At 48.0% G+C, this 61,805-nt stretch overlaps 1 protein-coding gene across 1 annotated transcript; it reads left to right on the top strand.

Moving 5' to 3' along the window:
- Window positions 1-849: 849 nt before the first annotated feature.
- SETD1A (SET domain containing 1A, histone lysine methyltransferase) lies at window positions 850-28,090 on the top strand. The gene is made up of 19 exons (XM_056863350.1): window positions 850-901; window positions 2,149-2,301; window positions 6,976-7,071; window positions 7,970-8,240; window positions 8,361-8,467; window positions 9,902-10,122; window positions 10,242-11,322; window positions 12,892-13,794; window positions 15,010-15,189; window positions 16,037-16,124; window positions 16,803-16,936; window positions 17,233-17,308; window positions 18,134-18,409; window positions 19,299-20,756; window positions 21,924-22,093; window positions 22,524-22,634; window positions 23,826-23,945; window positions 26,559-26,696; window positions 27,917-28,090. The coding sequence occupies exons 2-19, from the start codon at window positions 2,164-2,166 to the stop codon at window positions 28,088-28,090; spliced, it is 5,742 nt and encodes a 1,913-aa protein (XP_056719328.1). The 5' UTR covers window positions 850-901; window positions 2,149-2,163.
- Window positions 28,091-61,805: the final 33,715 nt, after the last annotated feature.

Genomic DNA, 61,805 nt, shown 5'->3' on the forward strand with positions numbered 1-61,805 from the left:
CTGCTCATTTGAGGAGGGGATTATGCTTTCTGAAGAGTTTAGGATGAAGGATGGCCCAGGCTAGCCTGATCTTGTCAGATATCAGAAGCTAAGCAGGGTCAGCCCTGGTTAGTATTTGGATGGGAGACCACCAAGGAATACCAGGGTTGCTGTGCAGAGGAAGGCACTGGCAAATCACCTCTGTTAGTCTCTTGCCATGAAAACCCCAAAAGAGGGGTCGCCATAAGTCAGCTGCGGCTTGACGGCACTTTACACACACAGTAGGGTAGGCCCTCCCAAAATCAAAGCAGGCCTTTTGGGGTTTTTTGCATCTCTTCCTTGTAGCCTGAATGTACTATACGCCATGTACCTAATGTTGGAGGCATCTTTGTTCAGGTTAAACCTTGTTTTGTTACCAGATTATATTATTTTTTTGGTTTAGGTTAGTAAATTGTAGCATAATCTTATTCAATTTCTAGTCTTTCAACAGCTGCAATCTTTCTCTTGGGTAAGGAGGTCACCACATCTTCAGGGGATAGAATTTGGGACTCCTGACATCCCCTGCATTCTCTAGGTGGACTGCCGGATTTTTCTCCATGCTAATTGTGCTGTTGCCTGAGAACATACCAAAATTTTAACATGGGTCCATCATGCTAATGATGCTAATTGTGCTGTTACCTGAGAATATGTCAAAATTTTAACATGGGTCCATAAAATTGTATTCAGATCACCTTTAAAATATTTTGCTCCTTACTCTTGTGGGTATTTTTTTTTAAAACCTTTACTTACTCTGTTCTCTCCCTAGTTCCTCAAGTATTGTTTTTTACATGATGGACTGAAGCAACTCCAGCTAGGCAAAAAAAATAAGAGCTCCATTGCATTTGGCCAGTAGCTAAAACACAGAAGAGATAATCCATAACAGGTATGATTTTTTTGTGCCTCTTTCTGCTCTGAGGTGTATTCTGGTTAGTGCCTTTTGAACATGTTCCTTATGTATTGGGCATCTTCAAAAGGAAACAGATATAGCAGTCATTTTGGAAGGAGACATTTCCAGACTTGCACTGCTGTTTGATTATTGCAGCTTAGTTATTTTTCTTTAGGGCCAATAGAAGGCAGAATACAAACAAGTGGGAGAGCTGGATGTGTTAAAGCAACAGTCTTCCAATAGCTGTAAAAGGCTAACAGGAAGAAGGGGAGAAAAATCACTTTGAGGACAGGACAAGAGGGAATGGGCTCAAACTTAAGGTCATTTTCAAAAATTTTGCTAACAGAAAAAGACAGCTTCCAGGAGCTTGTGGAATTATCTTCTTTCAGGCATCTCCAACAGAGATGCTGGTCAAGCATTTGCTTAGGTTACTTGTATTTATAGGAATTTTTTCTTCCAGAGGAGGACATTGAAGTAGAGATTGCAACTCTAAGATTCTGCAGTCTGTACAGGTTTTTTTTTTAATTACCTGGGTCATGTTTCCTCCAGTCTTAACAGTGTTTTGTATGATTTTTTTCTCCCTGATGCCACCACCTTGTTTAGCTGCTTGTGCCAACAACAAAGCCAGGGTTTTCTGTACTGTACACTAAAATTTAAAATGTTGCATCCTGTATAAATTACAGAAACGGAGCTAATTACTAGGACATGGGTGTCAATCATAAAACCCGAGTGCTGGATCCAGCCCCTTGAGGGCTCTCATCCGGCCCTGAGGCAGCCATCCCCCCTTGTTCCCAATCTGGGCTCGCCAGTCCGCTGTGGGCTCACAAGCCACCTCCCCCAGTTCTTATGTTCTTATGTTAAGGTGTCAATTATCAAAAACAATTGAATAAAAGAAAATACTGTAAGAATGTTATTGTTTTAAACATGTTTGTATTTTAAGTACAAAATAAAGTTAAAAATAATTTCATTACTTAGCTTTGCCTTTGTCTTCTATAAAGTTTGTATCTCTGGTGCCAGACATTAAATTTTATGGGACACTTGGCCTGGCCCAACCAAGTGACATTTATGTCATATCCGGCTCTCGTAACAAATGAGTTCGACACCCCTGGTCTAGAGGGTGACTGTTCTTTATGCGAGCGCATCGGTCTCAGAGTTGGCCATGATGGGGCTCCTGCGCTTTATGATCTTTTTTTGCAGTGAATAACTTCAGTTTTCTTTCTCTTGTTTAATTTCCACCCGTGCAGTGTAAATGAGTCAGAATGGATCAAGAAGGTGGGGGTGAATTCCAGAAAACCCCTAATTTTCAGTGGAGAAACTACAAGCTCATTGTTGACCCGGTGCTGAAGCGGGCCGCCCACAAGATCTATCGCTACGATGGGGTGCATTTCAGCCATAATGTGAGTGGACAAAACTGGATTTTTATTTTTATGGGGGAGGAGAGGATTTGGAAGATTTCCGTTGAGGATGTAATATTCCAGATGTAATATCCACGTACCTTTCAAAGCATCTATTTTCATATTCGTCGTCCAGGTTCCAAGATCTTTGTTGTGCTCTGTGCTTCTGTGGACCACAAAGTCAAGGGTAGTGTTCCCTTGGTTGTCGGATGTGCCATATTGTCCCCAAGCCATTACCTTTTCTGTTGTGCTGCCGCCCAGTGTTCTGTTTCCATCTTTTGCGCCATTCTACATTAATCCCTCGAAGTTAGAAAGCTTTTCACATCTCTGACTGAGATTGATGCCTTAAATTTTGCCGCACACTTTTGAACAATTGAATCTGTAATACATATTTTCCCCTGGCCTAGCATTTTAAAAAATGTCGAACATGCATAGTACTATCCAGGAGCTTGACAACTGAGCTCTAGGTGCTGGCAGCCACTGGGAGGAACAGAAAGTTGCATAGACTGGATAGAGGAGGTTTATGGCTTATGAGGCAACTGTTGAGTGACTGGAGGTTCAGCAGGTGAAATGACAAAGCTGTGAACAAAGGGTCAAGGTTTGCCTGAGTTCATGAACTCATAGTGCTGTCCATTCAGCTGTCCACCTTTTTTCCCTTTGAGTACATTCTCGGAAGAGTTAAGAATATTCCAATCCCAGTTGGTAAGGCCCATTGGGTTGTATCCATCAACTACTTTTCCACTGATGGCAGAGCTTTTCACTGGCACAAAGAGCCTCTTCAGCCAGCAGAAAGCGCCTTCCACTGGAAGAAAGCTCAGCAGAATAGTCATTTGATACAGCTTACTGAAATCAACAGGATCGTAAGAGTCTTAACTTCCTTTAGATTGTGTCTACAGATTTTAGGTTTCACTGTCTTTAATATTGGGATAAACCAAAGAATAACATTGGATGTTAGAAGGTGCTATAGATAATGGGTGGTGGGGGAGAGGAACATTTGGTTAGGGCATTGCTTGTATAATGTTGAATATTGTAGGCCTCTTGGTGATATCTAGTGCCATTTATTCAAAAGGAAGGCAACTCTGAATATAAGACAACCCCCTTAAAATTTATTATATGCAAAAAGATATATTTACTGGCCATAACAGTAATTTGTATGCGAATGTAAGGTAACCCCCTCCTTTTTTATGGCATAACTGGGGGGGGACTAGTCTTGCCTTGGAGTAAATACTTGTAGTTTGTCCATATCGTTGTTCATAATGGCTTTTATAGCAAATGGGAAGGTTCACCGCAGACCACACAAAATTTAAACAAATCACCGTTAGCCCACATCACTTAATTTGTGTTGTTTTAATATCAGTAAAGATGCTTCTCTTTTGTTGTTTGTTTAAAGTCGCAACTTGTTCTTCATTTAGAGCTATGGTTAAATTTTTCCAAAAATATTTGATTCCCCTTCAGAATTTTCTCAGGAGCGACTGTAGCTCTTGTCATAAATAGTACAGCATCTTGTAGGGGTTGCCTAGCTAACAGCACATTCCTGAGGAGAAAAGTCCTCAGGAGGCCAGGAAGGGGCTGCGCCAGCGTTGGGATCCCCATGCCGGCGTCGGGGCTACTTATGCCAGTGTAAGCGGCCCCAACGCCGGTGGGGAGGCCTGGACGCTGGTCTCCCGGAGCTGCCGCAGCAGCGCCACCCCAGGACGTTGACGGGGCCTTCCGCTGGTGTCCCACTGGTGTAAAGGCCTGCGCCGGCATTCCGGGGTGCGTTCCGGCATCCCGGGGGAGGGGCTGCCTGTAGGCAGTCTCCTGTCCCCTTTTGCCCTGGGTACGCCAGCGGGGAGAAGAGCGAGGCTGCTTTTTAAAAAAAGAAAAAACCTTTGAAGGGCTTTTTCGAGCTTTTCGCAGCTGTGGAATGGCTTATGAGACACCACGGCAGCGCCTCCTCTCCGCCATCCCCGGCCGCCAAAAGCTCAGGAATGGGCTGTTAGAGCATTTCCTTTCTTAAATGTTGGCTTGCATCTTTTGCTCCGCTGCTTGCTGGTTGCGGTATTTCTGAATTTAAGCGGAACTGGTTTTTGTTGCACTGTAAGGCCATTCCTCTTGTAATGGAATATTGGAATTGCAACTTTATTGGAATTAGCTTTACTGAAATCAGTGTTTTAATACCTGCATAGAACGTTGAGGATCAGGGTGTTGTAGCGACAGGCCATCCTTGTGTTATTTATTTCATAGGCATGGTTGAGAGGGATTTTGAAATAGCCCGTTTCAAAGGACAACCCCCCCCCCCCGGGCCGCCAGACCACAATAGAATTTGATTTTCAAAAAGCGGAATTAACATTGCTTTCTGTCATTCTTGACCAGCTATTTGCAAAAATTCTAATGCTGACGTCCTAAAGTACGCATTCTAGGGAATGAGCCCCATTCAGTTCATTCAGCTCAGGGTTCTCTTTTGAGTAATCATGGTTCCTGTCACGCTGAGGTATTCTTACTGTATAAAGAATACACGTTTGGCACTGCGTTCTACCAATGAAATATGCACAAAACCAAAAATGCTCTGTGTATCACTGCACAGAGGGTTGCAAAAAACATGAACTGCTCCCCTCCCCTTGAAAATATTCAGCAGCTTAAAAGGGAGCTGGGTCTCCTTTAGTTCACTCTCCCCCCCCCCCCGTCTTCCTGCACAGTTTGGCACCCATGCTTAGTTTCACTTTCTTGAAGACAGCGAGTCAGTTTCTGTTGTAGATGTTGCTTGGGGGAGTGGTCAAACAAAGCAACAGAAGCGGTGGTGACCAAGCACAACACTTCAGCTCTGTGCAGAGCTTGGATGCAGGTGGTGGGGAGAGAGCAGGTACTGTGATCGGTACAGTGATAGGTTCCTAGTGTGAGATTTTGGGGTTTTTTTGTTTGTACAAGTATGGGTGACTGTGAGGCCTGAGCTTAAAACCCACTTAGTAAACACTGTATCATACCCACCATTGCCTAGTTTGTTAGTCGCATTTTGGTTGGACGTGTTCAGTTTCATTTAAATCAGTTATTTCCAAATAGTGGAGGCTAAACTTGAAAAGTAGAGATCGGCACGTTGGCTAGCGATCCAAGGTCCATGCACATGCCTTGGCTTGTCTCTGCTGCTGTAACTAATGGCCTGTGTAGCACTCAGTTAATTTGCAAAATGGTTTCAAGTCTTAGGGTTGAATCCAAAGATGCCATTCTGCTCATGGAAGGAGTCCTTCTGTTCACCTTCAGATCCAGCCCTCTTAACTCTTTGAGGAAAGGCCACTGTTGTTGCTAATGTGCGAATGACTAAGAGAAAACAAATTGCTTGTTTCTGTTCAGAGAGTCCCTGGCAGGCATGGGCTTCAGTTTGGGATATCCAGATTCAAGTCCTGCTTTCTGTCCACTGCACTGGCATATACAGGTTGAGCATCCCTTATCCGGACTGCTTGGGACCAGAAGCCGTCCGTATTTTGGAACATTTTGGAATTTTTGCATATACATAATGAGATATCTTGGGAGTGGGACCCAAGTCTAAATACGAAATCCATTTATGTTTTATATACACTTTATACACATAGCCTGAATGTAATTTTAAACAATATTTTTAAATAATTTTGTGTACACTGAACCATCAGAAAGTAAATTGGCATGCTGCTTGAGGGCCTGGGAATAATGCCTCCATGCCAGCTCAAAAAGTCTGGTTTTTGGGTCAGTCCGGATATTGGATGTCTGGATAAGGGATACTCAACCCTTATTGCTTTCCCCCAGCAGTAGCCTCCAGTATAGCTTTCTAACTGTGGACCTACATACCCTCCTTCCGCTTGTACTCTGGGAGTGCATTAAAAAAGTATAACAGCTAGATTCGAGTACATAGAATCATAGAGTTGGAAGGGACCACCAGGGTCATCTAGTCCAACCCCCTGCACAATGCAGGAAATTCACAACTACCTCCCCCCACACACCCCAGTGACCCCTACTCCATGCCCAGAAGGTGGCCAAGATGCCCTCCCTCTCACGAACAGCCTAAGGTCATAGAATCAACATCAGTAGAGACCAACAAGATTTTCAGGGTATCAGCTTTCCAGAGCCAAAGCTCCCTTCATCAGATACCACTTTGAGAGCTTTGACTCTCGAAAGTTTATACCCCGAAAATCTTGCTGGTCTCTAAGGTGCTACTGGACTTGAATCCAGCTCTCCTACTGCAAACCAACACAGCTTCCCTCTGAAACCATTAAAAAATAGTTTAACTGTGCGCCCAAGCTGCTGCTGAAGAAGGTGAATAATAACCACGTGTCTTGCTTGCACAGATCTTTAGTGTGGTAGTGGCTTTTCCGTTACAAAACCCACAAACTATGGACTTGGGAGTCTATAATATTCCATTGGCGTTTACAGTACATTGTTTTTCTTCAAACATTGTTTTTGTTTTTTCTTATTTTCCTTCAAGAAGTTTCACAAATTCCAGCATTAACGTATTCATCCCAGATTGGGTCTCTTATTATATTTTGGTTGGAAGAGTTCTGGGTATGATCCTTTATGCTGATGGCAGTATAGAGAGTCATAATGAACAGCCATGTCCCCAGAAGTATTGTGGACCATAACCAGAGGAGGACTGACCTGCCATGACATTTGTTTTCCTTTGAGGGTTTTTTAATTGCTACTGCTGTCTGACAAAAGACTTGTGTTCTCAAGGATTCGGGCTATGCCCCTGTGGGAGAACTGCGGGATCCCAGGCACCGGATATGGTCCAAAAACAGAGACCTTTCCCTCCCTGTCCCAAAGTTTAAGGTAGGTTGAACTCACCTGACTGTGTATCATTGTTCTGTAACATTTCCAGTCCCCAATATGATGAGAATGATATCAGTGCCACAGCTGCCTCTCTCTTGGTGGCCCACTAAAAGTTCAGGAGTGGCCAAGTGTACATGAATGTAATTATGTGTCACATTGGGAGTTAGCATGGTGTAGTGGTTAAGAGCAGTGGTTTGAAATGGTGGACTCTGATCTGGAGAACCGGGTTTGATTCCCCACTCCTCCACATGAGCGGCTGAGGTTAATCTGGTGAACTGGATTTGTTTCCCCTCTCCTCCACATGAAGCCAGCTGGGTGACCTTGGGCTGGTCACACTCTGTCAGCCCCAGACTCAACCTCCAGAATGAACTTGGCAAATTATTCTGTTAAGCCTAATCTGGATCAATTGCTTTGGTTGTAGAATTTAAATGGACAGAAAAAATCAAGGGTTGTTCCGTCTAGATATTGATAGAATGGTAGAGGAAAGAAACAACGTACACTTGAGGTAGTTTGTTCAGTGGGATGGTGGGAGCAGGGCGTTGGACGTTTGGACAGAACCTGTGAAACCTCTATGCCTGGAGTGTCAAATATAAGGCCCAGGGATTAGATACAGACCCCTGACAGCTCTTATCCAGCCCGTGAGCCTGCTGAGGCAGCCCCTGGCAGCAAGGCCTGGCCTGGCAAGACCAAGTGGCATTTATGTCATATCCAGCCCTCATAACAGTTGAGTTCGACACTCCTGCTCTATGCCATTATTGTTTTTCTGAACCTGCTGCCTCCAGCATCTTTGTGAGCTTCTCCATACTGTCGTTAGGACGAGATGCTTTTCTCCGTTGTCGGTGGGAGGGGGGAACCCCACTTCCGCTCCTCATCCCTTCTGTTTTGGTCTTTGCCCCAGCTGGATGAGTTCTACGTGGGCCAGATCCCTCTGAAGGAGGTGACCTTCGCCCGGCTGAATGACAACATCAAAGAGCCTTTCCTGGCCGAGATGTGCAAAAAATACGGCGACATTGAGGAGATCGAGATCCTTTACAATCCCAAGAACCGCAAGCACCTGGGCCTGGCCAAAGTGCTCTTCACCAGCACTCGGGGGGCGAAGGAGACAGTCAAGAACCTGCACAACACTTCGGTCATGGGCAACATCATCCATGCCCAGCTAGACATCAAAGGTAGCTGCTAACGCACCTGCTCCCTTGAGACTGTTCCCTCTTGCTTCTGGTCTTGCCGCCCTGCTTCACAGTAGGGGCCGCTTCCATTAACAAGCTTCTTTCTTCCCACTCCCCCATTAGGCCAGCAGCGAATGAAGTACTATGAGCTGATTGTGAATGGCTCCTATACGCCTCAGACAGTCCCCACTGGGGGCAAAATGCTGAACGAGAAGTTCCCAGCGGACTCGGTAAGTAGATGCCGCGTTCTCAGGAAGTGGACGCTCGGAGCCAGCGTGGTGTAGTGGTTAAGAGCGATGGTTTGGAGGGTGGACTCTGACCTGGAGAACCGGGTTTGATTCCCCACTCCTCCACGTGAGCGGTGGATGCTAATCTGGTGAACCGGGTTGGTTTCCCTGCTCCTCCACATGAAACCATCTGGGTGACCTTGGGCTCGTCACAGCTCTGTTAGAGCTCTCTCAGCCCCACCTACCTCACAGGGCGTCTGTTGTGGGGAGGGGAAGGTGATTGTAAGCCGGTTTGAATCTCCCTTAAGTGGTAGAGAAAGTCGACATATAAAAACCAACTCTTGTTCTTCTGCTGCTTCTGCTTTAAAGTCTTCCAAAGCCGTTCCTCGCCCTCTTTTCCACAGGGCATCTGTTCTGTTGGTTCTGCCGTGCAGACATCTGGATTGTGGAGGTGGAGATGATCTTGTTTTCGGGCCAGAGGTCTTGAACTTAACTGGTCTTCTGGTCTTGGACAGTTAAATGATTGGACAGTTAAATGATCAGGCTCCACATTATTGTGTAAATGATCCACAGGAGGATGCCACGATCCCCCCCCCCCCGTAAGGCCATGCCTGTTGGTTAATCCCCCTCTAAGAACAAAACTAGCCATCCTTCCTGAGAGTCAGCATGGTGTAGTGGTTAAGAGTGGTGGTTTGGAGCAGTGGACTCTAACCTGGAGAACCGGGTTTGATTCCTCACTCCTCCACGTGAGCGGCGGAGGCTCATCTGGTGAACCGGGTTGGTTTCCCCACTCCTCCACATGAAGCCAGCTGGGTGGCCTTGGGCTAGTCACAGCTCTCTTAGAGCTCTCTCAGTCCCACCTACCTCACAGAGTGTCTGTTGTAGGGAAGGGAAGGTGATTGTAAGCTGGTTTGAGTCTTCCTTAAATGGTAGAGAAAGTCGGCATATAAAGACCAAGTCTTCTTTTTCTTCCTTCAGCTATGACACTGTGCCCCACCCATGCCTCTGTGGCACTGTATTCAGAGCCTAATTGGCTAGGCTTCTGCCACCAGCTCAGTGTTCCCACAAAAGCTGTCTGGTGGGGTCTTCTTTTAGATATTTGCATTCTTTGCATGTGGAGTGCTGTTGCTGTTTGTGGCACTTCACTACAGTTGCAGACAAAGCCCTTGTTCTCACTCTGAGGAGGAGGGCCTTTTGAATCACCCCAATGTTTCAAGACATCCTCCTTACCTCAGAGCAGAAGGAACACTCACGGTAAGTAATCCAAAGTCTGTTCTCCACTTGTAATGTTAGCTAAAGATCATTAACATAAGTTGGTTGCATTCGGAACAGGCAGGAGTGAGCATGACCGTGCAGCGACTTATGCTGCATTTCAGCTGCAGGTGAGAAGATGCCGCATGAGGGCTGAGCCGCTCTCCTTTCCTCTCCTCTTTATAGTCGGAGTCTCAAAGGCGCCACTCAACTGACTCCTACCTTGGGAACGCAATGCCTTCGACGCCTGGCAATGGCACGCCCTGCTCTCAGGACACCCCCTATTCCAGCGGACGGCAAGACACACCTTCTTCCTTTGGCCAGTACACGCCGCAGTCATCCCAGGGAACTCCGTACACCCCTCGGGGAGGGACACCTTATTCCCAGGATTCTGCCTACTCCAGCAGGTAGGTCGTGCTGGAGAAAGGGTCATTTGGGAAAGGGTTGTGTCCGTGACCTAGCCTCCCTTCGGGGCAAGCTAAGTGGGAGAGGGCACTCATGGAGTTTCTTCTTCTTCCTCTCCAAGGCAAGGGACACCCGGCTACTCTACTTACCAGACAGAATCGACATCGTACAAATCCCGCCGGCACGAGAACAGTTTTTCCGACTCCTACAGCCGGCGGCATTATTCCTCTTCGTCGTCTTCATCCTCTTCGTCGTCCTCCTCCTCTTCTCACTACCGCAGCAACGACCATCACTACCCGCCCTTTAGTCAACAGTTTGACGGCGGCAGTGCTGCCGCAGTGGGCAGCAACCGGTACCAGCGCCATTCAACCACCTCAGAAGGGCGCTCTTCTTCCTCTTCCTCTCACCGCTCCCACCAAAGAGAGGACTCTGGCTTCCATTCCCGGCAGAGGGAGCGCTCCCAACGGGATGATCCTACCCCTTCCTCCACCACCGTTGTTACCACCGCGGCTGCCTCCACCACCACCACCACCACCACTCCCCCCTCTTCCTCCTCCTCCTCCTCCTCCTCCTCCTCTTCCTCTTCTTCATCGGCGGCAGCAGCATCAGACAGCGCTCCGTTTCAGAACAGTCATGCTTTCACTCAGCAGAGTGCTGAGCTCTTCCCAGCACCCAGCGTGCTCTACCCAACTTATACAGCCACTCCGGAGCCCTTCTCCTTACCTTCCGAATCCCACCCGGTGGACCAGGATTACCGGCTGCTCCCCACGGCCGAGACTTTTGCTGCCAACTCCCTGCCTCCCACGGAATTTCTTGCTCAGGAATCTAAGGAGAACATCAGCCCTGCTGTGACGGCAGCTCTAGGAGTTGATGACCAGTCACATTCTCCCACCACGCAGACCTCGCCGGCTCGGTCAGGCTCTCCGGCCCCCGAGACCACCAACGAGAGTGTCCCTTTTGCTCAGCACAGCAGCCTGGACTCCCGTATTGAGATGCTGCTGAAGGAGCAGAGGTCCAAGTTCTCTTTCCTAAATTCGGACACGGAAGAGGAAGAGGAGGAGAAGGGAGGGGCCCCCAAGGGAGGGGAGCCGCATGGACCCTGCACCCCACCACCACCCCTCCCGGTCAGTTTTGAAGATGTGGTACCTGTGTTGGACATGGGCTCCGGAGCAGAATCCCCCAAAGCAAACGGGCAAGACAGGGTAAGATTGTGGGATGTGGAGTCTCCATTTTTTAAAAAAATCTAAAATTCTGTGCATGAAGGACATATGGGGGGGAGTTACATACTGAGGGAGCTGGGAATGTTCAGTCTGGAGAAGAGGAGGTTGGGGGACGTGATTGCTCTCTTTAAGTATTTGATGGGCTGTCACTTAGAGGAGGGCAGGGAGTTGTTCCTGTTGGCAGCAAAGGATAGGATTCGCAATCATGGGTTCAAATTGTGGGCGGAAAGGTACCGGCTGTATATTAGGAAAACTTTTTTTACAGTAAGAGTTGTTCAACAGTGGAATCAGCTATCTAGGGAGGTGGTGAGCTCCCCCTCACAGGCAGTGTTTAAACAGAGGCTGGACAAGCACTTGTCAGGGATGCTCTAGGCTGATCCTGCGTTAAGCAGCAGGTTGGGCTAAACGGCCTGTATGGCCCCCTCCAACTCTATGATTCTATGTAAGTTGCATTTCTTGGTGATGAAAAGTGCCGCCATGTCACAGCCAACTTACGGCAACCCTGTAGGGTTTCCAAGGCAAGGGATGTTTCTGAGGTGGTTTGACATTGCCTGCCTCTGCACAGCAACCCTGGGCTTCCTTGGTGGCCTCCCCATCCAAGTGGTAGCCAGGGCCGACCCTTCTTAGCTTCCAAGATCTGATGAGATCAGGCTTGCTGATCCCCTCCCCTGGACAAAGCTTGTGCAGTGAAGCGAGTAGGGGCTTTTCAAGACAACAAAGCTGTCACCTGGCATCTTCCCCCCCCCCTTTTTTGGGGTCTGTCGACACGTTGCTTGGTTAGCTCTATTTTTCTATAATTTTTAACATTTAGGGAAGCATGTGAGACCACACTTGGAATACTGTGTACAGTTCTGATCACCACACCTAAAAAAGGATATTGCAGAGCTTGGGAAGGTGCAGAAAAGAGCAACCAAAATGATCAGGGGACTAGAGCAACAGCCCTATGATGAGTGGTGAACCCACTTAGGGCTGTTTAGCTTGAAAAGAAGGCGGTTAAGGGGAGACGTGACAGAGGTCTATAAAATTATGCATGGTTTGGAGAGAATAGACAGGGAGAAGCTTTTTGCCCTCTCTCATAATATTAGAACACAGGTTCATCTGCTGAAGCTGGAGGGTGAGAGATTCAAAACAGGTAAAAGTAAGTAATATCTTCACACAACACATAGTTAAATTGTGGAACTCCCTGCCCCAGGATGTGGTGATGGCTGCCAACTTGGAAGGCTTTAAGAAGGGAGTGGACATGTTCATGGAGGAGAGGGGTATTCATGGCAGCTAGTTAAAATGGATACTAGTCATGATGCAGATCTATTATCTCCAGGATCAGACCCTATTATATTGGGTGCTATGGAACACAGGCAGGATGGTGCTGCTGCAGTCGTCTTGTTTGTGGGCTTCCTAGAGGCACCTGGTTGGCCGCTGTGTGAACAGACTGCTGGACTTGATGGGCCTCGGTCTGATCCAGCAGAGCTTTTCTTATGTTCTTATGTGTCTGATCTTGTAAAAGCTGACCAATTGGTTCACTCTGTCTCTCGCTCTTTGCTCCCCAATTAGGCATCTCAGCAATCGTCAGGCGAAGACATGGAAATATCAGATGATGAAGCAGAGGTGGAGCCCCCAACCCCTGTGGCAGGAGTATCTGAGCCCCATTTTTCTGTGATGTCCTCAGCCCTGGGCCACTTACCACTGGGTGTGTCCTCTTTCCCTTCCCACCACCGGCCGGAGCCGCCGCTGCTACCCCCCGCCTACCCTCTACAGCCCCTCATGTCCGTCACCCTTCCCCATCTGGCGGCCAAAACCCACTCGCTGTCGACCTACGGCCAGGTCGGGCCACGACACGCACACCGCCTGTCAGACTTCAGGGGGCGGGCGGGTGTGGTCTCTGGGGGCCGAGGTGCCCCCCACATCTATGACTTTGTGAACTCTATGGAACTGATGAACCGACTGGGCAACCAGTGGGGTGGGATGCCCATGTCCTTCCAGATGCAGACGCAGATGCTGAGCCGCTTGCAGCAGCTCCGCCAGGGCAAAGGCCAGTTTGAGGACCCTTTCTCCTACCACCGGGAGGCGGCGGCTTCGTTCTGTGGCCGGCCTCTCTACGGGCACGGGTACCTGATGGACCAGGGGGGTCGCCACTTCCAGCGAGACCAGCTGTTCATGCCGCAGCCATCTGCCGTGGGCGCTTCGGAGCAGCAGCATTCCGCAGAGCAGCCCCCTCTGCCGCCCCCACAGCACATCCTTGATTTCCGGGCGGGCCAGTGGGGGTACCAGGAGGAAGCGGTGCCGCCCCCGCCTCTCCCCAAGGACCCCCACGCCTCCGTGGTGGACAGTGTCCTCTCCACGCTCATGCAGGAGATGAAGAGCACCATGCAGCGCGACCTCAACCGCAAGATGGTGGAGAACGTGGCTTTCAGCACTTTTGACAAGTGGTGGGAGCGCAAGGAGGAGAAAGCCAAGGTAACACGGGGGAGGGGGGGGACGCCAAGCCCCCAAGCCCCAAGAGGGATGTGGGGCCCCAATAAGTTTGAGAAAAAGAAGGGGGAGAAACCTCTGATAGGAAACTCAAAAGAGTTTCCGTCTAGACATTAGGAAGAACTTTCTAGCAGTTAGAGCGGTTCCTCAGTGAAACAGGCTTCCTCGGGAGGTGATGAGCTCTCCTTCCTTGGAGGTTTTTAAGAAGAGGCTAGATGGCCATCTGTCAGCAATGCTGAGTCTATGACCTTAGGCAGATGATGAGAGGGAGGGCATCTTGGCCATCTTCTGGGCATGGAGTAGGGGGTCACTGGGGGTATGGGGAGGGAGGTAGTTGTGAATTTCCTGCATTGTGCAGGGGTTGGACTAGATGACCCTGGTGTTCCCTTCTAATTCTTATGATTCTATGAGACTGAGGAAAAAATGTGCAAAGCACCAGAGGTTACAAGTCATTTATCTAATCACTTGTAGCTAGTTCAAAGTTTTACGAAATAGTAATTACAACAAAGGTCCAAATAAATTGCAAAACCTGTATTACCGTATACAAATAATGTGGAAACGCAAAAAGCAAAAGTGTTGATAATATAACATAAAACCACAACAGTGACAGGTTTGTCGGGATACTAGCCGGCAAACCTGTCAGTGTTGTGGTTTTATGTTATGTTATTGTTTTTGCTTTTTGCGTTTGCTCATTATTCGCATACCGTAATACATGTTTTGCAATTTATTTATTTGAACCTTTGTTGAACTTACTGTTTTGTAAAACTTTGGAGTAGCTACAAGTGATTAGATAAATGCCTTGTAACCTCTGGAAAAGGCAGTCATGCTGGGAAAAGTTGAGGGCAGCAGGAAAAGAGGAAGACCCAACAAGAGATGGATTGACTCAATAAAGGAAGCCACAACCCTCCATTTGCAAGATCTGAGCAAGGCTGTCAAAGATAGGACATTTTGGAGGACTTTGATTCATAGGGTCACCATGAGTTGGAAGCGACTTGGTGGCATTTGGCACACACAACATACACACAGCCTCTGGTGCTTTGCACATTTCTTTCTCTGTCCCAATAAGTTTGAGGCCAAAGCCTCTTTTTGTGCTTACTGTTTCATGCGTGCTGTTTTGGAGCGTGCTGCTCTCCCCCCACCTCCAGCCCCAGCTTCCTCTCCTGTGTCCACTCACCAATTTCTTGGCGTTGTTACCTGCAGCCTTTCCAGAGCACTGTTAAGCAGCCAGCCAAGGAGGAGGAGAAGGATAAGACCAAACTGAAAGACCCTGCCCTGCTGTCCCTGGTTGACTGGGCCAAGAGTGGCGGTACCGGCGGTAGCCTGGAGGGGTTTGGCTTTGGGACTGGCTTTCGGGGAGTTCTCAGGCTCCCGTCCTTCAAGGTGAGGTCCTGACGTTGGGGTGGGCGGCGAGTAGGGCTGCCAGCTCTGGCTTGGGAAACGCCTGGAGGTTAGGGGAGCCAAAACTATAATAAGTCAAAATCGCAAGGACGTTATTGAAATGTGCAATAGATTTAAATGTAACTTTCACATATAAATAATGTTGAAGACGCGAGGAGAATCCAAAAGGTACAACACGATTCCAAACAAATCAACATAGTTGCAGATGTCAACTCAGTTGCAAACGAAGCTCAGTTCCAAGCAACCAACTCAGTTCCAAGTGAAAAACGGTCCTCTAGAGAAGTGATTTCCAAAGTGGGCAGTACCACCCCCAGGGGGGGGATTACCTAGGGGGGCACTATGCGGCAAGCTGGCAGCAGGGGGGCGCTAGAGGTGGGCCCCTTCAACTGCGTTGTTCACTAATTTACAATAGATAGAGCTATGGCACCATGCTGGCAAATTTGGTGGAAACTCATAATTTTTCCTCAGACTTTGAAAAGCTGGTCCCACTGGATCAAGTCCATCAATTCTGTTGAATAAATTTCAAATAAAAAAGTTTTAATTTGATTTTGAATAGATGTGCAATTAACTGTTACCGCTTTGAATTTTCTTGTTACTATCTTCTTTAGTGAGTCATGCAAACCCCTATTTTGAAAAATGCTTTTTATAGGATAGGGTAGGGGGGCGCTGGGGTTGAGTTTGTGGAATCAAGGGGGCAGTGGCCTGAAAAGGTTTGGGAACCACTGCCCTAGAGGCACTCTAGAGTTGGAACTGAGCAGGTTGGCATTTGGAACTGTGTACTTTCTGAGTACCTCTCATCCCAGGGAGCTCATCGCTTTTCTGATTGCAGGTGAAAAGGAAAGAGCCGTCTGAAATCTCAGAGGACAGCGAGGTGAAGGAGCCCCGCCCATCTACTCCTGCTGAAGAGGATGAAGAGGGTAAGTTGCTTCATCCCCTGGATTCGAGGGTGGTTTTTAAATGTCTGTGGTGAACTGACAAGAACATGTTTTGTTTTGAATTTTGCACACATACCTTTAACTATAATGCTTTATAATGCTTATAATAATTATAATGCTTTAGACAAAAGTCCAAACAGAATACAGATAAAACCCCCTGCAGATTGGGAAGATACAGTAATATTCCATTTGGATTGTGATATTACAAAGTCTACTAATTAAAAGCAGTTTTGATCATAAGCACTTCTGTGAGAAATTGAGCCACCATCTCAGTTATTTCAGGAATTGAATCATTCAAAAGAAATTGACATTTCAGTTCATTGTTCAGAGATCATTTGGTAGCTAGTAGAGTAGATAACCATCTTTCACGCGTACATTCATATAGCGGACATTCTAGAATTATACTATCAATGGTATCTATTGAGTTAAAATTACAGGAGCATAAACGTTCGTGCCTTGGAATTTGGGAAAATCTACCAGAAAGCATCTTAGATGGAAAAGCATTTACCCTAGCCAATAAAAAAGCTCTATGATGTGAAGAAGCATCCAAAGTAGAAAGATAGCTAGCCATTTTACCTTTATGATTAGTTAAAACAAGCATAGCAGGCTAGCAAATATACAGTTGTACGGGGAGGAACTTTTGTAATTTCAATTTTGCAGGTAAGCCGTCCTCCCAGATACCCAAGGTGTCCAAGAGGGATGATGAACGAATCAAGGGCCCGGGAAAACGGCGGAAGCTCTTCTGCCTGGACAGCGAAGGAGAGGAGGCATCCGATGACTCGTCTTCTGAAAAGGTGAGTTGTCACATTTCAGCTGTACCTTTTAACATCTAAAATTACCTGGTTCCAGCAGAGACTTGCAGCCAGAATTCTGTATAGGTGAGGTTTCCTTTATATTCTGCTCACAGCTCCACTCCTGCTGAGCTCATTCTCCAACCCCGAAACTCACTCTACTGCTGAGCCACAGCCCCTCCCCTTCTTCCTGTATACTTCCCTGTGTTATGTGATGTAAAAATTCAGGTCCACCAGGAATTTTTTTTTTAAAGATCCGGCACTTGAAAAACTGTCTATGGCTCTGTTCTCAGGAGGAGGAGGAAGAAGAACGGCGAAGGGAAGAGGAGGAGGAAGGTGCCAGAGAACGTAGCAGGAAGGGCAAGGAATTGGAAGGTATTTCCCCCGTTGCCTGTGCAGTTGATTTTTGTGCAGTGGATTTGAGGATAATCAGCCCTGCTCATTGGGATGCGGGAAGGACAACAAGAATGTGCCTTAACCATAATAAATACTAGAGGATAAAAAATAGAGGTATGATAGCTGGGAGAAGCTATGGCACCATGCTGGCAATAAATAAATAAATTTGGTGGAAACTATCAGAATTTTTTTCCAGACTTTGAAGAGCTGGTACCGCTGGATCAAGTTCATGAGTTTTCAACTAAAAAGTTTTAAGTTGATTTTGAATTAATTGTTACTGGTTTGAATTTTTTTTTGTGTTATTATCTTCTTTAGTGTGGCATGCAAACCCCTATTTTGAACAGTGCTTTTTATAGGATAGGGTAGGGGGCGCTGGGGTTGAGTTTGTGGAACCAAGGGGTGGGTGGTCCGAAAAGTTTGGGAACCAGTGGCTGTGTGGTTATAACCAAGGCTCTCTAAAATCAGCACATAAATATGTAGGTTGAGCCAAATGTGCATAATTCCTCTTGGTACAATTTCCCACTTTCTGCATAATTCTGATTTTCCCTGGTCAGTGAAGCCCCTCTTAACCATGGAAAGTCTTGTTCAGGTGTGACTCCTGGGCCTCTTGAGATTTCATCATATGTTGGGCCGATGACTTTCATGCATAACTTTGCAACCATGAGGGCTAGAAACGTGCCCCATTCATAAATAAAAGCTTGAGATAGATGCTCGGAGAACAAAAATTCTGCGCCCAAACGGATGCAGAATCTTGCTGTTCATTCAGCCCAATTTACGGTTCCCCCCCACTTTTTCCAGATGAAGGGGACAGTGATGCTTCCTCCAAGTATTCTCTTTACGAAGAGTCTGACGAGGACAGCGACAGCACTTCTGACTCTGAGAGCAGCTCTTCCTCCTCGTCTTCCTCATCCTCGTCGTCGTCCTCCTCGTCGGATGAGGAGGCTGAGAGCATGGAGGAACTGGACGAATCGGCCATGGACAGCTGTCCGGCCCAGCCATTGCTGGGCCCAGAAGAGCGAGTGCAGCAAGCAACCGATGCTGAGCTGGTCAAGAAGAAACCAGATGCGGGGGGCATCCAAGGTGAGACATGCGGCCTCTGCCTGTCCTGCCTGTTCTGCAGAGGAGCTGAACAGGCATTGCCGGGGCAGGTGGGAGTGATAGCAACCGGAGGTTTAACAGTTGCTGAACTGTGGAGGCCTCAGAGAATGGTGACATTCGCCTTAGCCAGCTCCAGTAATAAAGGGCTTGTTCCAACACATGTTGCAAACAGGGGTGTCATCCAATTGAGGAACTCTTAGTCAATTAATGTGAGTTCTCATAGGAACATAAGGCCATGCTGGATCAGGCCCAGGCCCATCAAATCCAGCAGTCTGTTCACAGAGTGGCCAACCAGGTGCTTCTAGGAAGCCCACAAACAAGACGACTGCAGCAGCATTCTCCTGCCTGGGCTCCACAGCACCTAATATAGTAGGCACGCTCCTCTGACACCATAGAGAATAGGTATGCATCGTGACTGGTATCCATTAACTCCCCTGATGGAATGGCATTTAGTCTAGCCAACATAAATAATCATCTGTTTTGTGGGATTGTCAGAAAATCAAAATACATCAGGAGAGATTGATGCAAGTTTAGACCTAAGTATAGAGGTGAGCATACTCTGCGTGCTCTTATTGTAGTACTTCTGAAGTCCAGTTTTTGCAAGCAGCTCAAGATTGAAGAAAGAGCTGCCGATGACCCACAATCCTTTAGGTCAATAAGAGAGATTCTTAAAGACCGGATACAACATTCAACTAGTTTACTCCACGGGGTCTGGTAAGAGTCAGCTTTAAGTAGGTGTAAATATCCATTCGCCTCCGTGGAGAAATAAATTAAGTCTGGGTTCCTCTTGACACAGTGAGTAGAACCTCAAGAACGTAAACGATCCACCCAGGGCCGTATGTCTAATACCCAGTTTATCTCACTGATGCAGGCCATGCGGTGGAGGAGAAACCTGCTCCTCCGGAGGAGAGCCGACCAGTCCCACCACCAGAGGAGAAGGGTGCTGGAGCGGTGTCCAGGGCAGAAGAGCGACCTTCCTCACCTATCCCACTCCTGCCTCCGCCCAAGAAACGCCGGAAAACGGTCTCCTTCTCTACTGCCAGTGAGGATGACTCCGTGAAAGGGGCCTTGGAGAAGCTGCCTGACCTGGCTCCCCCGGCTCTTCTGCCCCCTCCTCCTCCTCCTCCTCCTGCCCCCACAGAGGAAGCACAACTCCCATTAGTGCCTGTGGAACCCACGCTGCCACCCCAAGTGCCCTTAACCTCAGACACCCCGCCTCCAGTTGCCTCCTCCCTGCCTCCGACGACATTCCCCTCCAGGCCGACGGTCGCCACCGGCCGGAAGCGGGAGCCCCCGAAAGCCAGCCAAAGGACAATCAGCAACCTGCCTGCTGACCACGCCTCCATGGTGAAATGTTGGTCGGACGAGCTGCATCTGACCAGCCGGTCCCGGAACCGCTGTCGTTCTCGGAGCTTGTTCTCTGAGCCCCCGCGGGCACCGCCGCCGCCCCCCCCAGAAGAAGACAAGCTGCACATGCGTGAACGGATGGGGGCTTCCTCGCTGCTGGAGCTGGCGAATCAACCCAACCTGTCCGTGCTGGCAGACGTGGCTCTCAAGATGCCCGTCGGGGCGGGCAGCGAGGACTCCGAGGCGACGGAAACCTCCGACGAGGCCGAGGAGCCCAAGGCCCCACTGCCTCCTGCGCCGTCCATCGAAGTCAGCAGCATTCTCCTGGAGCATAACTATGCCATGGCCGTCCGTGTGGCACCGGTGACTGTTCCCCGCAAACCGGATGAGGGGCCCTCAGTGGGCTCCGCTGACCTGCTGCGGGTGGATTTGTACAGCGAGCCCATGGGGGAGGTCTTGGAGGCTCCAGAGGTGGTGGTGGCGGATGCCAGCGAGTCCAAAGCTGAACCGGAGGTTGGCGACCTGGTTGCGCTGCCCCTGCCGCCTTCCCTGCCAGCTGAGAAGCCAAAGGCGGCCATCCCGGAGCAGCAGCAGGCCAAAAAGCCGCATCCTCCGTGGATCAAGGAGGAGGCCATGAAAGACTTGGGGCTGTTACCGTTCGGGCCCGAGGATCTGTTCCCTTCGGAGAGCGAGGAGGACGAGGAAGAGGAGGAGGAGAGTGCCGACAGTAGCGACGAAGGGGAGATCCGCAGGAGATCCCTCCGCTCCCACTCGCACAAGCGCTCCCCGGCTCTGCCCCCTCCGCCGCCTCCCGTCTTCGAGACACGAAGCGAGTTTGAGCAAATGACCATCTTGTACGACATCTGGAACTCGGGGCTGGACTTGGAGGACATGAAGTACCTGCGGCTGACCTACGAGCGACTGCTGCACGAGGACAACAGCACGGACTGGCTGAACGACACCCACTGGGTCCACCACACCAATATCCTTCCTGGGGGAGCGAATGTAGTTTGGGGCGCAATCGGCACTGCGATCTCGCTTGTGGTGTTTGTGTATTGCTTTAGAGACTCTAATCTGGTGAACCGGGTTGGTTTCCCCACCCTTACACATGAAGCCAACTGGGTGACCTTGGGCTAGTCACAGCTCTCGTAGAGCTCTCTCAGCCCCACCTACCTCACAGGGTGTCTGTTGTGGGGAGGGGAAGGGAAGGCGATTGTAAGCCGGTTTGATTCTTCCTTAAATGGTAGAGAAAGTCAGCATATAAAAACCAACTCTTCTTCTTCCACTCACGGCCCCTTTTCGCCCGAGACATTTTTATGCAACCCTGGGTATATAAGGCATATAAAATAGGTATACAAATCAAACATTTACTCATAATAAATTGTAAGGCGATTGTAAGCCGGTTTGATTCTTCCTTAAGCGGTAGAGAAAGTCGGCATATAAAAACCAACTCTTCCACTCACGACCCCTTTTCGCCTGAGAAATTTTTATGCAACCCTGCGTATATAAGGTATATAAAATAGGTATACAAATCAAACATTTACTCGTAATAAATTGTAAGGCGATTGTAAGCCGGTTTGATTCTTCCTTAAGTGGTAGAGAAAGTCGGCATATAAAAACCAACTCCTCTTCTTCCTGGGGGGTTAATGTTGCCATCTTCTGGGCATGGAGTAGGAGTCACTGGGGGGTATGTGGTGGTTGGGAGGTAGTCGTGAATTTCCTGCATTATGTAGGGGGTTGGACTAGATGACTCTGGTGGTCCCTTCCAACTCTATGATTGGAGAGTCAAAAGCTCCCTTCGTCAGATACGTCTAAAATACAACAACCTTTAAAAACACAGGGGCCAATGCACTGAACGGTATTTAAAGAGTCTTTCAGTTTCTGGAGTGGTTTGGTTAGTTTTTGAGAGCAAATTGTCTCGAAGTGGTGGAGATGCCGCTGGGCTCCGCCCCTTCAGTCAGTTCCCTCCAGGAGGCACAAGCTCTGGTTTTCCTAGGGAAAGGGGATGGCTCCCCTTGTGCCCGACCTCTCTAAGGTGGGAAAATGCGCTTTGGCCTGACTTACAAAAATGACATTGGGCTCACGAGCAGTTTCTCGCATTGCTCTTCCCACACTGAGTCCATTTTTTTCCTTAGCCACCCGCCTCCACTCACAAACATTGCAAACCCCAAGCGGAAGCGGAAGTCATCGGACCTGCGGGAGCACCAAACTGGCTGTGCCCGCAGCGAGGGATATTACCACATCAGCAAGAAGGAGAAGGACAAATACCTGGACGTCTGCCCGGCTATTGTGCAGCAGCTGGAGCCATCTGATACACAGGTAACGTCCGAAGTATACTTCTCCCTTCCCCAAGCAGCTAAGCGTGCTTATTTTGGAAGTGCGGGTTTGATGTGTTTACCTGCACTAAAATGAAAATAATGCAGATTCTACCGCAAGGTAATCCCGATTCTGTGCCTAGAGGAGCTACATTCCAAGTCCTTTTATCAGGTTATCAGGTTTATTGTACACCGCCATAGGCCTTTACAGTCTAAAACGTTACTATGAGTTAAAAATGATAAAACTAATAATAAAATACGTCCGGATGTGATGTCACCCCATGGGTCAGGAATGACCCGGTGCTTGCACAGGGGACTACTTTTACCTTTTTACCGTTTTAGACTCCTTAAGGTAGAGAAAAGTGAGGTGTAAAAACCAAGTCTTCTTCTTCTTCCTTTCATTCATTTTTAACCAGCTCCTCCGTCTTTCCCAGGGTACCAACCGCATCCTGTCGGAGCGGCGATCCGAGCAACGGCGTCTGCTGAGTGCCATCGGCTCTTCTGCCATCCTTGATAGTGATCTTCTGAAGCTGAACCAACTGAAGGTAGCACACAATTCCTTTAAAGAGAATGAAAAGAGTGGAGCAGAAGAAGCCTGTGATCCCTTGGGAAATTAAGTATCATCTAGCTCAGTCAAGCCACATTTTAAAAAAGGTTGAGGCTTCCTAGATAGAATTCAGGGTGTCCCGAGGGCTGTTCAAGTGGGGCTCCTTTCCCCGTAGCATTTTATCACCTTAAGGAATTAGAACTCTGCTGTTAGAAGTGAAGATGGGGAAGGGTTAGATGGGACATATGGGGGTGGGGTGCTAGGATAGTGTAGAGATATCAGAGGAATTGGGTCATCGAGACTGGAGAGTCCCTGCCTTGTTAACTGCCATGACCTGTCTCTTACCCTGTGGGTTTGTACATTTAGCAGACTCCCACATTTCCAAAAAGGGCCCCAGATGCTTTAGATGACATCTTTCCTTGTTGGTAAAGGAGCAGATTTTAGTGTTGGTCGGAAATCTTCAGACAGAAAGGTTATCGTGCCGCACGTCTTTCCGACTTTCTCTGAAACAGAGGACTAATGACGTTTGGTCTCAATGAGAAGTTAAATGAGACTCGTAGAAACTTGTGACCAGGCTGTTAGTGGGGGGCAGCTCTCTCTAGGGGACTCCCCTTTGCCCCCCCCATCTGCCCATGATGGTGAATGAGACTCTTGTGTGTGTGTGTGTGTGTGTGTAAAGTGCCGTCAAGTCGCAGCCAACGTATGGCGACCCCTTATGGGGTTTTCATGGCAAGAGACTAACAGAGGTGGTTTGCCAGTGCCTTCCTCTGCATAGCAACCCTGGTATTCCTTGGTGGTCTCCCATCCAAATACTAACCAGGTCTGACCCTGCTTAGCTTCCGAGATCTGACGAGATTGGGCTGTACCATGCTGCCTTCCCTCCTGAGAATCTTGAGGGTGGGGGGAAGTAGATTTGATGCCAGTACGCTTTTAAAAGTCCTACGAGAGCACCGAAAGAAAGGGAGGAGGAGGAGGAGGGAGGAATTGGCAAGCTGGCCAATACATTTTAAAATCTGACTCCTAATAGGAGGGAGATGGCAGAACTGGCACTGGGTGGTTCTTGGGACAACTTCGGCACATGCGAATGATGTGTAGCCTTGGGCTTCCATGCCTCACAGTCGAAACCGCAAGCCTTTTTCTTTCCCCACCCCCGTTGCTCTCGTTGTGACCATCCTCCTCTTCCCTGTAGTTCCGCAAGAAAAAGCTACGATTTGGCCGGAGTCGAATCCACGAGTGGGGCCTCTTTGCCATGGAGCCAATAGCTGCCGATGAGATGGTCATTGAGTACGTGGGCCAGAATATCCGGCAGGTGAGCAACTGTTGAACGAGGCTGAAGAAGGGGCTGCACGGGTGCTGTCTTGGGAACTCATCCCACGATTGTGGGAAAGACTCCTTCACTGTTGTTCAAGAGCTGTCCCTGGCTTACTTGGAGCATTTGCTTTCAAAGCAAGGTTTATTTCCTGACTTCCTTGATAGTCTGCCAGTCTCACTGAGAACTCAAGGTGGATTGCACCATTAAAAATCAAAGCACTAAGGACATCTTTTCAGGAAAGAAAATCCCCTATGCCTTAAAGAAGAGGAAGAGTTGGTTTTTAAATGCCGACTTTCTCTACCACTTAAGGAAGAATCAAACTGGCTGATAATTGCCTTCCTTTCCCCTCCCCGTAACAGACACCCTGTGAGGTAGGTGGGGCTGAGAGAGTTCTACGAGAGCTGTGACTAGCCTGGCTTCATGTGGAGGAGTGGGGAATCAAATCCGGTTCTCCAGATTAGGGTCCACTGCTCCTAACTACCGCTCTTCACCATAGAAGAAGGGCAGCAAAATCTTGCACTTGAAGTATGGCAGGTGCAGTGGGAAGGAAGAGTTAACTAAAACAAGCTAGTGTGGTGCAGTGTTTAGCATGTCAGACTACAGCTGGGGAGACAGGGTTCAAATCTCTATTGTACCATGAAGTTCACCGGATCACCTTGGGTCAGTCTCTAGTTCTGAGCCTAACTGCCTCATAGGGGTGTTGTGAGGATAAAAGGTGGGGGCAGAACTGAGCTCTTTGCCACCTTGAGCTCTTTGGGGTAACTTGGAAAATCAAGTACTCTAAAAAGTAAGCCTGGGATTGGTGACTTTGCTTACCGAAAGCACACTTTCCCCTTTTGGGATAGGGTTTTGTATACTCGGAAGCGTATGCAGACAATCAACACTAGAGGGTGCTGTGGAAATAGCATAGAGCAAAAAAGCCTTTTCAACATTGCCTTGGGTGGTCTCAGTTATTCCCAGGAAAATTAAATTCCAGCCCTTTTTTAAAAAAAAGTCCCTGGAGGGCAGGGCACCTTCTCTGAATGATGGTCTTCGGTCCCTGCTCTAATCCATTCCCGTATGTGAGCCTTCATGAAAGATCCCTGGTACAATACCCTCGGCTCGTTAAGTGTAGTGAATGGCCACAACAGGCCCTTCTCTGTTGTTGTGCCTGGAATCCGAAATGCTCTCCATGCGTAACGTTTTCCTGGTGCCAAACCTGACGAGGTTCTGTCCTTTACCCAGGCCTCTTCTTGAGCTTCATGTTTGGTCTCACGTTCTTGTCAGTTCTGGTATCCTGACGCTTTATGCTGGCCCAACTTGTCTGTCTTTGTTACCTGTTGTACCTATGCATGCTGCTATTTGGTTTTTACGAAGATGCTGCTAATCGGCTTTAAGATCATTTCTATGGCTAGTTTTTTCCCCCCTGAAGCTATTATACAATGTTCTTAATGTATTTAACAGAGTGCAGAATGTGTGTGTTCTAAATCAGGGCTTCTTAAACTTTCTCCATGCTGAGAGCCAGCGTGGTTAAGAGCGGTGGTTTGGAGTGGTTGACTCTGACCTGGAGAACCGGGTTTGATTCCCCACTCCTCCACCTGAGCAGCGGATGCTGATCTGGTGAACTGGATTTGTTTCCCCACTCCTACTTACGAAGCCAGCTGGGTGACCCCCTCAATCAATATCTCATCTCTTCCCCATTCCCTGCCCCCAAAACTGCCAGTGGTACAGAGGAAAAGTTAAGTCAGAGTTGCCTAGCACTTTACCAGCTGAGAGCGGGGCATGCTTAGCCGCCCTCCCGCACCAGCAACACCATTTTCCCCCTCAGCCCTGGGGTAGGGTTTCAATCACGACTCCTCTCGTGCCACGAGAAAGCGCAGTGAAGTCAGGGAAGGGGAAGGGAAGGCGATTGTAAGCTGGTTTGATTCTTCCTTAAGTGGCAGAGAAAGTTGGCATCACCTGGTGGAGTATGTCTATCGTTATCTTTTCCCTCGCAGGGGAAAAGAAGGGGGACTGTCTCACAGCCCCCTAAGGGGGGGGGACAGAATCACCCACCCCCCACACCTGATTACTACTTGTCTCCCGATGGGAGTGGAGGAAAGGTTCGCCTCACCAAGGTTTCCCGCTTCGGTCACGCCAGCTCTCCTGTGAAGGCGCCGGTTCCCCCCTCTTCTCCCCCCTTCCCCTCCCCCTCAGAACGCCAGAGGGTCGCTGCCCGCCACCACCCCTCACCTTTCCCACGCTCTCCCTCGCTCTCCCAGCCGGAGGAAACCGCACAGCCAAACTGCTGCAGAGCTCTACCTCACGGGCGGCACGCATGTGCAAGAGGCCATTTCCCCATCCTCTCCCGACCCGTTATTTCACCATCGCTCCACCTCCTGTAAGGGGTTAGGAGAAATGTTCGAGCCTGCTGCAATGCCTCCCATGTGTAGGGAGCTGGGAGGAAGTGACCTGTCGTTACTTCCTCCCAGCATTACCTTGCGGCTGCAATTTTTTAAAGGGGCCGGGTTGAGGACCCTGATGGGACGGATCTGGCCCGTGGGCCGTAGTTTGAGGACCCCTATGCTAGGCCCTGCAGCTGCCGCTTGCTCTCTTCCCGACTGCCACGGCCCTCTTCATTTCCCTTTGTAGATGGTGGCCGACATGCGTGAGAAGCGGTATGCCCAGGAGGGCATTGGGAGCAGCTACCTCTTCCGCGTGGACCACGACACGATCATTGACGCCACCAAGTGCGGCAACCTGGCCCGCTTCATCAATCACTGCTGCACGGTGAGTGGGGGAAGGGGGTGAAGGACCCGATTCCCCATCGTCTGGCTTTTCACTGATGGTCATTCCTGGTCTGTTCTCATTCAGCACACTTATTTACGCAGTCTTGTCAGAGAACACAGCGCTTTAGAGTAACACGCAAAACTGCCTGGGGGGAGGGGGTGACCCAAGTCCCTGCCCCAAGGAACGTGCAACCTGATGTATCAGCATTACTCAGGTAAACTTTGAGGTGGGCCAGCTTGCTCCCTAATTTGTGTAATGCTATAAGAACATAAAGAAGCCCTGCTGGATCAGACCAAGGTCCATCACGTCCAAGTTCATGGAGGATAGGGCTATCCATGGCTACTAGTCAAAATGGATACTAGTCATGATGCAGACCTATCGTCACGTGTTTCGGCCTATATGGCCTTCCTCAGTGGTCTATTTAAATCATATAAAAACATGCACACACATTACAAATATATTTACATGTACAGGCAATATACAACAGACCAGGCATGTAATAGGTTGTATATATTACCAATTACACCAACATCTGGTGGTATTGTCTTAGGTTTTTATGCTGGGCTGTATATGTCTCCCGCATAAGTTGTGTGCAAGTATCAACCTATTCAAACAGTGTGTCCACCAAGTGCCATTGTGCTATTTTAACGGGTTTTAAATAATTTTAATTCTTATATAGCGCTTCTAATAAATTATATAGTTTCATTATTTATATATTTTTTTTCATCCCACCCAACATTGGGTACCCAACTTCTGTTTTCCAGGTTGGGTTTTATTCCCCTCTTTTTTCTTCTACTGCAGACCTATCCTCTCCAGTATAAGATGAACATGTCTAGTATATTAGGCGCTGTGGAACACAGGCAGGATGGTTGCTGCTGCAACCGTCTTGCTTGTGGGCTTCCTAGAGGCACCTGGTTGGCCACTGTGTGAACAGACTGCTGGACCTGATGGGCCTCGGTTTGATCCAGCAGGGCCTTTCTTATGTTCTTATGTTTGTCAGGACCCTTTAACTTCACAAAGAATGGTTTTTGGCACCCTTGGCCTCTGCTAGGCTCACCCGGTGTCTGCAAAATGGAGCCTCCTCAGTTCTCCCGCCTTTCGGGGCGATAACTCAGTGAAACCGGGAAGAATGTTGAATGCTGGCAGTTCGCATCAAGCCGGCTTCAGTATTCAGCACCGCGGCCAGCTCACTTGTGTACATTTCCCCCCCTCTTCCTCAGCCCAATTGCTACGCCAAAGTCATCACCATCGAGTCCCAGAAGAAGATCGTCATTTACTCCAAACAGGCCATCAGTGTCAACGAGGAGATCACGTATGACTACAAGTTCCCGATCGAGGAGAACAAGATTCCCTGCCTTTGCGGCACGGAGAATTGCCGGGGCACCCTGAACTGAGACGAATCTCCCCCACCCCCCGCATCCCATTCATATTTATTTTGTTTGTGTCCCTCCCCCTCCTCCATCCGCACCCTTTAGTCGCTTCAGCTTGACTTCTCTCCTCGAAGGGTTGTGCTGGAGAAACTCGTTGCCCAAAGACACCCCCTCCAGACACCTTTTAGTTACCGCCTAATGAGAGAACATCTCTCCCATCCGGTTTCTGATTCACAAGAATCTCCCTTTTCTTCCTCCCAGCTAATCAGAAGTGCTTCTGTCCCTGGCAGCTGGCAGTTCTCTTGGTTTGTTTAGATTCATGGTTCCAGCTCCCAGTTTCTCCCTGGGAAAATAATTTTGCCTTAGAGAGAGAGAAAGAGGGAGAGAGAGTACCTGTAGATTTTGACTCCAGCAAAAGTCAGTGAGCTACAAACCCACTCCACCCCAGCTTGTAAAGGCCCAGGGATTACTTGTAGTTAATTCTAAAGTATCTTCTGGCTCTGCTCATGGAGTCAAGAGAACCACCACAGTGTAGGCTGAGGATGAAGACAATTCAGGGCGTTTCCCTGCAGAATGTTCCTTTTGGATCCTAATTCTCCAGCCTGTAGCCTACAGTGGCAGAACTTCAAAACTGACCAGTTGCAAATGAGATTCCCCCAATTAAAACTCTTTGAGGCAGGGTGATGTTCGGTCCTTCCCCAAAGGCCAGATGTCGGAGCTGGCCCAGCATCTGGAAATGGGTAAGAGGATTTGTGAAAGCGAAGGGTATGTATATATGAGGGAATTCTGGCTCGAGTCCCTTTTCCCCAAGGAACTCTGCTCTGAAGTCAACGGCATTGGCTTCCAATGCACAGCAGGCTTTTGATGGCTTCGCGCTCTAGAGCCACGACTCCCATTTCCTCCTTGGAACAGGAAGGAGTGGTGGGCAGAGGACCGCTCTGCCTTTCACCCTGCCTGTGGCCAGGAAGCACTGGCTCACCAGCCCGTAGAACAATGAGGCCGTGGATGTCCCAAAGACAGAACCCTCCTTGCTTTTAGGATATCTATCGTAATAAAAGTACCATCCCATTAACACTTCCTAGCACTTGCGGCCACAGAAATGGAGGCCTCGGAAACCCAGTGGGGTTGTGCTGTTCATGTAGCAGCCTCCCTTTTAATTTCCCATTGTTTTACTCTATAGCCGTATAGCAAAGGGGCATAAAAAGACTTAACCAAAACAGTGACTGGGGGGAGGGGGGGTTTGAGTTTCTTTTCCTTTTTTACAAGCTGTGACTTCAACAAAGTTGAACCGCAGCATAAGCTACAACCTTCCCCCAGCCTCCCCCCCCCCAATTCTACCTTAATAATTTTTCTTTAGGAGAAGAAAGTTGTGTAAATATCTATTCCAGATGGATTGGCTGTTTCTTGTAGAAACACACATGTTTATTGGTATGTAAATATTTTTTTCCTTTTTGTTTTCCTCTTCGTACTAAAAAGAAACAAGAGAGAGCTGTAAATAATGTTGCAAATGTATTTCCTTCTCCTGTTTTTTTATTCCCCACTTGCACCCTGCCGTCTTTTTTTTTTTTTTTACCGCAAAGCGGGATATTCCCCCCCCCCCCCCGGGAAAAATGGTATAAAATCGTAAGGACGGTGGATTAGAGGTCAAAAAGGTATATTTCTAAATGGGAGTCAGCTTTGAAAGATGAAGCACTTGGAACTGAACTTACAAAAATATTTTAGTAGGAGTGTTTTGGGGTTTGTTTGTTTTTTGCTAGATTCTTAATTTGTCTTTAAAAAAAACCCACAGAACTCATTAGGGTAATGACATTGGAACACTTCAGCATGGTTCCACTGCCCAGGAATAGGAGAAATCAAATCTCTGTGCTCTGAAGGTCCTTTCCACATTGGACAGAAACTGTGGATGAAGCTACAGAGGAGGCCAGCTAACAGCCCGGTTTGTTGAACTATGGAAGTGTGAGGGGAAAGGGGATACTTTCTGAATAGCTGCAGAGAGGGGCAAGAATTACAAGGGAAAGAAAGGCTCATTCCCCCACTTCTTGCCTGAATATGCCCTTCCCCACCACTCTAAACAGTGCCGAATGTGGGTTTGCCAGTGTAACGTGTCGGTTCCCCCCAGAGTTTTCCTTCCATCTACACAAGCTAGTCTGATAAAGAACACCTTCTCTTGTGGGTTTGCACTGTAACCATTTCTCACGCCGTGTGGCCCCCTTAGCATCTTTCAGGGGCGGTTTTAAGACTGACAGCATAATTCTGCTCTTCTGGCATTGCAGCCTTTGGCTGCAAAGCCAGCCACATAATTTCATCTTCCTCTCAGAGGTGCATTTTCCCCCAAACACTTTGGGGGGAGTTTCAGAGGTAGCTGACCAGAAACCATTCCAGAAGGGCTTCCGTTCTAAGGCGGCAGAGTTTTGGCGCTTCCCTGACAAGCCCAGACCAGTTTTGAGAGATGGCATGTTCCAAAGAATGAAAGATTTAATCACTATAGCAAGTCTTGAAAATATGGGGAGGGGGGGAGACACACAGATGTTGCAGTTATTTTCCAAGAAATTAGGCACTTGATGATTCTTTAAAAATCTTAACTATAAACCTCGGTTTCTCATCTCCCTTTAGCTTGTTCTCAAGTCTGCAACTTCCCCCCCACCCCCATCACCGCTTGCAGGTTTCCACCACTTCCTTGCTATACACAAAGCATCTTAGCATCTCAAATATTGGAGAGGGTGAGTCCCCCGAGGAAGGAAAATAGGAAGTCGGCTCAAAGAGGCATTCGTTTGTGTGCTGTGACATCCCAGTGGAAAAACTGAACCGAAGCCTCCAAAGGCCCGCCGTGTTGACAGTGGTTTCCTTCTTCCCCTTCTCATCTTGTTTTGTTTCCGTCTCGCCTGTTGGAGTTTCTTACAGTTGTGTAACAAAGCAGAAGCCGCCATCCTTTTTAAAACGCTCTCTTACCTGTTTGGTTTCCCCTTTTCTTGCCATCTGAACTTGCCCTTTTTTGTTTGTCATGTTTGAAATGGCCATCTCCTTTCATTTTGTAAAGAAATATCACAAATAACAGTTGCTGGTGGGTTATTTATTTTTTAAAAAAACCCAAAAGGCAAGTTTTGTTTTTTGTGAGAAATTACGGCAACAGTTTTTCTCCTTGCGGTGTGTCAGTTGTCCAATCCCATTCTTCTTGAGTCAGATTCACCTGTACAGAAGATAAATGTGCCACCCATGATTAAATGGTGAAATAAAATGGGTGCAGTTGGCCCTTCTGGGCTGTCTCTTTTGCATCCCTCGCGTCCCCATGGAAGCTGAAGAATTACTGGTTGACCCTCACAGTGCTGCCCCAAACCGAATCATGGCCACAGTGAAAATTTGAATAGTCTCTCTCCTCCCAATTTCCAAACTCCTTTTTAAAAAATCTCCTTTTATCTTTCTGTTTCTGTAGATGTAGCACTTATACCTTTTAACAGATCAGGCAGCAAGTTTGGGTTGCAATTGTTGTATGCATCTTCCTCGAGGTGTGTTTTCTTTAAATTTTTCCCCACTTCTCTCACAAGCTTGGTTGTTTTGACAGCTCTCATTCCTTTATCAGTCTCAACTCAAAGCTTCAGAAATTACAACCTTCCAGATCCCCTGGCAGAGTGAAGTCTAACAGCTGCTTTTTAACCACGACAAGCCCTTTTACCTCTCTTTCATCAACTTAACTTGCATCTTGCTAAGATTTTTAGACATCTGAAGAGTTCTGGTTGGTAGGTTTAAGAAGAGCTAAAAGCTTTCTGATAATCTTGTTTCGTGTACATCCTTAAATCCAAATAAGGCTGTTTTTCGCACGGTATACGTTTGTGTGGTAGGAGAGAAGGGATTAAATGATTTCTCTGAGTTGTGTTTGGCATTAGGGTTTCAGGAAAAGCTGCCCAGATCTCAACAAAACCTCAAGGGTGCTTCAAGCCTCTGTCTTTTATCAGCTTTAAATTTTCCTGCTGAAGTCACATGCTATGCCACAGTTTGGGGAGGGGGGGAGGCAGTATTCGGCCTCATTTGTAGCTGCCTCTTTTGCTGTAGACGCCTGGGTATGAATCATGCGACCAAAGGATTCAGGGACGGTGTAGCGGTAGTGTTCCATATGAATGAATGGCAACTATCCGGTAGGTACTCGATAGATTTTGCACCGGCATCTGTCCTTTGTGACATTTTCATTTTATTTTCCAAACAGCGACTCTTCTTGCGTTCCTAACTGTTGCAGGAAAGATTCTTGGTCCTGTCTACTGTCTTTCCCCCTCCCTACTCCATATACAAGCATGGGTTCCTCCAGGCAGCAACTGAAATCCACTCGCTTGCTTATGAGGGATCGCTGCAGCTGCTTCATCGGCGAGATCCGTTGTGCCCTAGATCTCCGTCCCCAGCTTTTAAATATTTGTATATTATAAAATGAGAATTGGAGCGGAGTTTCCATTTTATTCGCCCTCCATTCATTTTGAAACGTGCTAGCGTTGGCTGCTCTGAATATTTTCCCGTTTATTGAAGCTAGCAAAGGGGGGAGAAACGGCGTTCCCACCCACTGTGGGGTCCAGTCATCTCTGCAGGCTATCAAATCCTGCCACCCACCTCTGCCATGTACTTCCTGACAAAATAGGAAGTGGGGTGTTTTGTTTTAAAGAAGGAAGCAAAGATCGGAAACCCTGAAAATGTCATTCCAGGTGCTTTAACATCGCCCCCCCGGGCCCAACTTTTTCCATCTTTCAAAGCTGACTGCCATCTTCTAGTTTGTAGAGCTGAAGGGTTCAGAAATTATCCACTTGCCCCCACCTCTGTTCTCAATGTGCATTTACCAATGTAGATAAGTCTGTAAAATATAAGATACACACACACAAAAACAAAAGTCTATGGGGGAGGGTTATGCTTTTAACCTTCCTTAGCAGCTGTTTGCTGAGAATTTTATGTTTAACCCAGAGGGTAGAAATGTGCACATAAGGTGGAACAATTCTTTTGTTGTTGTTGTTTTGTTCCCCTCCCTTCCCTTCCTGCCCAATAGATGGGTCTGTCTAAGCTCACATACCTTCTCTTCTGTCTGTCTATATAAATATTATATATATATATAAATATATATATATAAATATAAATATATTTTCATTTGATCTTATCGGCTTCCTACTTGTAAATATGTTAATAATTTGTGGATTCATTACTTGGTGCCAGATAGCACATTTTTATAAAAGTCATTAAACTTTTATTGTACAAAACGAAGGCTTTCGGAGTCTTTGTTCTTGCTCCTCCGGTCAGGGCTGAGCTGGTCCACTACACCGAAACCCACAGAATTTCTGTGTCAAGGAGGGCGCCTCCAAATCAGGGGGGTCAAGTTGAAACGGGCTGGAAAGCCAACATGCCCTTCCCTCCCTTCTGGATAGCCACTTGCCTGGTTGTATGTGGCAAATACCGATTGGCTAGGCAGGGATGCTTAACGCCAGCCGATTCGTTCTCTTCCAACCTGCGTGGTTCAGTGGTTAAGAGTGATGGACTCTGATCTGGAGAACCGGGTTTGATTCCCCATTCCTCCACATTAGAGTCAGAGTCTAATCTGGTGAACCAGGTTGGTTTCCCCACTCCTCCACATGAAACCTTCTGGGTGACCTTGGGCTAGGCACCGCTGTCTCCAAACTCAGCCTCACCTACCTCACAAAGTGTCTGTTGAGGAAGGGTAGCCTTTCATCCATTCAACCATTTTTTCCGTACACGCAACAGGGGTAATCTAAAACCTGAATTGGGGGTGGGGAGAGAGAGCAATGATTAATTTGTTTTGAAAATGCATATCCTGTTCCATCTCTATGTGCAAAATGGCTAATGGAAATTCATTAACATTTCCAGGCGTGGATATCTGGTAAGTTCTACCCATCTGTTTTATTTAGCTGCTGTTCAGCTCCCGGTCTTTTGGTCCTTCCTATCAGTTATTTGGAAAGTACCTTTGAAATCCCACTTACTACACATTCCAACAGAAGGCTCAGATTGCTCTGACCCAAGTGAAATATCTGGGATTTCAAATTAATAGGCAACAAAGATCACTTGGGAGAGGGCGAAAGGAAGCAGTCTGTGCCATACCCAAACCCACAAGCTGTAGGGAGGTTCGAGAATTCCTGGGGACGGCTGGGTTCTGTCGCATCTGGGTCCCGAACTTTGCCCTCCTGGCACAGCCTCTCTCCCCAGTGAGGACCAAAGCAGCTCTCTTAATTAAAATATTCCATGTTGGCTCAGTGCATTCCATAGAGTGTTTTTCAGTCAGAAATGCATCAAAGCCTGGAGACAAGCAGTAGTTTTGGGGAGATTTATTAGGGGCTATTCTTGCCAGAATGTACATAATGCCTTTCTTTTGTTCCACTGTTGCTTCTGGTCCAACAGGACTTTGAAGCAATGTTTCCCAAACATAAATGTGGATTTACCATATACACCACAGTGGCCAAAGATCCCCCTTTCAAAAACTTTAGAAAAATGATTACAGGGGACCAAATGGGAGAGGCCCTTCTAGCTATTGTTGGTCCAGGAAGCAATTTAATCTTGCTGCTTTGACTGCCTTAGTCTGATCAGGAAAAGACAGTGAAGCGGCAAAACTTTATGGAATCAGAAAGAAGGAAAGAAAGGAAGAAAGAAACCTCCGGAATGCAGGTATAAAGATTACAGAACTTGTGGGGAAATCATGATTCACTTTGATCTGAGTCCATGACAATGGTTGGATAAAAGTTGGCTTTATTGTCTTTGTAATAGAGGAGGAATGTTGGCAGCTGCGAGGAAATCATCTAGTGGGATAGAATATTTGTTTGGTAGCGTTAGCAACCAAGAATCGTGTTATGGCATGTCAGGAGATACATCCTTCACGCTCGAGAGTTTGGATCCAGGTTCAGAAGTGAGTTGATGAACACAATCAAACGTGTGTGTTAAAAAAGTTAATGGAGTGTATCTGTTTTGATTCAGCACATGTTGAAGACTGATGCTGTTCTACCCGCAGGTTGATTGCGCTAGGAGCATGTGGCCATTTTTATGCAGCATGTGAACTGGTTGTCACATTGGCATGGTTTTGGACAAAAGATTTCAATAGTGGGGGTTGAGAAGGATGCAAGATCCACAGTGAACATGGGTAGGAGGTGACTCACACACTTCCTCCCCCCAAACATGGCCCTTCCTCTGCCCATATTCTGAACATGTCAGGACAACTTCAGCATTCTCTGCTTTTCAGAATATTTTTCATCCTGTGCATTTTCCAAAGACCAGGAGGATCCAGAGCTTTTGGACTGTTTTCTAGCTTTGGGAAAGAAGGGCAGTCAGGTATATGAGGTGCTGTGGAACACAGGAAGGACAATGCTGCTGCAGTCGTCTTGTTTGTGGGCTTCCTGGAGGCACTTGGTTAGCCACTGTGTGAACAGACTCGGGGAGAGGCTGTGGCTCAGTGGCAGAGCATCTGCTTGGCATGCAGAAGGTCCCAGGTTCAATCCCTGGCATCTCCAGTTAAAGAGACTAGGCAAGTAGGTGATGTGAAAGACCTCTGCCTGAGGCCCAGGAGAGCTGCTGCAGGTCTCCCTCTCTCATAATACCAGAATGCGGGGTCATCTGCTGAAGCTGGAGGGTGACAGATTCAAAACAGATAAAAGGATGTATTTCTTCACACAATGTGTTGTTAAATTGTGGAACTCCCTGCCCCAGGATGTGGTGATGGCTGCCAACTTGGAAGGTTTTAATAGGGGAGTGGATATGTTCATGGAGGAGAGGGCTATCCGCTGCTATTAGTCAAAATGAATACTAGTCATGATGCATACCCATTCTCTCCAGGATCAGAGGAGCATGCCTATTATATTAGGTGCCATGGAATTCAGGCAGGATAATGCTGCTGCAGTCATCTTGCTTGTGGGCTTCCTTGAGGCACCTGGTTGGCCACTGTGTGAACAGACTGCTGGACTTGATGAGCCTGGGTCTGATCCAGCATGGCTTTTTTTATGTTCTTAAGTACGTTAGAGCGGTGGTGGTAGGAACTGATCTCTATCAGCTGGAGATCACTTGTAATAGCAGGAGAGCCCTGCCACCACCTGGAGGTTGTATTCAAAATTAACAGCTAATAAGTGCTTGCAGGAGTGTGGAATTCAAAATATAGCACTTAGACAAGAAATATCCAAGTCAGGAAAATCACAATGCAAAACTTGCAGTTAGAATAATGTATTAGAACATTAGAAACAAAGCCACTTCTAACACAACAATTATACCATTAGAACAAAATTCCAAAACAAATACAAATTGTAAGGCTATGCTGGCAGTGCTCAGCTATATTCAGTTCGTAGTCTGTGGTGTGCTTCACAGTCACATCATAAAGCACCAGGAACCAAGAATAAAGTAGCAATGGAAATCCGGTAAAGTTCCATTTCGTATAGACTTTCTCAAGCCTTCTGATTGTTCCGCGTCTTACCTCTGTCGTCCAAAGAAAAAGGAAAGGTACACTCCTTCAAACTTTGAATGAATTTTGCACGGAACAATCAGAAGGCTTGAGAAAGTCTATACGAAATGGAACTTTACTGGATTTCCATTGCTACTTTATTCTTGGTTCCTGGTGCTTTATGATGTGACTGTGAAGCACACCACAGACTACGAACTGAATATAGCTGAGCACTGCCAGCATAGCCTTACAATTTGTATTTGTTTTGGAATTTTGTTCTAATGGTATAATTGTTGTGTTAGAAGTGGCTTTGTTTCTAATGTTCTAATACATTATTCTAACTGCAAGTTTTGCATTGTGATTTTCCTGACTTGGATATTTCTTGTCTAAGTGCTATATTTTGAATTCCACACCACCTGGAGGTTGGCAACCCTAAGTGGAGGAGAGTCATGTTGGGTCTCTAAAGCATTTTTGGGACAGTGGTGAGAGCAGAGGGGTGAAGGTGTGAGGTTAAGGACCCCTGGATCCCAATTCCCTCTTACAGCTGCGAAGTTTCGATTTTAACAGAGAGAGAGAACACAATTTCCCAGGCTAGGCTTTAAAGCTAGGTGGAGAGTAATGATGCTTGCCGGCCACTAGAAGGCACAACGTGTTAACGTTTCCATTCAACAGGCGCAAATGAAGTTGTGTATGTCGCAGGACAATTTTTGTGAAGCCCTTCCCGATGATTAAGGCAGAAAGCCAGCAGCCACATTTCCCAGTTAGGTCTATATTTGCGCTAGAGCCGAGACCCAGAGCCAATAGCTCTGTATAGTAGAGGGATAATAAAAGGATGGATGTTAGCAGCCTTTAAAACCCCGATGCATAAGAAAGCCTCCCTTCACACGATTCACACGGCTAAACGTTAGGATGAACTTTCTGACAGTTAGAGCGGCCCCGCAGTGGAACAGGCTTCCTTGGGAGGTGGTGAGCACTCCTTCCCTGGAGGTTTTGGAGCAGAGGCTAGATGGCCATCCGTCAGCAATGCCAATTCTGTGAACTTAGGCAGATCATGAGAGGGAGGGCAGGAAGGGTTGCATCAGTGCTTGGCTCTCGTGGGCCTTTCTTACATGCACAGGGAAATGCCGATCGCCACTTCAGGGTTAGGAAGCAATTTCCCTCCAGGCCAGATTGGCCAGGGATTTTGGATGGGTTTTTGTTGCTATCTTCTGGGCATGGAGTAGGGGTCACTGGGGTTGTGGGGGGAAAGTAGTAGTGAATTTCCTGCATTATGCAGGGGGTTGGACTTGATGACCTGGGTGGTCCCTTCCAACTCTATGATTCTGATTCCACCCCCCATCCCCCAGGCTTCTGGGAAAAGCAGATCTAAGTCCCCACCCCACCCCACCCCACCCCTTCGGCTTCGTCTGGGAAAAGCAGATCTAAGTCTGGCTGGGAAATGAAATTGGGAAGTGGAGTCTGGCTTGGGGGACAGGACTTGCCACAACAAAGGGCCTCAGAAGGGGTGGTGGTGGTGGGGACACTGCTGCAACTAATAAAAACAGCCCAGGCCTTGGCTAGGAGAGCTGACGCCTCAATAGGGTTGCCAACCTCCAGGTACTAAGCAAAAGTTACGTATGCTGAATAAACACTAGTTGATGAGAAAAACAGCACCAGCTCTGCAATTAAATCAATGCCAAAAATACAATCCACCACTAGGAAATTCAAAAAGGTAAGAGTGAAACAATTTAAGCAAAAAGATGTATTACAGCACACCTCAGAGAGATAATAGAGCCCTTGAGGGTCAGCTGGTTAACGGTATGTATGAAATATTATTATGGTTTTAAGTTAAGGGTTGATTATGAATGGTTATTTTATTTGGGCTTTGGTTCAATTTCTATTGAGGTCTTTGTACCCGTATGAGCTGTGAATCAACTGAAGAAGCCTTTGGCGAAACGCACACAAAATCCGGAGGTGGCGTTTTGAACTCTTGGAGGAACTTCTGAAGGAGCCTGATTTTCTCACAATTGTTGGATTATTTTGGAACTTGGACTTTATACTGTAAACCACGGAAGATGGACGATTTAATTTGATTCATTTGGACCATTAAGATTTTCCTGGATAGAATCATATGGATCTTATTTAAGGCTTGTATGCCTTTATTATTGGTGTTGTAACCATACATTTCTTTATATATTCTTGCTTTGATTGTATATAATTCCTAGGTGTGCTTTAATACATCTTTTTGCTTAAATTGTTTCACTCTTACCCTTTTGAATTTCCTAGTGGTGGATTGTATTTTTGGCATTGATTTAATTGCAGAGCTGATGCTGTTTTTCTCGTCAACCTCCAGGTACTAGCTGGAGATCCGCTATTACAACCGATCTCCAGCCGACAGATCACTTCCCCTGGAGAAAACGGCCACTTTGGCAATTGGACTCTATGGCATTGAAGTCCCTCCCCTCCCCAAACCCCACCCTCCTCAGGCTCCGCCCCCAAAACCTCCCACCGGTAGCGAAGAGGGGCCTGGCAACCCTACCTCTCAAACGGAAAGGGCTTTCTTTCCTTTGGGACAAGTTTTCTCCCTCGCTAGGCCTTGGGGTGAGGAGCCCCGTGGCGCAGAGTGGTAATGCTGCAGTACTGCAGTCAAAAGCTCTGCTCACGACCTGAGTTCGAGCCCGCCGGAAGCCGGTTCCAGGTAGCCGGCTCAAGGTTGACTCAGCCTTCCATCCTGCCGAGGTCGGTGAAATGAGTACCCAGCTTGCTCGGGGTAAAGGGAAGATGACTGGGGAAGGCACTGGCAAACCACCCCCATAAACAAAGTCTGCCTAGTAAATGTCGGGATGTGATGTCACCCCATGGGTCAGGAATGACCCGGTGCTTGCACAGGGGACCTTTACCTACTGCAGCTTACCACTCTGCACCTTAGGGCTCTTTATTTAAATACATTTGAACGAATAAATACGTAACGCCCTTAATGGGAAGACAAATCGGCATTACCAGCTCAGCCAATGGTAGCCTCCCCCCTCCCCAGCAGCTGCTGCTGTCACACAGGTAAAAGTTCAACTGGTGGAGCGTTTGCCAAAGACCTCGACCTGAAACTCTGGAGAACTGCCACCGCTTAAAGCAGTCCATGCTAATCCCTGGGCATTTCAGGCAGCTTTAGGTGTTTCCTAGTTCAGGGCTGTCCCGAGGGCAGGAGCGTTGGGGCTGAATTTGGGCCTGTCACACTGCTGCTGAGGGAACACCCCTCCAAAAGGCGGCAAGCCAAGGCTGACTGCTCAAAGGTTAACGTTTGGCCTTGTGCCTCCCCTTACGAAAGGAGCAGCGGGGGAGGGCGTTCTCGGCTCAGCGCTGGATCAGGCGAACAGGATCCAAGGTTAGCGGACGAGGGTTTTCACGCTGCCAACTCCTGATAATTATCTTTTCTCTCTGGCTTCCTTTAACCTTGAAGGTTGCAAGGCAAAGGCGTTCCTTGGGCTGTGAGAATTGGCTGATTCCTGAGCAAAGCGGGGAGGCGTCTTTTAGTTAACCGCTCAGAGATGGACCACATTTTTGACCTCACCTGTCTGTCTTCCTAGGAACTTCCTAGGACTGCGAATGTGGCCTTTATTCTATTCTCACAACAAGCTTGCAAGTTAGGTTAGGCTGAAGAGGGTGTGATTGGCTTAAGTTCACCTTGTGAGTATCAGGACTTAGTGAGGTTTTTGACTGTGGCCTCCCCAGTGTTGAACACATGAAGACATGAAGCTGCCTTCTTAATCAGACCCTCGGTCCATCAAAGCTAGTATTGTCTGCTCAGACCCGCAGCGGCTCTCCAGGGTCTCAGGCAGAGGTCTTTCACATCACCTACTTGCCCGGTCCCTTTAACTGGAGATGCCGGGGATTGAACCTGGGACCTTCTGCATGCCAAGCAGATGCTCTATCACTGAGCCATGGCTCCTTCCCTTGCTTGCTCTGACACAGTAACTACTACTACACTTTGGATCACATAGCCCTTGCTGCACTGCCGAAGCAAAGTGGAAGAGGGAATCTCTTCCCCTCATCTGTAATTAGGGTTCCCAGGCCCCTCTTTGCCACCGGTGGGGTTTTTGGGGTGGAGCCTCAGGGGGCTGGGTTTGGGGAGGGGAGGGACTTTAGTGCGAGAGTCCAATTGCCAAAGCGGCCATTTTCTCCAGGTGAATTGATCTCAGCTGGAGATGTCGTAATAGCAGGAAATCTCCTGCTGCCACCTGGGGGTTGGCAACCCTATCTGTAATCTGGGTGTCACTCAAAGCAGGCCAAGTCAGTCCTTAATTTGGGCCTGGGGCAAGTCTGAGTCAGTTTTGGGGCCTGTATGAATACATGAAATCATTATCATAATAATGAGGGTGTTGTCTGAGAATGTACTGACTACATTGCCAGTTCCCTTCGGGAAAAAGCTCCTAGACAAGTTTCTGCCTTACCATTATGCCCTTTTAAAAATTAACCTGTATCCTCTAAAGGTATCTTTCAGAGCTGAGAATCCAGGGATATAAATGGTAAAGCAGAAAGGTGTTTCACCCCCCTGCCCCGGCCTAACCCTTTCACAAATACTCCCAAATACACTCCTCTACTTAAGGATCGATGGATTCACATTCTAGCTGTGTCTGAAGAAGAGACCTGTGGCTCATGAAAGCTCACACCCTGCCAGAAATTTTTGTTAGTCTTTAAGGTGCTACTGGACTCTTGCTTTTTTTTCTGATTCCATAGAGTCTCTCCTCCAAAGCCGCTATTTCCTCCACGGGAATAGGTTGATCTCTGTTGCTTGGAAACCAGTTGTAATTCCAGGAGATTCCAGCCACCCCCCTGGAGTTCAGTACAGGAGCGAGAATAATTTAAACAAAGTGCAAAAATGTTTATAAGCTACTACATAGATATAGAGACAATACAAGACAAACTGTACACAAAAAGTCCTACAAAAGCCATATATAAATATTCATATGTACAACAGGAGTAATTTTTCAAAGTTGTCTCAGGTATGAGTACATCTGTTGCAAGAAGAAGCTCTGCTCCATTCATTCTTAAAGGGACATGCCGACAATTAAATAAAACACGATAAATCATTTCCCAAGTTTAATCCAGAAGGGGGCATAGAATTCAAAAGCAGAGCTTCTTCTTGCAACAGATGCATATGGTTAACGTTCTTTCCCCACACACCGGTCAGCTATTTAGCAACCAGTAAATCTCATGGCTGAAATTGCTACACTTTGTATTCTTACCCTTCGTGGGACATGTACTTGTCCTTTACCCGTTGTGGGATATATAATGTAACCTACAATTTGGAAATGAAATATGTAGAAATATATGAAGGAAGTTTATTGTAAGTATTTTTAAGAAACTACTTTTTGATTCATGTTGTAGAATTTATGACTTGCATATTATGATTGTGATTGTACATTTCACATTATTTATAATATAGGAAGGACTGAAGAAGAATTACTAAATAGCTAAGAATTTGAAACGTCCGTATCCTCATAAACTGGTGGCTTCTATCTTACTACGTGAAATTTATCTTCAAAAGAAGAATCTGTACTCATACCTGAGACAACTTTGAAAAATTACTCCTGTTGTACATATGAATATTTATATATGGCTTTTGTAGGACTTTTTGTGTACATTTTGTCTTGCATTGTCTCTATATCTATGTAGTAGCTTATAAACATTTCTGCACTTTGTTTAAATTATTCTCGCTCCTGTACTGATTTCCAAATCTCCTGATACTTGTACAGTGGTGTCTATTTTTTCTCCCACCCCCCCTTGAGTTGGCATCCCTGTTTCCACCACACAAAAGGGGGCCAATGATAATAGTTGACGTTCGTGCGGTGCTTTCAGATTTGTTCATATCAACCGTCAGAGCAAGCTTTACGACAAACGTGTAACGTCGGCGACTATTATTATTATTCCCCTTCCTGGCTTGGCCTCATAAATGTGTTGCTAAGTTGGTCTAGGGCATGAGTTCTCAACAAGGGGGAACTTTAGGGTTCCGGGGGGGGGGAATTGGGACCACTATTCAGCAAAGTGTGATGTCCTGTAGATTATGTACAATCTGTAAAATTATAGTTTGTTTTTCTGAGTTAGAATGTCTTGGGAAGGGGGAATTATATTCTGAACAACGGCGAAAAGGGGGGGAATGGAGCAAAAAAGGTTGAGAACCACTGGTCTAGGGGTATGGTTCTTGCTTAGGGTGCAAGAGGTCCCGGGTTCAAATCCTGGAAGAGCCCTACTATTTAGGGAGCCCCGTGGGGCAGAGTGGTAAGCTGCAGCACCGCCGTCAAAAGCTCTGCTCACGACCTGTGTTCGATTCCAAGGGAAGTGGGTTTCAGGTAGCCGGCTCAAGGTTGACTCAGCCTTCCATCCTGCCGATAAAATGAGGACCCAGCTTGCTGGGGGTAAAGGGAAGATGACTGGGGAAGGCATTGGCAAACCATCCTGTAAACGCAGTCTGCCTAGGAAACGTGGGGATGTGATGTCACCCCATGGGTCAGGAATGACCTGCTGCTTGCACAGGGGACTGACTACCTTTAAAAAAAAAAAATTATAATTTTTTATTAGTTTTTATAAGAAAAACATAACCAATTATAATCACATAAAAAGAAAACAAAAAACCAAAAATACATAAGGAGCACTTTTACTACAGTTTTACATCATCTATTATAATTTTATAGAATAAACAGTGCCCAAATACCCACCACCCACCTTAAATGTGTATCCCACCACCAACGGACTTCCGGAGAAGTATTCTGACAGTATTTTACAAATTACCTTATACTGTTATTATATAAACAACATTACATTTTCTCTATAATTCATTAACTATACTTGGAAAATTCATTTTTGCCAGTTCATCCCAAAAATGCGACGGCCTTTAACCAAGTTTTTTTTTTTACCTTTACCTTTTAAGAAGTTATTGGAGCTGCCTGCCTTCCAGACTGGAGCTCCTTCTCCACCCCTTCGCAGAAGCAGAGTCTCTCTCCCCCCCCCCCCCCCAAGGCTGGCTAGCACCGCCCGACGACGCCTCCCCGGTTGGATTGCGGCCTGGAGCGGGAACCCGGCGGGGCTAGGACCCGAGGGGAAGCCGGTGCGGCGGCGGCGGAGGAGGAGGGTGGGGAGGGAAGCGGAGACTTCGCAAGAGCAGGAGCCTCGGACGGCCATGGGGCAGCCAGGGGGACGAGCCGCGCGAGAAGGGGGCCGGCCGGGACTCAGCCGGTAGGTGGGCGTCGTCGAGTCAGGTGTAGGGTCGCCCCCTAACCCCCCACCCCACCCCATGCACGTTGGAATCCGTGCACTGATGGAGACGAGGGTGCCCCTGAGCATGGCTAGAGTGCATCCCTCTCGGGGCGTCCTGGGGTCAGGTGCGGGGCCACCCCCCACCCCATGCACGTTGGAATCCGTGCATCGCCCCGCGCGTTGATGAAGACGAGGGTGCCCCTGAGCATGGCTAGAGTGCATCCCTCTCGGAGTGTCCTGGGGTCAGGTGCGGGGCCACCCCCCACCCCATGCACGTTGGAATCCGTGCATCGCCCCGCGCATTGATGAAGGCGAGGGTGCCCCTGAGCATGGCTAGAGCGCATCCCTCTCGGGGGGTCCTGGGGTCAGGTGCGGGGCCACCCCCCACCCCATGCACGTTGGAATCCGTGCATCGCCCCGCGCGTTGATGAAGATGAGGGTGCCCCTGAGCATGGCTCGAGTGCATCCCGGGATTTCCGCTCGAGCCGGGGCCCAGGGATTCCCTGCCCGGCCGCCTCCCTCCCCTTCCCTCCGGGCCCTGGGGACGCATCCGCGGCTGGCCGGGCTCGAACCGTGGAAAGCGTGAGCGGGTGACTGGTGCACGGGGCCACCCCTGCGCTTGCAGGCTGGGCTTCAGCTGGGCTGGGCGGCTTGGGAGTTGCTGCCCGCCCCCCTTTCTCGGGGCAGGGCTTTTGCTGGTCCCTGGCGGGCCGGCCGGCCGGCAAGTGCAAAGTCAAAAGGGCTCGCCCCTCCCTGCGCCTGGGCAGTTGCGAATCATCCCCGGTTGAACTGCCGACTGCTCCAGGCGGAGAGGGGCGAGTCTGCAAAAGGAGCCCGCTTTGGAAGGTGAGTGGAGTTTCTGGGGGAAAGAGTGGAATGGGGGGAGGGTGTCCCACTCACCCCCCCCCCCATTTGGGTATTGTGCGTTTGCTGTGCTATGGCGGTGGTTTGCAGGCTGGACAGCCCGGTTGCAAATATTTGCTGTAGTGCAATAGTCCGCAACGTGTGAACGTTTCATCGAGCCTTGGCTTCGGACGCGTGTACGCATCAAGCTGCCTTCTATTGACTCAGACCCTGGGTCCATCAAAGTCAGTACTGTCTACTCAGACTGGCAGCGGCTCTCCAGGGTCTCAGGCAGGGGTCTTTCACATCACCCACTTACCTAGTCCCTTTAACTTGAGATGCCGGGGACTGAACCTGGGACCTTCTGCATGCCAAGCAGAGGCTCTACCACTGAGCCACGGCCCCTCCCCGGGCTCAAATCCCCTTCACAGCTCCCTGGATGGCTTTATGCCGGTCCGCAGCCCCCCTCTCAGCCTCACCTACCTCGCTTGGGGAACGCTGGAGGGGAAAAATATATTGCCCGAAGATGTTGTCTCTTGTTTGGAGTTCCTGGATTTATCTGCCTGGCTGGCAGCGCTAACTGGGGGGGAAAGGACGCCGTTCCTGAGTGGGGGAGGACTAATACGGGCACAGGTGGTACTATTTTTTATATGGTTATACTTTTATTCATGTTTAAAGGGGGTACAGAAAAAGAAGAAAGGGGAAAGACAGGAAAATTTTTACAATCCATTTTGTGTCCGTGCCCAGCAAAGCCTGTCCGCATATCTTTACCCCAGAGTGAATCTCTGAAAGCAAATACAAAATATAACTATAATTCGAAACCCCTTGGTGGTTCATTTCTGTACTATACTTCGTCAGAGATTGCTAGAAAACTATTAGAACTGTAATCCTCGATTAGTAACTAGCAGCTATTTCTGTACTTCCATTATAAAAAGTTTAACTCTTTATCAAAAAGCACAACTATCCGATCTATTTGAAGTAGCTAAACCCTGATCTCACAGGTGGTACTTTTGACCGTCGTTCAGCCCTTTTTATCTGCTGCTGGATCGATCCAGAGGCGGGGTGGAATGGGTAAAATGCCCAGCTCGGAGTCCATATATTCTGTAAGCGTTTCTTGGTGCGGGATTTCAGAACCGAAAATCAGAGGTGGGATCTCTTTGCCCCCCTACCCCTTACAGCATGCAGGTGGAACGATGAGGATCACTTCCTGTTGAATTTGTGCCTGTTCTCTACAGGCACCCTTCCAGGAGAAAAACCTTATAATACCCCAGCAGTGCAGAGGGCGAACTTCAGGGGCTACACAAAGACCTTTGGCTCAAAGGGGACCCCACTGGTCCATTGCACGTCCCGTGGATGAAACTTGCCCTTGAAAACCGGTTCGGAAGCGAAGTTCTGGTTCAAATTAAGGGGGTTACCGCACTTGTATTCCCAGTGATGTATTAAGAGTTTGAAAACGTTATTAAAAATACTGTTCACACTTTCTATGTATTCCCACCGATGTATTAAGAGTTTGAAAACGTTATAAAAAATACTGTTCGCACTTTGGCCCCTTTAGCTGTGAAGATGTCTTCCAACCATTTATAAGCCGTGGTATCCAAAAACCCTTTTAAAGCGATGTTTTTTATAACATTTTCAAACTCTTAATACATCGCTGGGAATACAAAGTGCGGTAACCCCCGTAGTGGTGGGGACAGGGCCAGGAAAAACAGGTTTTGAACTGTTAGTCAGACACATGGTCAGCTTACAATGGGCAGCTGCAGGATTTTAGTTGCTGCAAAGAAGAAGAAGAATGGCACACCGATCCCACACCATTCCTCTGCTCTCCGAGGCAACCAGTCAACAAAAACTGCCAGGGGGAGAAAAATCGTACAACTGGATACAGTTTGAACTTCACATCTCTTTAAAATAGGGGTGTTGAACTCCATTGTTACGAGGGTCGGATATGACATAAATGTCACTGGGTCGGGCCAGGCCATGCCTCGTCAGCCCAGATCGACAGGGTGGGTGTTGCTTTGGCTGGCTCTCGGGCCGAAGAAGAGCTCTCAAGTGGCCCGGATCTGGCCCTCGGGCCTTATGTTTGACACCCCTGCTTTAAAACATTTGCACCAAATAAACAGCACTTATGACCAAATATTCAATTATCAAAAATATATTCTCACACCTCAGTGTATCCACTACTACTACTATAGTGTCTATACAATATTTCTAAAGGTCTTAACAACACCAAATTATAAACCTCACTATTATCCCATCAAGAGTCCAAAAAATGTAACCCAGTCCTCCATGAGCGAGAACGGAATCCGGCATTTCCTCTTTTGTACATCAGTCTTTCGTCAGGCGCACTTTGGAAAAGTTGGACTCAATTGCCGCGTTCTTCAGCCTCAGTGACAGCGTTCTTCACTTCGTACAGCAATGATATTTTTACTTGCTGGTGCTCAAATAGAAAACATAACACTAAAATAATAACTTCGCTAAACTTTCTGCAGCTAGCCCAACAGATGGCTTATTACAAACACCCATTACTTCATATGCTTACCATGAACTTCCATTTTTAATTTTTAATTTTCGATTGGAGACGTGGATCTGGCCCTCGGGCCTTATGTTTGACACACCCGCTTTAAAACATTTGTACGCCAAAGGAAGCTGCAGCAGGTGGAAGGTCACAGTGCCTCGGAATCAAGTTCTGGCTGTCTCAGCGCTTTTGCACGTGCTGAATAATGCACTTCTGCGGTTGTTTGAGAGTGGATTTTGCTGCTTCAAACAGTAAAAGGCAGTTGCCAAGCAGAGTGGAAGTGCATTCTTCAGCATGCGTCCCTCCGGGCTTCTTCATGCACTGCCCTGCCAGGGCTCTAAGCTGTCCGGGAGATGTGCCTTCTCAGCAGCTGTCAGACAAGCGCGCTCCGCGCATGCTCAGAAGAACAGCTAATCCCTGGCACTGGGCCTGGCTTTCGATGATGGCTCACGTCTCTGTGTGTTTTACCCTCAATCCCTTGGGGATCAGCCTGGCTTAAATTCCCGACCTCAGTGATCCAAATCCGGCCCCGACATTGAGCACATGGCTGCCCTGCCTGGTATTAACGTCAGGCGGTGGGTGTGAGCGTGAGCTAAAACTGCAATGTGTGCTTCCCGCCCTGTGACGGATTGGGCCCTTTGTCCCTTCCAGTACTCTTTGCTCTTTATTTTTGGCCAGCCCTGCTCCATTCACCAGATACCGTTTCATTAAAAAATAAAATAAAATCCCCTTAAGTGTGACCTTGTCTGCTTCTGCTATGGCAGGGTTAACAGCTGGCTTCTCTCATGTCAGTTCCTCAGGAAGCCTGTGGGTCTATTTCACATCCATCTGGTGTCCTTGGTCACTTGGCTAGGTGGGGGACTTTTCCTTCCTTCTTAGAGCCGCTGTGTTGGAAACTGGGAGTTAAGAAGAAGAGTTGGTTTTTATATGCCGACTTTCTCTACCACTTAAGGCAGAATCAAACCGGCTTACAATCGCCTTCCCTTCCCCTCCCTACAATAGACACCCTGTGAGGTAGGTGGGGCTGAGAGAGCTCCAAGAGAGCTGCGACTAGCCCAAGGTCACCGAGCTGGCTTCATGTGAAGGAGCGGGGAAACCAACCCAGTTTGCCGGATTAGCCTCAACCGCTCATGTGGAGGAGTGGGGAATTGAACCCGGCTCTCCAGATCAGTGTCCACCGCTCTTAACCACTACACCATGCTGGTTTGATGTCATGTCTGCGTTACCTTTCTTTTCTCCTGCCTGAACCCAAGTCGTATCATCCTCTTCTGGGATTATGGCTAACGGCAACAAAAACCACAACGCCTTTTTATTAGGGCCGAGCAAACAGCGCAGGCCTTTGAGTTCCCCAGAACTCTTTATCAGACTGGATGTTGGCCAGTATGCTTTATCACTGATTGATGATGGATGCATCCTGACGAAATAGGAAATACATTGCAAGACCTCAGTGTGGGTTGATTTAAATGGTGACTATTCAAGGCTTTACACCAATATACCTTTATGTGTATTTCAGGGTGTGTTTCTAAAATGTGGGGATGTATGTATGATCACTGAAGAAGGCCCCATAGGCCGAAACACGTTTGGTTGTCTATTGGTCATTTATATATATTTATAACCATCAACCATGTTTGTAAATTAGCGGTCATCTTTTTAGAGTCTTGATCAGCCTAATTTTTGGGCCCAGTGTTTTTAATTGAGTGTACACTTTATAATAAACAATTCTGTATAAATTTGCAGCTCCACTTTTAGGTTCTCTGTGTTGCACAAAACCACAATGGGGTAAGGAGGGAAAATATTTCGAGATAGGTTTGAAGACACACATACCCAAACTACATCTGTAGTTTGTAGTATTCCTCAAAGGGAGACTTAAATGGAATATACGGTGCGGGATCCAAAATGGATTTCAAGGTGCCCCCTTCTTGAGGCTCTAGGTATGAAGAAGCAACATAAAAACCAGCTGTCACCCAACATTTCCCCCCCACCCCACCTGCCCAAACCCCCTCCCAAGTATGCAGTTCCTTGTAAGGCTGGTAGCAGCAGGAAAAAAAATGTGTTAATCCTACATTCATGAAACTGGGAATCATTTTAGAATGATGTGTAAAATCAAGTCAATAAGATACAAAATTGGATATAATTTCTATCATGAGAGCCAGCGTGGTGTAGGTTAAGAGCGGTGGTTTGGAGCGGTGGACTCTGATCTGGAGAGCCAGGTTTGATTCCCCCACTCCTCCACATGAGCAGCGGAGGCTAATCTGGTGAACCTGGTTGGTTTCCCCACTCCTCCACATGACCTTGGGCTAGTCGCAGTCTCTCAGCCCCACCTACCTCACAGTGTGACTGTTGAGGGGAGGGGAAGGGAAGGTGATTGTAAGCCGGTTTGATTCTGCCTTAAGTGGTAGAGAAAGTCAGCATATAAAAACCAATTCTCCTCCTCCTCCTTCCATCCTCGGTTCCTCCCTCCCTCCCCCCAAATGCATAGTATTGGTCAGAAATCTGCAAGTTGCCTTGAAACGTCTTTTTTCTTCTCCCCCTTGACATCCAGCCCGATGAAGAGTTCTAGAAGACCTGTACGCTTGTGCTCACTATTAAGACATTTTGGTAGGTCCTAATAATACGATGTCCTGACTTGTGTGGGTCGATCTTGTCAGTTCTTGCAGGCTAAGCGCTTGGATGGGAGACTTTGGATGGTCAGTACTTTTTTTCTAACAGAACAGTTCCTCAGTGGGGCAGGCTTCCTCGGGAGGTGGTGAGCTCTCCTTCCCTGGAGGTCCTTAAGTAGAGGCTAGATGGCCATCTGTCAGCAATGCTGATTCTATGACCTTAAGCAGATGATGAGAGGGAGGGCATCTTGGGCATCTTCTGGGCATGGAGTAGGGGGTCACTGGGTGTGTGTGCGGGGGAGGTAGTTGTGAATCTCCTGCATTGTGCCGGGGGTTGGATTAGATGACCCTGGTGGTCCCTTCCAACTCTATGATTCTATGATACTTGGATGGGAGACCACCAAGGAAGTTCAGGGTTGCTACACAGAAGCAGGCAATGGCAACCCCTCCTCCATCTCTTTACTTGGAGAAGCGCCACCATAAGTCAACTGCAAGTTGACAGCGCTGTCTACCACCGATAAGGTATTACATTTCTGTTGGGTTGGGTTTTTCTTTCCATAGACGGGGAGTATGTTTTCTGTCTCTTGTGGGATTTAGGGAGCTTCTCATTTTGCAAATACTTTCTTTTCCTTATTCTTTTTTGCAAAGGAGTTGCAGACATTACACAGGTGTCGTTCTGGGTTTGGCGTCGAATTACGGCGAACGGTTTGGCCAATAGAAACTGGAGTTGGGCAATGGGGCAGGATATTTCCTCAGTGGGGATGTTTGTTAGGAGGGAGTTCTCCCCAAGGCTGTATTCAGGTGGCCTCTGAAGCTGGGTGGGTGGGAGGAGATGACTCCTTGGAATAGGAGGAGGCGGCAGCGTGGAGAGCAACATGGGTTTGAGTTGAAAGGAGACGGGGCAACAACAGGTGGGGTGAATTCCACTTGTCTCTTGCCTGTGCATGAAAAGGCAGGCTTCTGACTTCAAGATCTTGCCTTCTCAATTAGCATCACTGCATGGGGCGAGGGGGGGGGCTCTTGGCAAATTGAACCCCCAGCCCCCCCAATACTTGTTGCCATGTCACTGTGGCCCAGGTCCGAGCCCTGCTTTTCTCCAGTCCCTTTAACTGGAAAGGCCAGGGATTGAACCTGGGACCTTCTGCGTGCCAAGCAGATGCTCTGCCCCTGAGCCACGACCCCTCCCAAGTCTCTCCCCATACCCCATCCTCCTCAGGCTCCGCCCTAAAAACCTTCTGCCAGTGGCAAAGAGGGACCTGGCAACCCTAACAGTCTGCCCTGGCCCCGAGTTGTAGCCAACTGGCAGGGGCTCTGCCAGCCTCCCTCACCCGGGCGCTTCTTTTCCTTGCTGGAAGTTGGCAGTGAACGCTTCAGCTGCCTCCGCGTCTTTTGGCAGTCCGAGGTGACCCTTGTACAGTGTGTGCTCCCACTGCCAGCCATGCCAGCTCTGGTGGTGGCTCCTCGCTGGGGGTGGCGCTAGTCCAAGATAAAACGCAGCGATAACGTGGCTCTCACGTCCTTGATCCTTAGACAAGCAACCAGCTGGAAAGGGCAGCTTCTTATTTACTGCCACACACCCTTCCACTGCCTGAGAGATTAACTCTTCTCGTGCCCTTTAATTTGTGAGCCAGCGTGGTGTAGTGAAGAGCGGTGGACTCTGATCTGGAGAACCGGGTTTGATTCCCCACTCCTCCACGTGAGCAGTGGACTCTAATCTGGAGAACCGGGTTTGATTCCCCACTCCTCCACGTGAAGCCTACTGGGTGACCTTGAGCCAGTCACCTACTGGGTGACCTTGAGCCAGTCACCTACTGGGTGACCTTGAGCCAGTCACTCTCTCAGCCCCACCTACCTCATAAGGTGTCTCTTGTGGGGAGGGGAAGGCAAGGTGATTGTAGGCCACTTTGAGACTCCTTAAAGGTAGAGGAAAAAGCAGGGTATAAAAACCAGCTCTTCTTCTCTGACTTCTCTCAACTCTGAGCCCTTTGTGTGTTCCAAGTCTGCCTGGGGTTTGGCATCCCTTTCTTCACCTGGCAGGACTAAGCTTTCACCCCATGGGCAAGTTGATAAGGAGCCACATGTGAATATGGAGTCTATACTGTAATGTTGTGTGCATGTAATGCACACTGTAATGTGTGCATGTGTTGTTGTTACGTTTGCCAACCGTGAATAGACAACTAGCTGAATGGGCTGTTTATCAGCTCTGCGGGGGTCAGAGGGGGCTCCCCAGCGAGGTTTGGCAGGTCCCTCTTCGCAACCGGTGGGAGGTTTTGGGGGCGGAGCCTGAGGAGGGTGGGGTTTGGGGAAGGGAGGGACTTCAGTGCCCTAGAGTCCAATTGCCAAAGTGGCCGTGTTCTCCAGGGGAACTGATCTCCATCATAAGATCAGTTGTAATAGCGGGAGATCTCCAGCGAGTGCCTGGAGGTTGGCAACCCTATCCCCTGCGCTGCCTTTCCGGTGCCACGGGATTCTTCATTGTTTTGCCCGCCACGTGCGAGCACGGCTCCCCTCCCGGGGTTTGTCGGCCATGTCTAGGGATGCGTGGTCAATGGTGACGCCTGTGGGGTGTGTAAGCGCTTGATGCAAACAAGTTAGCATCGGTGGCGCACGTTGTGAAGAACAATCGCGCCGAGAATTGCAGAGTAACGCTGCCAAGCTGGCGGTGTGTCCACGTTTTAAATTTTTGTGGTATTTATTATTAAAGCTTGCAAGCCGCCTGCTAATTATAGGCTGTGAGTCACCCCATTGTGTTCCTTTTGATTTTCTAAGAGTCAATCTTGGAACTTGTATTGTCTTCCTTCATGTTCTCCTGCACGTTCCTAGACTGTAGAAGGTAAGAGCTGCTGAGCCTGCCCCGGGAAATGCACTTGATCAATAATCATGCTAGCCCAAAGAACCCAGCCTCAAGGGGGCTGGCTGCTGCAACTCTGCATGATTTACTGCTTTGGCCCGGGTTTTCGCCCTGTCAGCTTGCACTGCAGTTGATAACTCTGCTCAGTCCGTGCACCCGGTGTTCTTGATGCAGCCGACTTACTTTGGTTTGGAGAGGTAGGAGAATTTCCAGTCCCGGGGGGAGGTCTGAACCACGCAGAGACATACCGCTGTGACTCTGCCTCTTTCCAATCAGGACTCATACCTCTGACAGCCAGCACGGTGTAGTGGTTAAAGCAGGGGTGTCGAACTCAATTGTTACGAGGGCCGGATAGAACATAAATGTCACTTGGTCGGGCCGGGCCATGCCTCGCCAGCCCAGATCGAGAATGGGGGGGGGGGCTGGCTTGCCAGCCAGAGAAGAGCTCTCAAGGGACCGGATCCGCCCCTCGGGCCTTATGTTTGACACCCTTGGGTTAAAGTGTCAGACTAGGATCTGAGAGACCCCAGGTTCAATCGCCACTCCGGTATGGCAGCTCACTGGGGTGACCTCGAGCCAGTCACTCTCTCTCTCTCTCTCTCAACCTAGAAGAAGAAGAGTTGGTTTTTGTATGCCGACTTTCTCTACCACCTAAGGAAGAATCGAACCGGCTTACAATCGCCTCCCCTTCCCCTCCCCACAACAGACACCCTGTGAGGTAGGTGGGGCGGAGAGAGCTCTAAGAGAGCTGTGACTAGCCCAAGGTCACCCAGCTGGCTTCATGTGGAGGAGGGGGGGAAAACCAACCCTGTTCACCAGACTAGCCTCCACCACTCATGTGGAGGAGTGGGGAATCAAACCCGGTTCTCCAGTCCAGAGTCCACCTAATCAACCTCACAGGGTTGTTGCGAGGATAAAATTGAGGAGAGGAGAACTACATAAGCTGCTTTGGCCTGCCTTTGGGGAGAAAGGTGGGGTATAAATAAAGTACATAAAATAACAGTGATTTGAATAGAATGCTTCTCTGCCGGTGGGTAGCTGCTGCTCCTTCATATCCAGTCAGGTTAACTTTTGGAGAGTCTTTAGCGTTGGAGGGGTGCTTTCATTTTTATACTTGGAAAGCAAAGTCTGCGAAATCCTGGCCAAGAATTTAGGCTGGGCGGATTCCATGCGATTTTGGCAGGGCTAAGATCTGCCCCTGATGTCAAGTGTTACATACCTGGACCTTTGAGACCTTTACCCAGGTGACCTTTACCTCCTTCCCTGGAGTTTTTTAAGCAGAGGCTGGATGGCCATCTGTCAGCAATGCTGATTCCATGACCTTAAGCAGATGATGACAGGGAGGGCATCTTGGCCATCTTCTGGGCATTGAGTAGGGGTCACTGGGGGTGTGGGGGGGAGGTAGTTGTGAATTTCCTACATTGTGCAGGGGGTTGGACTAGATGACCCTGGTGGTCCCTTCCAACTCTGATTCTATGATATTTGGGGGCTTCCCAGCAACTTGCCCACTGTTTCTGGGCTGTAGCCAGCCATAGTTCACAGATACTGACAGATCAAACTTTTTATGGCCGGCAGGTAAAACTTCTTCCAAAACACAGCTGTCTATTCATCAGCTTTTCAGCCAGCCTGCCTGGGCCCCCTTCTCCTTCCAGCCTGTCGAGTCCTGTTCTTTCTCAGCCTGCCCCGCACAGCTTCCCCCCGCCCCACCAAGTGTCTGTGTTGTTTAATCCAAGCCAAAATGACAACTTTACCCTTTACCTTGTCAGACCAGGACTATTTATGTTTTTTGGTCTTGTTCCCGCATCTCTTGGAATCAGCCAATCAGTGTCAACGGCTTTAGCGCCACAAGTCCTGTGTGCTCATTGAGACATATCGCATGATGCTCCTCGGCCTAGCCTCGGCCTGACCCTTCATCTTTTATCAACTCTCTTTTCTACCTGGCCCACCACCCATCTTTTTTGTTCCATTCCCACAGCCATCAGTTTTCTAATCCCCCATAATTACCCAGCCGCCCGAAAAACATGCCCATAAATGATTTATGAGCGGAAGATGCACATGCACAGCGCATTTCCTCCAAGGATGGTGTGGGAATGCTGGAAGGACAAAGAAACAGGTAATGGATGCTCGTTCCACCCATCCACCTATCAATCAGTTAACCATCTTGCTTGGGCAAGAATCCTACGTAATTGCCTGCTGAGAAATAACTATGCATTGCAAAGCATTCTGGGACACATGCAACATCTAGCACAGGGCCCCCCAATGTAGCGCCCGTGGCAATTGAATCTCTGTGTCAATATAACTGTAGGCTGTATGAATTCCCAGCTTTTATTTTACAAAGGAAAGAGATTTCTGGCCGCTTTTGTTGTGGAGATATAAGAGGAAAGGCATATCTCTGCATCAAAAATGGCTAGAGACTTGCCTTTAAAAAAATAATAAAGCTGAGAATTTGGAGACCCTGATGCATGTATTGTTATAATATTATATCGCTGTAATGGTATTCAGCTGTCAATTTTTAAACAAATTTTAACAAAGTTTAAACAATTTTAAACAAAAACTGAGGAGTGGTCCTAAGGAGGGGGTGGCTGTTGTTTGGGGGGAACAGTGGGGCAGGGAAACTGGGGGAATCAGCTGTGTGGAAGCCCCTTTGCACTGTATCAGCAACTGCAGCAGCAACTGAGAAACCACACGTCTGTCTTAAAGATGGGTATTAGATGGGCATTTGTAACATTGTGTGGTTGTGTTAATACTTAAAAGATTAACTGTGTAAGTATTGCTGGCACCGCTGTGTTCCTCACCACCCCCTGGGCATTTCACCACTGTGGGAATAGCCTTGCTGGTTGCTTTGCGTGGCCAATTGTGGTTATGAATCCTGTGGGCGATGTTCAATATGAACTGAAGTTATTTCACCTTGTCCAGCTTTAACTAAACGTTAGGTGGTCTGTAACATATCATCTACGGGGGAGAAGCTTTTGAGTTGCTTTAAAAATGTCTTTGGGGGAGCAGACACCGGTAGCACACCACAGGTTCCTTTGTGTCAAAAGACTTCTGCAAAATCGGTCGCAAACAGGCAGTGGTTGAGAAAGGAAACCCCCGTATTTCAAGACGAACCTTGTTCCTTAAAGGGCTGCATAAAGACCTCGAGTTGTTCACGACCGGTCTGATCTCTGAGATGCCCAGTTTGACGGGAAAGCCCATGTCTGCAAGGTAATATCTTTCCCATTTCCCTTCTTCAGCTCTTTCCCTGGAGAAGTATCCTAGGCCTTTTATGCAGGGACGTTTCCCGCGGTCGCCCCCCTCCAACTGCTTCGAGCTTCCTTTTGATTATGCATGCCTTTTCCGCCCATCAAGAGGAAGCCACGAAGCAGTGGGGTGACTGCGGGGAAACGTGAAAACTTGCTTATGACTTGGGGGCTTTTAACTGGCCGTGTGAAGGTCTTGGCCCCCGTCAGTGGGTTCAATTCTTTTCTGCCACAGTATATAGGAACCCTGTGGATCAAGACTGCCTCCTTTGAGGAGGCAGTTTTTCCACATAGGATGCATTAGAAGGGGATAGTGTTTTGTCAAGGAGACAAAAGTAACGAGTACAGGAGAATTACACAACTTTGAGGTTGACCATGAGGAAATTGAAATTGTTGAAGACTTTCTATTCTTGGCTCCATCATCAGCCAAAAGGGAGACTGCAGCCAAGAAATCAGAAGGAGATTTGAGACTGGGAAGGGCAGCCATGAAGGAGCTAGAAAAGATTCGGAAGTGTAAGGATGTGTCACTGGCAGCCAAGATTAAGTTAATTCATGCCATTGTATTCCCTATTACAATGTATGGGTGTGAGAACTGGACAATGAAGAAAGCTAATAGGAAGAAAGTAGATTCCTTTGAAATGTGGTGTTGGAGGAGTGTTACGGATACCCTGGACTGCCAAAAAAACCAAAAAACAGTGGGTTATAGATCAAATCAAGCCTGAACTGAACCTAGAACATGGGTGTCAAACATAAGGCCCGGGGGCTGGATCCGGCCCCGTGAGGGCTCTTATCCGGCTCGCAAGCAAGTTGAGCCAGACCCCGCCGAGTCTCGAGGTGTCAATTATCAAAGCCTGTTAAATAAAAGGAAATACTGTAAGAGTGTTATTGTTTTAAGCATGGTTGTATTTTAAGTAACAATATATCATTAATTGGCTTTGCCTGTGTCTTCGACGAAGTTTGTATCTCCAATACCTGGCATTCAATTTTATGGTATACACGGCCTGGCCCCACCAAGTGACATTTATGTCATATCTGGCCCTCGTAGCAATGGAGTTTCACACCCCTCCCTAGAAGCTAAAATAACTAAACTGAGGCTATGGCACCTTGGTCACATTATGAGAAGACAAGAGTCACTGGAAAAGACAATCATGCTTGGAAAAGTGGAAGGCAGCAGGAAAAGAGGAAGACCCAACAAGAGATGGATTGACTCAATAAAGGAAGCCACGGCCCTCAGTTTGCAAGATCTGAGCCAGGCTGTTAAGGGTAGGACCGTTGGGAAAATTCTTTTATCAGAGGTTATGGATCATATGATTGTGGCTGGTGACAGTCAAATAAAAGCACATGCACACAATGAATAGACAAAATCCTTTGTCTTAGCAAAAACAAAACTTTACTCACTATAAAATAGGTTAAAACAAGAAATCCTTACTACATCTCTAGTTTCCTATACGTGCCAGAAAAGATCTGGCAATTACTAAGCTTAAGCACATGGCATCTCTAAAATACCGAGTTGCCCCATCTTCTCTGGTTGAGATTCAAAAAGTAACTGGGTTGCTCTTTCTTAGACAAAGAAAGAGCTGTAACATGCAGATTTTTGGGTACTTGACCAACAACAGGTTTACAACTGATCCTCCCTGACCAATAGCCAATTGACACATTGGAGATTACATCACCTTCTTGAACTGGTGCAGATTTTTGGGTACCTGACCAACAACAGGTTTACAACTGATCCTCTCTGACCAATAGCCAATTGACACATTGGAGATTACATCACCTTCTTGAACTGGTGCAGATTTTTGGGTACCTGACCAACAACAGGTTTACAACTGATCCTCTCTGACCAATAGCCAATTGACACATTGGAGATTACATCACCTTCTTGAACTGGTCAGCATCAATACAATCCATTTTAACCCTTGGCTGTATGACATGTAACGAAGCTCGCTATCTATTCCTCAACAAGGACACTTTGGAGGGCATTGATTCTTAGGGTCGCCATCAGTCAGAGGCAACTTGACGGCACTTAACACACACAGTGTTTTGTTAGTGAATTACTGTATCTCTCTCTATGATCTTAAGGGTTTACATTTTCTCCCTGGGCTTTATGGGAAGCTTACTAGCAATGTCATGCTCTGGAGATGTCTGCAAGCTGCAGTGTTTACAGCACTGAGCTACTGCATGTAAACTTCCTTCTTTGCCCTGTGTATGCCAGTAACTAATAGTTTTATAAATACAGGAGTGCACTATATAATTGCATCTCCACGTATTCCTAGACTTCTTTGACACGGCTGTCTTTGCTCTGCCACGGCTTGCAAAACTCTGTAATGCTTTCACACACGTTTCGGCTTTCCCTCTTTTTTGCTGCGACTTACCAGTTTTATCGATGTTTTTTGTTTGCTTAGAGAGGCACCCTCATCACCTGAGGCCCTAAACTGTCCCTTACTTAGCTTGTGCTCAGATGCTCCCGATCCTGCGCTTGTTCCCGTTTTATTTATTTCTATATGCCCTGCCCGAGAGCCAGCGTGGCGTAGTGGTTAAGAGTGGCGGGCTCTAATCTGGTGCATCGGGTTAGTTTCCCCACTCCTCCACATAAACCCTGCTGGGTGACCTTGGGCTAGTCACAGTTCTCTTCGAGCTTTCTCAGCCCCACCTGTTAGGTTTCTGTTCTAGCAGGGAAGGGAAAGTGATTGTAAGCCAGTTTGAGACTCCTTAAAGGTAGAGAAAAGACTGGTATAAAAACCAACTAGTCTTCCTCTTCTTCTTTCCCCTCTTCTTCTTCCTCCTGTTCCTCTTCTTCCATAGAATCATAGTGGGAAGGGACCACCAGGGTCATCTAGTCCAACCCCCTGCACAACGCAGGAAATTCACAACTACCTCCCACACACACACACACACACAGTGACCAGAAGATGGCCAAGGTGCCTTCCCTCTCATCGTCTGCTTAAGGTCATAGAATCAGCATTGCTGACAGATGGCCATCTAACCTCTTCTTAAAAACCTCCAGGGAAGGAGAGCTCACCACCTCCCGAGGAAGCCTCAAGGACCCAAATGGCCCTTCATTGTTCTCTTCTCCATTTTATCCTCACAACAACCCTGTGAAGTGGGTCAGGCTGAGTCTGTATGTGCCCAACATCACCCAGCAAGCTTCTACAACAATCATTCCCTCCTCCCTCCATATATATGTGGCTCTCACAAGTTTTACACGCTCATTGATGCTATCCACGTACTGGACAGGCATACCGATAACACCAGTCCCACCGCTGGTTAAAGAAGGGTGACTGAACATTTGGATGAGGACGTTGCTCTAACAGCCATGCCCGTAAAATGCACGGCTGCTCTCTGTAGCATCTTAAGTATATTCAGAGCAGACCTGTGAATCTTGCACTAAATATACGCCGGCTATACTGAGCCTTCCCGAACAGGCAAACGTCATTGAGAGCTCTCGAGAGGGAAAGGGGTCCGTGATAGCTCTCTCTCGGATTAAATGTCTCGCAGACTTGGCATGAGGAGAGACGGAGAAGCTGATTGTGTCGCCAGTCCCTGCCCTTAGCTGTGCTTGTGAAGCCGGAGTTCCTTACCACCCCTTCTTGCTGTTACCTGCTGTGCATCCAGAAATCCTTCTTGTGGGGAAGGGTAGCTCACTCTTGAACACATGAAGCTGCCTTATACTGAACCAGACCCTTGGTCCAGCAAAGTCAGTACTGTCTACTCTGACCGGCAGCAGCTCTCCAGGGTCTCAGGCTGAGGTCTTTCACACCACCTATTTGCCTAGTCCCTTTAACTGGAGATGCCGGGAATTGAACCTGGAACATATGAAGCTGCCTTATACTGACTCAGACCCTTGGTCCATCAAAGTCAGTATCGTCTACTCAGACCGGCAGCAGTTCTCCAGGGTCTGGGGCAGGGGTCTTTCACACCACCTACTTGCCTAGTCCCTCTTAGGAACATCAGGGGGAGTGTGTGTGTGGGGTGTGTGTGTGAGGGATCCGGAGAGATCTTTTGTGAACAGAAGCGCCATGTGTGTGAGGGTTTAAATTACAAGCGCACTTCAATAATTTAATACCTGTTTTCTGCCAACCATCTGGGGTGTGATATTTCGCTAAGATCCCCGCTTTCTGTTTATCCTTATGCCAGAGCTGTGAGAGGTTTAATCTGAGGGACTATCCGAGGCTGAATTCGACCGCGCTAGGACGCTTTCAGCCCTGCCCTGCTCAGGGCCAAACTATACAAGGTATGCAAGTCCCCTGCGGGGACTCGCAGCTATGTTGCAGCTGCGAGTTCCCTGTGGGAACTCCATTTTAAAGTGCTGCGGGGTAGGGGGGTGCTGATTCAGATCAGGACAGCAACATGTGAGGGAGGGGCTCCTGCCTTCCCCTTGCTCTGCCTTTGTGAGCCAAAAGGGAAGTCTTCCCCCCCAGGGCAATTAACACCCTTCCCTTGATCCTATATTCTTCATAAATCCTTTGATGCCAGTCTCCCTCCCCACCACTAGATCCTACTAGTTTTTTTAAAAAAAAAAACTTTTTAAAAAACTTTTAAAACTTTTTAAAACTTTTTTTTTATCAAGGATTCCTCTTCTCTCTCCAATTTTGCTTTTTTAAAAAAAATATATAGGAGGACTGCAGGGGGAAAACTTTTACAACTTTTTTAAAAACTTTAAAAAAACCTTGGAAGTAACCCTCTTTCATCAAGGATTCCTCTTCTCTCTTAAATTTTGCTTTTTAAAAAAATATACAAGAGGACTGCAGGGGGGAAACTCCGCAGGGCAACGGCAGCAGCTCTGTTCTTGAGTGAATTATTCCCTCCAGCACCTGGACATGGGCCTTTTATGCAGGGACGTTTCCCTGCGGTCACCCCCGCCGACTGCTCCGGGGCTTCCTTTTGATTATGCATGCCTTTCCCGCCCGTCAGTGGTCGCCTCGCTCTCCCCGCACGTTTTGCCCACATTTTCCAGATTCTGGCTAAAACAGCACCTGGAAAACCCGGGCAAAACACACGGGGGGAGCGAGGCGACCTCTGATGGGCGGGAAAGGCATGCATAATCAAAAGGAAGCCCCGGAGCAGTCTGCGGGGGTGACCACGGGGAAATGTCCCTGATGGGGGGAAGAGCAGCAGAGACATTCGCTTTGTATCCAGAACCGGGAACTCACGGCTCATGGGTGATCCTGGGCAGGTAAAAACCCTATTTGGTGGGAGATCATTTTTCTTCCAGGTCTGGGAAGAGGGAAAGGAGGCCTAAGGGGCGGAGGTTTTAGGTGTATTACCCGAATAGTCATGGCAGGTGAAGGGGTGGTGCTTCAGAGTCTTGGGAATATTTCCAAATACAGAAGAAGGAAGAAAGATGCCTCTCAGATGTAGCCCTGGGCAATTTCAAAGAGGTTTAAATTACTGGAATTATCCGACCTATTTGTGTAGAAACTGATTCGTCTGGTGGACCAATATAGGGTGAGGCTTCTCTCAGGGAACGACTGTTCTCAGAGAGCCAGGGTGGTGTAGTGGCTAGGGGCGGTGGACTCTAATCTGGAGAACTTGGTTGGTTTCCCCACTCCTCCACGTGCAGCCTGCAGGGTGACCTTGGGCTAGTCGCAGTTCTCTTAGAACTCTCTCAGCCCCACCTACCTCACAAGGTGTCTGTTGTAGGGAGGGGAAGGGAAGGTGATTGTAAGCCTGTTTGAATCTCCATAAAGGTAGAGAACATCAGGGTATAAAACTAACTCTTCTTCTTCTCCTCCTCCTCCTCCTCCTCCTCCTCCTTCTCAGTGAAGATGAGGTCAGGTGTGGTCCTGCTAGTTTTATTGACTTGTTTACAGGCCCATACGAATACGCCCTGGCCCTATGGCAAGGTGGAGGCCGGGATAGAAAGAGAAGCCAAAAATGGATGTCATTATTTCCCAACAGGCTCTCTCTCTCTTCCTCTGTCTACCATTGTATTAAACAACTGAGGGGGAAGATAATTGCTTCTTTATACTTACATAATTACATATACTTACTTACACATGAACACATGAAGCTACCTTCTACTGAATCAGACCCTTGGTCCATCAAAGTCAGTATTGTCTACTCAGACCGGCAGCG

Source organism: Euleptes europaea, chromosome 18 (genome assembly GCF_029931775.1).
Source record: "Euleptes europaea isolate rEulEur1 chromosome 18, rEulEur1.hap1, whole genome shotgun sequence".
Taxonomy (NCBI): Eukaryota; Metazoa; Chordata; class Lepidosauria; order Squamata; family Sphaerodactylidae; genus Euleptes; species Euleptes europaea.

Bases quoted from the DNA above. Each gene is read 5' to 3' on its own strand.
- SETD1A (XM_056863350.1), top strand. From the start codon at position 2,164: ATGGATCAAGAAGGTGGGGGTGAATTCCAGAAAACCCCTAATTTTCAG. The intron at 17,309-18,133 runs GTATTTCCCCCG...TTCCAGATGAAG, and splicing joins GAAGGGCAAGGAATTGGAAG to GGGACAGTGATGCTTCCTCC. The intron at 22,094-22,523 runs GTAACGTCCGAA...CGTCTTTCCCAG, and splicing joins TGGAGCCATCTGATACACAG to GGTACCAACCGCATCCTGTC.